General features: G+C 36.4%; 4 protein-coding genes across 4 annotated transcripts; 3 read left to right on the top strand and 1 right to left on the bottom strand.

Annotated features, from left to right (window-relative positions):
* Positions 1 to 3,375: 3,375 nt before the first annotated feature.
* On the top strand, positions 3,376 to 7,870 carry LOC115972785 (chaperone protein dnaJ 50-like). The gene is made up of 10 exons (XM_031093037.1): positions 3,376 to 3,584; positions 3,688 to 3,750; positions 3,832 to 3,898; positions 3,994 to 4,053; positions 5,318 to 5,368; positions 5,487 to 5,567; positions 6,036 to 6,148; positions 6,370 to 6,487; positions 6,689 to 6,815; positions 7,261 to 7,870. The coding sequence occupies exons 1-10, from the start codon at positions 3,469 to 3,471 to the stop codon at positions 7,362 to 7,364; spliced, it is 900 nt and encodes a 299-aa protein (XP_030948897.1). The 5' UTR covers positions 3,376 to 3,468; the 3' UTR covers positions 7,365 to 7,870.
* Positions 7,871 to 8,743: 873 nt separating this feature from the next.
* On the top strand, positions 8,744 to 16,199 carry LOC115972784 (tyrosyl-DNA phosphodiesterase 1-like). The gene is made up of 16 exons (XM_031093036.1): positions 8,744 to 8,868; positions 8,978 to 9,160; positions 9,273 to 9,488; positions 10,744 to 10,956; positions 11,215 to 11,275; positions 11,780 to 11,856; positions 11,951 to 12,208; positions 12,703 to 12,792; positions 12,946 to 13,080; positions 13,444 to 13,593; positions 14,479 to 14,582; positions 14,916 to 14,969; positions 15,052 to 15,142; positions 15,485 to 15,565; positions 15,688 to 15,838; positions 15,905 to 16,199. The coding sequence occupies exons 1-16, from the start codon at positions 8,854 to 8,856 to the stop codon at positions 16,000 to 16,002; spliced, it is 1,977 nt and encodes a 658-aa protein (XP_030948896.1). The 5' UTR covers positions 8,744 to 8,853; the 3' UTR covers positions 16,003 to 16,199.
* Positions 16,200 to 17,836: 1,637 nt separating this feature from the next.
* On the top strand, positions 17,837 to 18,945 carry LOC115972786 (ubiquitin-like protein-NEDD8-like protein RUB3). Its single transcript, XM_031093038.1, has one exon. The coding sequence runs from the start codon at positions 18,044 to 18,046 to the stop codon at positions 18,884 to 18,886; it is 843 nt and encodes a 280-aa protein (XP_030948898.1). The 5' UTR covers positions 17,837 to 18,043; the 3' UTR covers positions 18,887 to 18,945.
* Positions 18,946 to 26,368: 7,423 nt separating this feature from the next.
* On the bottom strand, positions 26,369 to 28,477 carry LOC115972758. The gene has a single exon (XM_031093017.1). It carries the CDS (start codon positions 28,475 to 28,477, stop codon positions 26,369 to 26,371), a length of 2,109 nt encoding a protein of 702 aa, XP_030948877.1.
* Positions 28,478 to 63,842: the final 35,365 nt, after the last annotated feature.

The raw sequence follows: 63,842 nt of genomic DNA, 5'->3' as shown, positions 1-63,842 counted from the left end.
TTCGAGTAGTGAAATATGATATTCACTCCAATAGGTTGCCCATTGGGTGCTACTATTGTGTTCCATCCTAGAAAAAAGACAGAGTAATAAGTGACGGAGGCATAAACTTCAAAAAGAAAAAGATTGTTTTTCATGTTCTAATGATTGTGCCTATACAACATAGAAATTGAGATAAAGAAATATGTTTAGTAAGGCAAAGCAAATATATGTAACAAGATTAAATGAATATATATTTGTCAATGTTCAAGTTAATATATTCAATATTAGATCCATGCCAATAAATGTATTAAGCAACATCATACGGAGATGTGAAATGATATATCTACATAATATATATCTAAAAGCTGAAGCATGCCATTAATTGTTGTTACATTTCTATTGAGCTTCATTAGCATAGCATTTTGGTCTATTTTAGTCCATTTGGTCCATTTTGGTCCCATTCGGTCCAATCGGTCCATTTCAACCCATTTTAGTCCATTTAGGTTCACTTCAGTCTTATTTGATCCATTTGAACCAATTCAGTGATGCTTTGGGATGAGAAGTTTGTGTACAAAGAGGAGTAGTTTCATTGACAATTATATCATATTCTTAGCTTACGTAATGTTGATAGGTTATTGGTAAAATTAACTTTTCTTATGTTATTAAAGTCTTGATTTTTTTCTTCTAATATAAGTGATGAATTTACTTATATATTTGCTTTCTCTTTAGGTTATTTAAGACATATAGAGAATGAACTATTTGTAAAGAGTACTAGAAACAAATTTCAACTATACATTACATTATTTACAAAAATCTTGTCTTACAGAATAATTGAATGTAAAATGTATTATGTTTCCTTGAAAAAACTTATTTTAGAAAATCTAATATATTTTTCATTAAAAAAACTATACTTTATTAGAAAGTAATCACATCATTTTAAGAAGGGTTTGATTCTAACATTTATAAGTCTCATCTACTATTTTTATTTTTCTCTTAACAAATAAACAAATTATCAATTTTTTTATCTGCATTGAGCAGGTTTGCAACTAGTAAAAGGAAAAAGATACAAAGAGAATAAGATAAAAATAAACTTATCTTTGTTGCAAGTGTCCCATATTTCTCTATTAGCCAAAACAGTTATGAGGCTTGTGCAATAAGTCAAGCCTCGTGTCAATTGGCAACTATGAACAAATCTTAGCCCCCCTGTCACGTTTTATGATAACAAGTGGGAAAATACAATGAAGATAATAAACACCAAATTGCTTGTTGTGGGATAATAAGTGAAATAAGGGAGATGACAAGAGATTGGTGAGAGAAGGAGAGAAAGGGCACTTGGAGAGTGTTGCTGAGTGAAAATCACTTTGGTGTCACTTTAGAATATGCTAAATTAGAGAAAATGTGTGTTTAAGGCCCGGTTTGGTACATTACAACACGTATTTCCACCTGTTTTTTTACTCACATGTATTTCCACAAAATTTAAACAACGTTACTAGAAATCTCTTACCAAATGGACCCATCTCTCTCTAAGTGAAGTGGGTGTGTTGAGTTTTTTAGTTGACCAGATCATTCTCCAAGCAGGATGTGTTTCCTTTCTCCCCCTCTTTGCTTTGCCCTATGCCCTTTTATGTCCCAAAATTCAAAGAAGGTAACTTGTGAGAATGATTGGCTTGTGAGAGACGATTTTTAGGTGTTGTGCAGTGGGTTGCAGTTAATTTTAAGGTTCTTTTGTAGGTGGTAGCCGTAGCTGGTAGTAGTAGCTTTTTGATAGATTCAACAGATTTATTTGTCCTATAGAAATTGAGGTAATCTAGTTGACCTGATTTGTTTTGGTTTGTCTATAAAGGGAATGATGCCTACTGGACTTGCTAAATGTGCGTGGTCACAAAAAAAGCAACAGTTGAGAATTGAGATCAAGTTGGCATTTTTTTCTTGGTGAAATTAGCAATGGCCAAAAAAACACAACTTATTCAATAGATATAATGTCATATGACTTATGAGGGAGTTTCATGTGTGTTTTTAGGCCCATGTACACTGTGTTTTGCATGGGCTCATTCAGCAAAAAAAAAAGTTAGTGTTTTGGATGGGCTCATAGGTTTGTACAAGTTCCCCCCCAAAAGAAAAAAGTTCCCAACCCCATTTGCAGGATGTTCAAAAACTTGATAAGTGAGGAAAAAAGAAAAAAAATATTCAACAGGTGATGAGAGTTTTCGTGTAACTCCAAATTTTACTTTTCATTTATTGTTGCCTCATTTATTTTCCTTTAATATTGATATTTTGTGATATAAAAGTCATTAATTTTAGGTGCATTTAAGTCTTAAGGTTATAAAAATATATAAGTAAATCTTTTTAACAAAATATTTTGTTTTCCAAAAATAAAGTCATATACATCTATTTTAAGAGAATTAAAAATATCAAAATACAACAATACATTTAGCTTGATTGTCTTCAAATTTTTTTTTGAGAGAATTAAAAATTCCAAGCATATTTGCAAGGCTACTCATGATAGAAATTTTCATATGAGACCTTTCTCACTTGAGTAATTCTTAGGTACTCTTGGAGCATGGAGAATGATGCTTCCTCCTCTCACTGACATATGAGCCTCACAAAAGACCATCCATACCCATGAGAGAAATTATTAGGTCAACATAGAGGACTGTTGAGGTGGTCTTCTCAATTAATAAAATCACGTCACTTATGCAAATGTGTGAGTTAACTTCCTAATTAGCAAAAAAAAAAAAAAAAAAAATTCATCAAAGTGATGTCACATTTACATGAATAACAATGTTTTATTAGTTAGGAAGACCAGTGAAGACCATCTCTAGTCTCTACAGTCCTCCAATGGAGCTAATAATTTTTGGACAAAGTTTAGCTACAATATTGGTTGTAACCTTAGACTATAAACTCACTCAATAAAATAAATATTATTGCATATTTTGAAAATCTAACCGTTGAATTACATGTTCTTTATGCTCTTAATACACATGTCAATTTTTGTGTCAATCGAATATTATTTACTATATAATCTATAATCTTATATTTCATGCATAATTTTAAATTACAAAAACTTACAATTTAAAAATTTATTGATGACATAGCTATTAATCTTTAATTTTCTTGAAATTTTGCAAACATGGAAGATATAAAAAGAAAATATAATCCAATGGTGAATTTGTCAAAATTCATCTCCAATAAAAAGATATTGAGTGAGTTTGTCGTCTAAAACTACAATTAATTTTGTAGCTAAATTTTATCCATAATTTTTTCTGCTCATGGAGCTAAGGGAAGATTACCGAAATGCCCTTTTATATAGTATTTGCTTATTTATTTTATTTAATCCAAAATCTAAGGGTCTTGCACGTGGTAAGCAGAATATTTCGTTTTAAATTAGATTGTCCAAACTTTCCAAAGTCTAATATAACGGAAGCATTCGACTCCATAGAGTCTCTGCTTCCGAACCCAAAAAAAGAAAAAGAAAAAAAGAAAAAAGCAATGGCGGCAGCGATCCGGTGGTGCGCGGTGGTTTCAGCCGTGATTCTGTTTTCTCTTCTCATTTCTCCATCGACTGCGATCTACTGCGACGAAGACGATTGCTATGATCTCCTCGGGTCAGAGCTCCAACTGCAAAAATTCTCCTCTCTGTTTCCCAATTTACCCCTCCCATTTTCTCGATTTTACTTCCTTACTAACCTAATCTTCGCCTGTATGTAGGGTTACGCAGAGTGCTAATGCTTCGGAAATCAAGAAAGCTTACTATAAGCTATCACTCAAACAGTGAGTTTCCATTAATTTCATTCTGTAAAATTTTAATTTTTGTTAAAAAAAATTTATATATTTTTGTGGTTTAAAATTCAGTCACCCGGATAAGAACCCCGATCCGGAATCGAAGAAGCTGTTTGTGAAAATTGCCAATGCATATGAGGTAATTTTGGATCTTGGATTATTTGTTGATTGCTCTTTGAATTTGTAATCTAGATTGTAAATGCTGAAACTTGTTTTTTGGATTCACTGTTGTAGATTTTGAAGGACGAGGATACGCGAGCCCAATACGATTATGCAATTGAACATCCTGAGGAGGTAATACATTAAAAAAAAATGGAAATTTACTTAGTTTTGTAATGCTGAAATAGACCATAATGTTGTTAGCATTTGGTATACAATAAAAGTGGTATCCATGGCAAGGTTGTGTTAGTGAAAGCGATGTTGCATTAATCACAACTTGTCTCCTTAGGAAGTTGTGAAATTCGCCTTAGGAATGAATTGGGTGCGAGGTTGTTTTGTGAATTGGGATGTAGAATTGCATGCTTGGTTCTTATGAATAATAACTCTGGAAGATCAGTAGAATTAGGTGCATTGGTGCAGATTGCATTCTCTTAGTACGCAACTTAGCAATAGAATTGCATGTTTTGGTAGGCATTATTGTTGAATACTTGGGAACAACTGTGTGCTAGGCAGGGGCGGAACTAGAATTTTATGAATTGGGGACCAAAATGATAACAAATATAAAATTGAACCAATTTAATGGTGTCATACAAAAAATATGAAGAATTTGGAGGGCTAACCATATTTCTTTTGAAAAGTTTATGTAAATTTAGGGGTAAAAAGCTAAAATTTGAGAAGTTTGGGGGGGCTCAACCATACATCTTTTGAAAATTATAGGAAAATTTAGTGGTAATTTTCTAGTATTGGAACCCATTTATAAGTGGTTCTGCTCCAGGTGCTAGGTCATTTTGTGAATTGGATTGTGAACGGAGCTATGAATAATAAAGCCTGAGAAATCAATTGAATTATTCCTGCAACATTGGGGATAGGTCGTATATAGACTTTCAGCATAGGGGTTGATTTACTTAGTCATATATATAGTCTGTAGCTTAGTGTGATCATACTCTGTCCATGGAGGTCAATGGTACTTAAGGTATAATCTTATAAATGGCTGCTAGATGAGCCTTAAAAATTGCTGAAGTGCAAGGGAGTTGGCATACTTAATTTAGCATTAGAACTTCTCCCTAATTAACATGTCTCTCTTTCTCTATGAGTTAATTGAAAATCTGTGTGATGCAATGGTCGTCTTACAATTAGTCAAGGAACTGACACAATGTGTTGTCTGTTGGTTTACAATTTTGTGTAGACTTTTGTAGTAAGTCACTTTGGTTTGTCAAAGACTATTTATGGTACAAATTGTTTTCTGGTTATCAAAGATGTCCACTGTATAAGCATCGATCTTCCTCTCAACTTGTAGTGTGGATGAACAGTTCGAGTTTCCCACAATTAGAATATTAGAATTATTGAAGTTTACATATTTATGTAAAAAACTATAACTGTCATCGTTTTTTATTTTCAGGTATTTTACAATACAGCTCGTTACTATCAGGCATACTATGGTCACAAAACAGTGAGTACTTTCTTTATTTATTCTTTTGGTATCTGAGTGTTCTGCCTGGTTTAAGAGAGATTAAGGTTTACAATTCATTCAAATTATCCTCAAATTGGTTTATGCATCCACTTGCTAGGATACTCGTGCTGTCCTTATTGGCCTTCTTCTAGTTCTCTCAGCATTTCAGTATCTCAACCAGTGGACAAGGTATAATCAGGTACTGTGATATATCAAGTATTAAAACATTATACTACTTATCAAAACGAAAGTATTGAAACATTATATCATATGCATCTTAATGTGAGATTGTTTGATGGGTTTGATGAATGTTGATAGGCTAGTATTGCTAACAAAACTTGAACTAATCTGAAGTTAATACATCATTACATTGTAATACAAGGATGATGTTACTTGTCTAGAGTTCTACAAAAGCTTTTTTTCTTGTCTGTACTGAACTATACTGCTAGCAGTGGTGATGGTCACCATTTGGACTAGAATCTTTTTATTTTATTTATTTATTTATTATTTATTTATTTTAAGCCTGTAGAATAAGAACATTTCCTATACTGCAGGATATTTGCTTGGATTTCTCCAATGTTTTTTCATATTTAATAATATCTCATAGAAAAGGCTCAGAGTAGTCCTCTGATATTCTAGTACATAACTCTTCTAGTTCTTGTTCTAGGCTATTGAAATGGTCAAGAAGACGCCTGCTTACAAAAATAAATTACGAGCCTTGGAACTTGAACGCAGTGGAGGAACAACAAATAAGAAGAAGAGTAACAAGCAGATGAGCAAGTATGAACTTATTTTAAAAGCTTTTTGTCTGTCATATATGATTCCATAGATGTCATTTTCTTGTATTGACAATTGTCCATCAATGTGGACACTTTATCCTTTCAAACTCTCCCATGCTCCTTTTTTAGAATTACTTTTTTGGCTAATCCCTATTATTGGGCTTTCCATTCTATAATTTTCAAACTATGGTTAAAACAAGGTGAGTTTTGTTCTTATAGCAGGAAATTGGAAGAAGATTTCAGTAAAGAACTTGATCTGCAGATAAAAGGAGCTGAAATGCCCTCGGTCTGGGAGCTTGTTGGTGTCCGTTTTGTACTTCTACCTTACACTATTGGAAAGGTTGTGCCAATGTTGTCATTCAAAAATATCAGCAACTCTGATTGTGTATTATTCAAGCATAATGATGATGGCTATATTTTCTTGTTGATCTATTTCTCTTGTGGTGTTTCTGCAATTAGTATTTGACTTGATGCTGATCTTAGCCTAAGAGTTACGGAACATGAATACTGATGACTACTTTTTTTTTATTATCCAATCCAGCTATTATTATGGTCAGGTTGTTGGTTCTGGAGATACAAGGTGAAGAAAGCTCCATATTCTTGGGAAGATGCCTCCTACCTGACACAAAGATCCCTTGGAGCTTCTCTTGATGCGTGGAAAACTGTTGGTAAGTTGAATTTAATTCATTTAACCTTATAATGGATCGGGTGAATATTGTTGGGTTAGATGGTGGAGCTTGATTTTTAGATCATATAATGCATTACATTCTTTGCTGGGCATAGGACTAAAAACTCAATTACAAGATCTCATGGTTATATTATACAATTAGATGAATTTATCAAACTTCTATACCATCTATCATTTGTTTTCCTTTGACCATACACACTGAGCTTTTGGCCACACAGCTTTTGGAAGGTTGCTAAACTAATCAAAACCTTTGCATTCTATTTATGGAAATGGTTAAGAGTTGGAATTTCCAGACTTATGCATGCTAAAACTCCTGCACTTGTGTGGTCTAGAGGTTCCTCATAAGTTAAAAAAGAGTATTATTATTATTATTATTTGATCTTGTTAAAAGTGTACTACTAATTAATACTTGGTGTATTTATTAGATGATGCCACAAAGGAAGATCTTGTTCATAGACGTTTATGGGAGAAGCCCAACTTGGAGAGCTACATGTCTGAGATGCGGAAAGAATCAAAGCGCAGACGATGAAAGATTTTGAGGCCTTATATGATACTCATGACACAATTTTGATAGAAGTAAAACCTATACAAAATCATCCACAACTGTACTAAGATATGAGAACCGTGGGTTGGTTTATAGGAAAATGGCAAGAGTAGGATCATTGTTGCAAACCACCAAATTAGCAACGTGTGTATGCCTTGAAATACGAAGTCTAGACTCTAGAGGTGAGCTTATATGATTGGTTTGTGGGTCAATACTATAGGCCTTGAAGTAGAGTTTTTCAGACTGGTCTTATCTCGGAGGCCTTAGGGACTTTTTTGGTTTTTGCTGTTGTTTTTGTTTTTTATATCTATGACCCCCCAAACTAATAATTTCTCAAGTAATTTTAGAAGGAAGAGAGGAGACCCATCAGCAGTTTGTAGAACTCGAAAACCATTTATTTATTTTGACAGGAACGTCTAAATTTATTGTACTGGCTAAAATAAAGCGACATTGTATTGATCTCAAAATTGGCATTCTGCATTCCGGATTTCCTTCCAGCTTTTATTATGGTGGTGCCTTATTCTATTTTTGGATATATTGATAATTGGGGTGGGGAAATTTGAACCTGGATTTTGTTACACCTTTTAACCGCACTTGTGTTGTATCTCAATTTTGGGTTGGGAAGATTTAAACTGGGATTTCGTTACCTTTTAAGGTTTTAACTACACTTTTGTTGTATCTCAATTTTGGTTTATCAGGGAGCCATCAATCCTACTGCGCGATAAATTAAGTGAGAAAGCAATTGATCTGAACAAATTCTTAGAAAAAAAAATTTCTACTGTTGGTTTGTGAAGAAAAAGAGGGTCTAATTTATATTAACTTGCATTTTTAATCGTACCAAACATATAAAAAATGCGAGGATGAGATTGGAAATTGGCAATACGTTGTACGTATTGAAAACACAATACACAACCAAAAGTTGCCGTGGCAAGAGACGGTTTTAGTGAAGTGTTCAAAAATCTAAGCATAAGCACTTGCCTTTCTTTGGGCTTTACAACTTATTGTTAGGGAGAATTGGATTAATGCTGTCATAGAAGGTGATGTTAAAGTCTGGATTGACAGTGGTGAACTAGTCCATTGTTTATTAGTACTATTATTTGTAATTTTCTTGAATTAAGCAAATTTTTTTCCAAGGCAAGTTTAGTTGGATTAGAAAAAATCTTAATTTTGAAGCCCACACTCTTGTTAAACTTGCTGTTAGGCTTAAAAGCCATTTTTGCTGTTATAAAATTGGTGGTTATCAAAAATAAAAATAAAATAAAATAAGGAAAAAGAAAAAGAGAAGAAAAGAAATCATGAAAACGGTGCGTATAGTGGAGTAAGTCTTATTATGTGCAGAGTCATCTGCTCCTTCCTGGATTCTTGAAATTCTCTACTCAGTCTTAACACTATTCCAATTTCCAAAACCCTTTCTTGTTCCATTGTCTTTGCTCGCTCTCATGTAACCAAATCATCATCATCATCGTCGTCATCAATGCCTCAATCTCAGGTCCTTCTCTTTTCTTCTTTCAATTTCAACAACTAATACCATATTATCTATCTATCTATCTATCTATCTCATTCAACATTTCCTTTTTATTTATATTCTTGTTTTATAGATTGGATATTTGGTTCCGCTAACTCAAAATCTAGACCAAGAAGACACTTCAATCCCAAAGCTCTCTCTCTCCAAAGGCCCAAATGTCATTGGCCGCCACAATGTTCCCATTTCAGACAAGAGGCTCAGCCGCAAGCACCTCACTGTAACCGTTTCCACCACCGCTTCTGCCAATTTGTTTGTGGTAACTAACTAACTAACTAATTAACTAACTTGCTGACTAACTAACTAACTAACCCCTAAAAACCCATCTCCAAAAACTTATGATTCATGCATTGTGTGGGTTTATTTTGTAGGAGGGTTCGAATCCCATTGTGGTTAATTCTGGGAATAAGAGAAAGAAGCTGTATTCTCAAGACAGCACTACCATTGTTGATGGTGATGTTGTGGAGCTTATTCCTGGGCATCATTTTTTCAAGTATGTGACATGGGCTGGTGACAAAGGAGAGGAACCAAGTTTAAAGAGGTCGCGTCAAACATTTGACAATGTAGCTTTGACAACAAAGTCACAGGTGGGTGTCGTTAAATTTGTTTTTTCTGTTTAAAAATTTTGTCTTTAAAATAGAAAGAGGAAAAAAAATGAAATGATGTAGACAGAGCTGAAGCAAGAGAATTAGTCTACCATGGAAAGCCCAATACTATGTTGAATTGTGTGTTACAATGAACCCAATGAAGGATATGTCATATGAATGGGAATACAATAGTCTTAGTATTCCAAATGATATAATGCCAAATACTCTAGAATCTAAAGGTTTTTTTTATTAAGTAGGACCAAAATTGAGTACATAAAATGTTAGTTTAGTAAAAGTAAAAAAAAAGATGAAGTGGCTATAAAACTCAATGGACAAGAGGTACCAAAGAGCGAAAGCTTTTGATATCTTGAATCAATAATTCATAGAGATGGGGAGATTAAATAGGATTTGAATCATAAAACGAGAGAATGATGGATGGAGTTGAGAAGTGTATCAGGAGTATTGTGTTTACTTATAATACCTATTAATTTAAAGGGAAAATTTTATAATATTGTTATTAGACCAACTATGCTCTCTGTTAGTGAATGTTGAACCGTTAAGAATTAACATATTCATAAAATGAGTGTAGATCAAATGAGAATGTTGAGATGAATAAGTGGAAATATACAAAAAGATAAGTTTAAAAATGAGGAAATTCCCTTAAAGATAGGGGTGGCCCCTATTGATGAAAAGATGAGGAGAGTCACTTGAGATGGTTTCTTCATGTTCCATGGAGAGCGATTAATGCACTAGTGCGAAAAAATGAGTTGCTTCAAGTTGAGGGATCGAAAAAAAAGAAAAAAAAGGAAGAGGAAGACTACAAATAACAGTAGTAAAAGTAATAAAAATGGACATGTCAATTAAGGAAGTAACAAAGAGTATGATTTTGGATAGAATAAAATGATGGAAAAGAATACATATGGCCGATCCTGACTAATATGTTGAGTATCTATAGCCAACCCCAAAAACTTTGCGACTAAGAATTAGTTGTTAATGTACAATAGGCTTAGTATGGTAATCCTAAAACCATGGTAGCCCATGGTTTTACAAAACTACTGTAAATCATGGTCTACATTATTTATGGTAATAGCCTGACATATATTGATATTCTAACATTTGTTTTGTTTGATACATGCATTTAGTTCATGCTTTGGTATTCATTTGCTTTGTATGCTAAGAAAAAATTGGTTAACAGGTTGAACTCTGTTATGGGAAAGTTCTTGCTTCATTTTACTGTTTAATCTGATTTGTATAGGATGAGGTGAAAAAGAAAAGCTTAGGACAAGGGAGTGGCGTGGAGGTTGAAAATTATGGGAAGTACAATTCTAAGGGAGAGAGTAGGGAGGAGGCTATCCGTGATTTTCGTGTTTCTAATGACAAGTTACCTTGGACATTTCGACTTTTGCGAGTGAGAGAGCTGCCAGCTTGGTCGAATACCTCTTGTGTTTCTATTGGGGATGTGATTCAGGTATTAGCACTGTAAATTTTAATGATGCATTCTTGCCCTGATTTATTCTGTAAACTTTATTATGTTTAATGTTATTATTGTCTGTTGAGATTGATGTTACTCACTTACTTGTAACACTTTAAAAGACATAATAGATTGTGTATAAGATTAGGATATTCATTATATGGAGTGTAGGAGAAATGGAGCCACGGAGTAGCTGATTGTTAAATTGCTTATTTTTCTTTGTTTTAATCATTTAATTGCTTGTATTTTTGGTAGGGGGATGTTCTCATTGCAATCCTTTCAAATTATATGGTAGACATCGATTGGTTGTTACCAGGTGAGTTCTATTCACTTTGGTTCTCACCCTTGGTTTAGTTCCAAATTCCTCTCTGTATGAGCTGGATGGGTTCAACATCTTTGACTAGCAAAAACCTGTTGAGTGCATAAATTCATATAAGCTGAATATGGAAAAAATGAGTGCATTTTTATGTTCAAAGATTGCTGCTACTTTCTCTTGCTGTTTATGAATTTTTTATGAGTATTTGTTCTGCTTCTTTGGGTTTCTCACTGCTTGTTACATTGTCTTAATGGATGTATTGCCAATATTATGAATGATCTTTTCTTTTAGATCCTCGATTCTTTGAATTAATGTGATGCTTTAATTGCATTTTCGACTGTCATCCGTTCTTTGTGCAGTATTTTAAATCATTATGCCATTATGGGCATAGTTCCTTTTTTATCGTTGGCATGACCTATAATCATCAGCTTGCGATTTGCATGCATTCTTAACTTTATATAGTGATGCCTTATTATTATTATTGGATTCCTTTTCTTTATGTAGCATGTCCAACACTTGCAAAAACCCCTCACGTGTTGGTTCTTCATGGGGAAGGTGATGGCACATTGGATCACATGAAGGTTTTCCTTTGTTCTATTAATGCCAATTTCTATTATACATTGAAGGTTTAATTTGGGGACATGGACAGTAATATTAGTAATTTTGACTGTTTAGAGAAAGAAGCCGGCAAATTGGATTCTGCATAAACCCCCCTTACCTATTTCATTTGGGACACACCATTCGAAGGCCATGCTTCTTGTATATCCTCGGGGAGTGAGGATTATTGTACATACAGCAAATTTAATATATGTAGATTGGAACAACAAAAGCCAAGGTTTGTGGATGCAAGATTTCCCCTGGAAAGATCAAAATAGTCCAAGCAAAAGATGTGGATTTGAAAATGACTTGATTGATTATCTCAGTGCCTTGAAGGTAAAAATACATGAAGCCTGTTATGTGGAAGATGTAGTCCTAATGGCTGTGTTTGCTTTCTTGATCAAATGTTGTAATATTTCTCCAGTTGTATTAGATAATATTGCCCTGGAAGTGATGCCATGAACCCCTTTTTATATGCCTACATCATGGGCATTTTTTTTTTTAACATATCTGAACCGTTTGAAGTGTTAAGCTTTCTTCTGATTGCTTGAACTTTCATTGATTTCTTGCTTTGGGGGATTGTACTTGTTACTGATCTCAGCTTGTGCACTTTCAAAAACTTGCTTAGCTAAGCACTTTTACTTTTTTTAATTTTATTTTTTTCCCCTACTAACCCATGGATTCGGAATGTAGGCTTACCTGTGAGAGATTGTGGATAAATGGTGCTTGATTGAGATTTTTGTTGCTTCAAATTTTATACTCTTTATATATGCCACTATTTAGATTAACCATAATAACCTTGCTTTTTTCTTTTGGTTGACTGTTTGTAGTGGCCTGAATTCTCTGTTAAATTACCAGCACTTGGAAACTTCAATATCAATCCAGCTTTCTTCAAGAAGTTTGATTATAGTGATGCAGCGGTATTATTTTTCTTTCCCTTAGTTTGTCAGTTTTTTTCCTTTTCTAAAAAGGCATTCAATTCTGTTGGGAGGATATAATGTTAGAATAGTGTCTATATGTGTGTGGCATGCCATAAAATGGGGGACATATGAAACTACTTGAACAATTTTCAGGTCAGATTGATTGCTTCTGTCCCTGGATATCATACTGGTACCAATTTGAAGAAGTGGGGTCATATGAAGCTACGAACTGTTCTCCAGGAATGTACTTTTGATAAAGATTTTAAAAATTCCCCACTTGCTTATCAGGTATAGTTAGAAATCTTTTTGACTGGTATGATGGTCAAATGGTAGTTGATGGTGGATGTAAATGCTAATTGCTTTCTGTTAGTAGGTGAAGAAATAAAATAATATATCATTCCGTTTATCTAAGTTTTCTTTCATTTGGTTTCTCTCTTTATTATGCTGTTTTTATCTGGACCTGGTATTTTCATTCTATCCTCTTCTGCTGAACTTTTACGTGCATAATATTTGCAATGGATCTTTCAACAATGTTATGGAGTAATAGTGGTGATTGGTTTCTGGAATGTATCTTTCACAGTTGAAAAGCTTAGCATTATGAATGTCATCCATTTTTTGAGGAATTTTTCTGATTGTACTGTGTCACTGCAGTTCTCTTCCCTTGGTTCTTTGGATGAGAAGTGGCTGGCTGAGCTGACTTATTCAATGTCATCAGGCTTCTCAGAAGATAAAGCACCTCTTGGTCTTGGACAACCACGTATTATATGGCCCACTGTGGAAGATGTCAGATGCTCTTTAGAGGTACTACTGAGTAGGTCTTTCTGGCAGATCTTTTGACCATACCTCGAAATACTTGCCAGATTATAGTTGTCTTTCTCAAACTTTACCAGGTTTTGGACATTGGCTATTGTTGATCATTTGGTTGACTCAGCTTTTTAGGTAGCAGGTGTCATGCTTATAGCTAAAAGACTTGACACCTTTATGAAAATCAATTCTGAAAATGTTAAAACAACTTCCTTAGTGGAGGTAAGGGTTGACCATAGATAAAAGTAACTGGTCATTAAAGTTTTAGTAAAATCTTATAAAACCATCCTAGGATGCTGACACAGAAATGTGAGTGAGGTGATGAACCCGTTTAAGCCAAAAAACTCTGATTTTTTTTTTTTTTTTGAGTGATTCGTCTCCCTTCAGAAATATTGCGAGTTGTGTTATTTACCCAAAAACGACAGTGAATTGGTTTACCTACACCGTACTTTTCAGACCACAATTTAAAGATGTAGTAGCAAAGAAGCAACATGTCCTTGAAATGAAATATTAGCTAGAATGAGAATATTAAGATGGATAAGTGAAAAATAGAAGAAAAGATATGATATGAAATGATGAAATTCATTTAAAGATGGGGGTGACTCTTACTGATGAAAAGATGAGGAATAGTCGCTTGAGATGATTTGATCATGTGTAAAGAAGACCAATTAATGAACTCACAAAGACCGAGTCAAGTTGACTTGAGTTGACAATTTCATTTCAAGAAATAACTGCCGAGTAGAAATGAAGCAGCCTCAAGTTTCTCATGTCAATTTGAGAGTATGCAATCCATATTAGATTATTCTATCTATCCACTGCTTACATTTTAATACTTTTGAGTGTGGTTTCATTTATTTATTTTGTTCTTTCCTTCTTTCCCAGGGTTATGCAGCTGGCAATGCCATTCCAAGTCCGGTAAAGAACGTGGAGAAAGAATTCTTGAAGAAGTATTGGGCAAAGTGGAAGGCAAGCCACACTGGTCGCTGGTATGTATATCTCATCACTAGAGACAGTTCAGACCATCAAAATGCTAATTAAGGTTGTATTTTTTAATTGAAAGTCTAGTAGAATGAAACTTTTGTCAATTGCTGTACTAACTTGTATTATGTTATTCATACCCATTTACTAAAATGATAACCAAAAAACAAAATCATTTTTTCATTTTTGTTATCGTAGATATGTTCTATTATCTGACACAACAACTTGTAGTATTTAGTGTTCCTACTTTGTATTAGAAAACATTAGCCCTCACCATTTTTTTTTGTTTCTTTGAAGTATTTTTAATGACTAACTTATAATCATTCTTTTCAATGTTTCAGTCGTGCAATGCCACATATAAAGACATTCACCCGGTATAATGGTCAGAAACTCGCGTAAGAGTTCATGTTATGCCTATCTTTGTGCCTGTTTTTATATTTTGAGCATCAACTGTGAACCTATAGTTTTCTGCAACAGTTGGTTATTGTTGACTTCATCAAATCTTAGCAAAGCTGCCTGGGGAGCTCTTCAGAAAAATAATTCTCAGTTGATGATCCGTTCTTATGAGGCATGTATATCAATAATATCACTATCTGAAATATTAGTTTTGATCTACACATATAAAGTTTGTACTGAATATGAACAACTTCATTTTAAAACTCACCTGTCCCAATCTGTTTATCTTTGAATTAATGTTGATATTACAACTCATAATCCCATGGGATAGCATGATCGGCTAGAAAACACGCCTCATGAAGTAGAAGTCACCAATTCAAATCTTCTCTTCCCCCTCGGGCCAAAGCTTTAAAAAAATGTTTATATAACAAATCATTGAATCTTTTCCTACTCTTTGCTCCAACTGAAGGGTTGACATTGTAATTCTATGGTTTCCTGTGTGTGATACTTTCAGCTGGGAGTGCTATTTTTGCCTTCTTCTTTTGAAAGATATGGTTCTGGATTTTCTTGTACAAGTAATGGGGATATAAAGGAGGTAATGGCTATATCCTGGCTTGTGAGTCTTTTAGTCATCTGAATATTTAAACATATCGTATTACATTTAGATGGTTATTGAAAGAAGAAACATAGCCAAAAGAAAATTTCTGTGAGTTTCAGGATAAATGCAGATCATTAGAAAATTCTGAAGTACGGAGAACGAAACTAGTGACTCTGACTTGGCAAGGAAGCAGAAATGCGGACTCTTCATCTGATGTAATTCCATTACCTGTGCCTTACGAGCTCCCTCCTCAACCATATACTTCTGAAGGTATGCTCTGCCCCTCAGCCATTGCTGTGCTTATGCGGGTCTCATCTAACTTTATTTCCTCTGCAGATGTACCCTGGTCTTGGGATCGGCGATATACCAAGAAAGATGTTTATGGTCAAGTTTGGCCACGACAAGTACAGCTTTATACTTTCCAAGATTCCTGACATTCTTAATGTATATATACTAAAATTCCTTCATTACTGGGTGCTCTTATTTTTCTTCACATATTTTCTTTACTGTGAATATTAAATGTGGTCTAGTTGCATGCCTTTGCACTGTATTAGATGAATATTTTTGAATATTTTAAAAACATGATTTGATGCATAGATCCATATGAGCATAGAAGAACATGATTTGTAAGCTGCAAAACTTGGTCAGAGTTATTTTAAAAAAATACAAGTGATCTCAACAGTGTACACTTAGGTCTTGTCTAAGTTCTCAGTAAGGTGTGGTCAAAGAAACGTGGATGCTTTGTTGTAGAAAATGCAGAGGTCCTTATGTGTGGTTTAAAATTCCCAGGGTATTTCTTTTATATGTCCACTACTATCAGGAAAACTAATGTCAAATTGCCCAATACAATAGGATAGAAGGGGATTAAGTGACTGGTTTGTTTGTTGTGGTTGTATTGCTGACAAAGAACCCACAATGATGGGCTTGGTTTACCATATGAGCATGAACGAAAATTATGTTTGATTTGATGAGCTTTTCTAGTTAGGAAGGCTAGTTACTTGTTCCTCATATGGCTGATCAACCACACCCGCACTTGTCTGACTCGGAGCCACCCAATCTAAAATCTGCCGGCTCCGAAAGTTGTTTTGGTCAACAATGAGTTAAAATCAACAAAACCCAATCATATCAGGTTGAATATCGACTTCTCCATACGGAAATTCAACAAACTTAATCTGTCTAAAGAGCATTTCCCAATACCATGCATTCCCCGTTATTGTCATGCCATCGTTCTTGTTCAGCTTGATCTTTGTATGAGTTTCAACAGAGATCTTGGGATCTCCATCATCTCATGGTGATGCCACCCAAATCTCTAGCTCTCTCGTCAAGATGCTACAAGATCAGTAGCATTTCAAGACGATCTATTGATTTTTGTATTGGACCATCAATTGCTATTGATTGAGACGATCCATAGATTTTGAGTATTGTACAATTTAAGCTTTACCGGGTTGGTTAATAACTTCCATGACCATGGTCGATTGCAGTTTTAAATTCTTCAAACTTGTTGTGATCAAGTCTATCCGTAGGTTGACACTGTACCTAATAAGCTTGATCGACCCTTGATCACCCCTAGTTATCTAATTATGCAAAAATTAATCGACGTCTTTGCAGCCTTGGCATACCTTCATGCCCATGGTAGTGAATGTAGCCTTTGTGTCCTCACTAATAGCTTCAAGCTCTCAATTCAAAATTAGTTTAATTCAGCTTTATGTTTTTGGGCATTTCGAAAACTTGTTTTTACAAGTGTGTTTTGCAATTGTAGCTTGAAGGGTGCAACCCAAAAATGCGTAAAATCACAATGGTGGGCTCATTAAGTGCGATTTTGAAAACTTATCAAGCACTAAAATATGCGTTTACAAAATGCTATTGTGTTTTTTCCGCAAAAAATACAAAACCAAAGTGGCCACTCAATATATAATATATCTAGCACTGCATCAAGTTATCAATTTTTCTGATTCTAAAACAAAAATGAATGTTAAATTTTTTTTTCTGAAACTCATAGGTCCCTAGAGTGATGAGGTATGTGTAATGCCTCCATTAGATGAGATGAATCAGCATGTGAATTAAATGAGAATCAGCATGCATCTCGGCTCTTAGTTAGAGACAATATCAGATACTATTACTGAAAGGGGAATCAAAACTAACTATCACGAAGATTTTACTGAAACAGAAAAAGAGAGAAAATCGAATGAGAATTCTGTGCATTATTTCCTCAGAGAATAGTTACGAAAGTACACAACAGAAATGAGGAGCTAAAAGCATAAACCCACCTACAATCCCTATTTATACGAGCTAAAATCTATTGTATATATATAGCAAATTAACTACCTCAGCTATTTGCATGTAACAGAACCGTAACAGACTCCAATTACAACAAATTCCATTATCTACATTTACATTGCATTTTCACAAATCCACAAAACAAACCCACCTATACCTATCTTTATTTCATGATCTCTCTTTCTTTCTAATCCAACAATGGATGTGATTTTTGAGCCCCAAAGAGGAAGATCATTCTCTATTGAAGTGGGTTTCTTTGATACTATCTTAGAGATCAAAGAGAAGGTCAAAAAATACCAAGGCATACCCGTGTCCAAACAAACCTTAATCTTCAATGGCAATGTCCTCAAAGACGACCTCAACGTTGAACACACCGAAATCCTCCAAAACTCGCACATTCAACTCATGATAGCCGCCTCGGAATCCGACAAATCTCCTGAGAACTCATCATCGCCCTCCAAGAAAATCCAGCTCAACGTGAAAATCCCCACGTACAAAATGCATGTTCCTCTAGAAATGGAGGTAACAGACACGGTTGGAAAGTTGAAGGAAAAGATTCAAGAAATGGAGGCTGTCCCAGTTAACCGTTTGATCATTCATTCGAGTGGTGCGGAGTTACAAGACCACAGGTCTTTATGTGAATGTGAGATTTCGGAGAATTCGGATATTGATGTCAGTTTTAGGCCTTCGCCAACAACAGCTTCACCGGCTGCAATGGCAGCATTGTCCCCGTCCCTGTCACCGGGGCCAGGGCTGGGGCCAACGACGTTGTTGGGGTCGAAGAAATTGAAGCTGCTGGTATTGCCGAAATGTGGGACGAAGAAGATTCCGGTGGAGATGAATGCATCGGATAATGTTGGGGAATTGAGGAAGGAGCTGCAGAAGTTGCAAGAAAAGCTACAGTTTAGTCTTCCACAAGAGGGTTATTTCTTCATTTACAAGCAGAATGTGATGGATGATGATAGGTCCTTTCGGTGGCACCATGTTGGGCAAGGTGACACAATAGAGGTCTTCAATGGGAGTGTCACTGGTGGTTCGTAAGTATTTTTTTTTTTGCTCTAACGCTATGTGCTAGAATAATTTCTTGGGAATTTGATAGTTAGGAGACAGGAATTTTGATCATGGTTTTTGAAACCCGGACCGGAACATACGGTCCGACCGGAAAAACCGTGAACCTCCCACCATCACAGTTCTCTAAGCTTAGGAACCCGTCTATGTCAAAAAAACAGGAAACCGTTCGAACCACGGTTCAACTGCACGGTTCTAAGAACTGTAATTTTGATTTGAGTTGAAAGCATCGAAATACAAGTTAGAGGTACATAGTTCTTTACGTTTATCATGTTTATTTTCATTTTTGCTTATTTCTTAAACTTTAAAATAGACATTTCTATTGAAAACACCGAAATACAAGTTGAGATATATGGTCCTTTACGTTTATAATGCCTATTTTAATTTTTGTTTGTTCTCTATTGAATACACTGAAATATCAGTTGAGGCACATGATTCATTGTGTTTATAATGCCTATTTTAGTTTTTATTTGTTTCTTCAACTTTAGAACAGATTATGTAGAAGATTTTGATTTGGTTTCAAGTATTTTTCCAAGACATTGTTCATTGGCTCATTGGATTATTTGTGTACTCATGATATCTGTGAGTAATTACTAAATATGCCGTCCAATCATTTGTTATTAGTAAGACAATAAGTTTTGAGCACATTATTCCATGTAATCCATTTTTCTTCATATTCGTTCTTTTTCTATGAATCATTTGTTAACTGTTTATATGGTAATGAATATTCATTATCATATAAACAGTTAACAAAATTGTAAGGACTCCATTTGTAACGATTCTAAATTGGTATTGGGTTCGAAGTTAAAAGCCCAAACAATAAATTTGTAGAGAGTGGGCTAAAAGGCTAGGCTTTGGTGAATGGACAGTCGTTAATCGTGGTATTCATAACAATCGCACAGAGGTGAACTGAGCTTATCCAAGAAGACTTTCTCCTCGGCACGGCCTGGGTGGCTCCGGTTCTTGGACCTGGTTCCCCTCCCCTTTTTTCTGGACTGCTTCCTCCTCCTTTTATACTAGCTTTTTCCCCTCCCACGAATGTCCACATGTAGGTTCGTCTTTTTAGGGCTGATATTTGTCCCATCAGCCTATACCCAAAGTGGTTAGGGGTGGTTGTAAAAGCTGAAAAACATGGCTCTGTTAGGTGCAGAGCACTTAATTGCAGTAATGACAGCCTTTCCCTTATTCTTTGTCGTTTTAGTACTTTTCCTGTTCGGCGAAATGACCCGGAATGTCGTCACCAAGACTGAGTTGCCCCTTTTTGCCCTCTGCTACATTTATGGCCAAGGAGGGTCCTTCTCATGGCCGAGGAGGATCCTTCTCATGGCCAAGGGGCGGGACTTCCTCGGATCGGGCCCTGGGCCCAACACAGACATTGACATGGGCTTCACGATTTTATACCCCCTCCCACAATAGCCCCTCAAAATCCTGTTGTCCTACTCCTCAGACGGAGAGCAGGGTTTTGGTGACGTCGGGCCTATGTCATGGTTTGCCAAGCCTTGTCCTTCATCAATGTTGGAGCCTCTTCGTTTGCTTGGGACACGTTCCTAGTTGTGAGACATTCTTTTGGTTTACCCACGCCGCGTTCCTGCCGTTTCGATACACGAGGTGCGCCTTCATTAAGGTCTCTTTATGAGGCGACGCAAATCCAACGGCTGAAGACCGCTTTGGGAATTGAGCGGGACTTATCTCGTTTGTAGTTTTTCTTGGAGATTTGTACAGATTAAATGCCATCAGGCTTACCCCCCATATAAGAAGCATGGTGGGACTTCATTCCCTTTATTTGCAGGCCCTTTAAGTTTTTCAAATTCCTAACCCTCCAATCGTGCCCAAAGTCCCTATTACCAATGTGACTGAGCCTTAGGGGGTGACATGGTCAAGGCCAGGATGAGGGTGAAGGGACCACACCCTCGTCGGGAGCCTTGGATATCTTTAAGATTCAAAATGGCCCGGTCAGGGCAAGGGAGACAAAGACTCGTTTTTCTTCTCCTCGATAAGGCAAGAAAGGAGCCTCTTCTTCCTTCAGCCAAAATCCGAACCAGGTGGAGTCGCACCAGATTTTTGGTGCGACAGCATTGAGATTTCTCATCGCCGGTACCATCCGTTCTCGCCTAATTGCTGCTAATACGATACTTGCTTGATTGCTGTTAGAGCTGGTATGGGGATTTGGCATCCCGCTTCTTCCTCTCTTCCATTACTGGTGCCATCCAAATTTGCTTAGTCGCTGCTAGAGCAAGGTTATGGACCAGGTGCCTTTGCTTCTTCTTCTCTTCCATCATTGGTGCCATCCAGACCTGTTTAGTCGCTGCTGGAGCAAAATTAAAGGATTTGTCATTCCCGTGTATCCCTTTTTTTGTTTTTTTGTTTTTGTAGTTAGTTTCTGGTATGGGCTTGTCTAAGACCCTTTTTTTGTATGCTGTACTACTTTTTTGTCTAGTAAAAGATGACTTTATCCCATATTGCGTGTTCTTTCTTTTATGCAATAATTATTTTGTGAATGGATGTGCTGGTGTCCTTTTCTTTCGAACGGTACTTAGGGCTGATGCCCTTATTAGCAAAGAGTTATCACTTTGAACTTATTAAAACTGATGGGCATAACAATGCCAACTTCAAGTAGGTTAACCATATGAGACTAACCGGGATAACAGCTGAATGTTCTGTATTGTGTATGGGGCGATCACCCGAGGATGTGTAACCTAAAATGAACTGTCCGAGGGGGTCGCCGGGCACTAGGGTGCTTTGCAACGTTTCAGATGATATTTATAGCCTTAGCTTGTTTTGGGCATCCGGTCCGAGGATCGAGGTATGACTGTACCGGGTCTAAACACTTGGTTGTGTTAGTTTCCTTAGAGCTGGGGGTCCGAGGACCGCGTGGGATTTCCATTTTGTCTGGGACTTAAACCTTTCTTGATGTAGTTAGTTTCTCGTAGGTTTGAGTCCGAGGACCATGCAGGATATTGGTTCTGTCTAACACTTTCTTTTTGAAGTAGCTGGTTTCCCCATAGGTTTGAGTCCGAGGACTATGCAAGATCTTGGTTCTGTCCAACACTTATATTTTCTAGTGGCTAGTTTTCCCATAGGTTTGAGTCCGAGGACCATGTAAGACCTTGGTTCTGTCTAGCACTTTCTTTTTGAAGTAGCTGGTTTCCCCATAGGTTTGAGTTCGAGGACCATGCAAGACTTTGGTTCTGTCTAACACTTATATTTTCTAGTGGCTAGTTTTCCTATAGGTTTGAATCCAAGGACCATGCAAGACCTTGGTTCTGTCTAGTACTTTCTTTTTGAAGTAGCCTGTTTCCCCATAGGTTTGAGTCCGAGGACCATGCAAGACCTTGGTTCTGTCCAACACTTATATTTTCTAGTGGCTAGTTTTCTTATAGGTTTGAGTCCTAGGACCATGCAAGACCTTAGTTCTGTCTAGCACTTTCTTTTTGAAGTAGCTGGTTTCCCCATAGGTTTGAGTCCAAGGACCATGCAAGACCTTGATTTTGTCCAACACTTATATTTTCCAGTGGCTAGTTTTCCCATAGGTTTGAGTCCAAGGATCATACAAGACCTTGGTTTTGTCTAGCAGTTATGGGAATTCAGTGAATCAGGCTACTAGGCCCGCGAGGATTAGCCCCTTGGCAAATGTGTGGGGCCTAGACTTGATGTTAAAAGCCCCTAGGACTGCCCGTGTCACTGGCACTTCGAAGTGTAGCCCTGAGTGGGAGCTGGGTTAGGGCAACAACCGCGTGCTGTTGGAAATGATAGAGAGGCCTTCGCATAGTTTGCACCACTGCCAAAATTATTTCTTTCGAGGGACCCCTGTTGACAGGGGCTTGATCCTACCATGATTAACCGTTGTTTGCACCAACGCACAAGCCTTTCCCACAGATGGCACCAATTGTAAGGACTTCATTTGTAACGATCCCAAATTGGTATTGTGTTCGAATGTTAAAGGCCCAAATAATAAATTTGTAGAGAGTGGGCTAAAAGGCTAGGCCTTGGTGAACGGACAGTCGTTAGTCATGGTGTTCATAACGATCGTACAGAGGTGAACTGAGTTTAGCCAAGAAGACTTTCTCCTCGGCACAACCTGGGTGGCTCTGGTTCTTGGACCTGGTTCCCTTCCCCTTTTTCTGGACTGCTTCCTCCTCCTTTTATACTAGCTTTTCCCCCTCCCACGAACGTCTACGTGTAGGTTCGTCTTTTTAGGGCTGATACTTGTCCCATCAGCCCATACCCAAAGTGGTTGGGGGTGGTTGTAAAAGCTGAAAAGCATAGCTCTGTTAGGTGCAGAGCACTTAATTGCAGTAATGACAGTCTTTCCCTTGTTCTTTGCCGTTTTAGTACTTTTCCTGTTCGGTGAAATGACTCGAAATGTCGTCACCAGGACTGAGTTGCCCCCTTTTGCCCTCGGCTACATTTATGGCCGAAGAGGGTCCTTCTCATGGCCGAGGAGGATCCTTCTCATGGCCAAGGGGTGGGCCTTCCTTGGATTGGGCCCTGGGCCCAGTCCAGACATTGACATGGGCTTCACAATGTGAAAACATGTGAAAGTTTAGGAATGAAAATGATATTTTACCTAAAAGAAAAAAGACAAAAGATAAAAGATTTCTAACCAAGTGATTAAAAAATACATAATCCTAAAGATTTATTGTTGCTTTATTCATGCCATATTACCAATTATATTTTGAAATTGCTCACCATACCTAAATATACTAATTATTAGATACTTTTGATATATTATATTAGATACTTTCTCTTTTGACATTTATGACGTATCCATAATGAATGAATATGAGGGATTACTATGTCAATGTGCCTTGGAAAGGAAAAAAAATTTCTCTCTAAACTAAACAGAATAGCAGCTTGACGCAGTATAAGTTGTTGTTGCCACAATTTAACAACATTTGCGTTAAGTCCACTAAAACTTATTGAGCGTGGCCTTTTTTTGTTCTCCAATACTGCTGTTTCCATTGAGATTTTATTTTGTGTGATCAGTTGGGACAAATTTTGCTTGGAATGATGTCACTCAACATACTGATGAAATTGCAGCAACATCACCCTTATGGCATGTCATTGTTATTAAAAACTTTATTCTCTCGTTTTCCCCTTACCATATGTGGGGCCCAAATGATTTACGGGCCGGGCCCATCTACCTGGGGAAAATCCGAAGGCCCAAGCCGAGGAGGGCCATGGCCCAAGCTCGACCAAATAGCCTATGGATACTGCCGAGGACAGCTCAGTCCTCGGCAGACCCAAAGTTCCCCCCCTTGAAAGAAGGGCAGAAACGGTATAGGACCGAAACCAGGACAAAAGATCTAAAATATCCAGGGAAAGCTGCTCTTACTGCCATTCAATGCTCTGAACCTGACAGAGCCGCAGCCTTTGGCTTTTACAACCACCCCCAACGACTTTGAATATGGGCTGATGGGACAAGTATCAATTTTGGAAAGGTTGACCTTATACGTGGACGAAGGACAATGAACGTAGGGAAATATAAAAGGAAAAAGAAGTAACCTAAAGAAGGGGGTTGGGAAAAATGGCCAGAAACCAGAGCCTCCCAGCCCACCTCCAGGAGAAAGACTCCAGGGGTGTAGGGAAACTTAAGTTCGTACGAACACCGCGAAAAACCCACCGCCTATCAATCAAGGCCTAGCCTTCCAAACCCACGCTCTACAAATGATATTGTTAGGGGCCTTTTCACGCGCGAACCCGACACTGTTACGGTCCGCCACGAATCGCGTCCTTACACCATACATTATGGACATTCGGACCCTTACCCTTCTTGTCTAGATATATTTTTATTTTATGAGTAGTGTTTATTATAAGCATTTTATTGTACACACATTTACACAATTACTCACTTTCACAATTTCTAGGTTGGAAATCGTCGTGACTGCTTTTTCAAATTTTTATTATTATTATTTTTTTGTACTCATAAATTTTATGTTATGAAAATTATCTATGGGAGTAAATTACCTTTTTTTTTTTTTTAGATTAATACTATTACCAATGTTCTGAACCTGAATGTCGGATGATACTTTTGGACAAAATTTCACAAGATATAACTAAGCCAAGAATTTTTCAGGTAGCGATTTTGAAAAATTCTTGTAAATTTTTGTAATGGTGAAGGTTTTTGTAAAGAATTGAATATGGAAACACTATTTATAAATAATGGGTATGATCATTCAATAGTTTCCTCTGAAGAGTCACCTTGGTTGATTCAAAGAATTAAAAATCCTTTCATAGCTCTTAGTCTCTTACTAACCGTTTAAGACAAGTTTCTTTCAAAATTATGTAGAAATTGTTTCTGCCCAGGGCTCGTTCAAGCGGCCCTTACGCTATGCTTGAGAGGGCTTTAATGAGCCGCTTAAGTAGCCTTTAGGTGCCCCTTGGGTGGATGTCTATTCGGCTTGTCTCATCTTGAAGTAAGTGCCAAGTTGCACTCTCTATTTGTCGGTTGGTATTTAAATAATGCTCTTAGAACTAAACGCACACAAAAGTCGCTCGAGAGGAGAAAATTTACCTTGCATTAGATGCATGTCATACCATCTCGCTTGAGAGGGCTTAGGTCTTGCTCGAGTGGCCCACACTTACTTGTGGGGTCTATTCTTATGCATGAGGAAAAATTACATAGACCCGATGCATATAATATTATCTTGCTTGAAGTGGCTTAATTCTTGCTCGAATGTTCCACTAAAATTGAATTTTATTTAAAAATTTTCTCCGTTTCGTTTACCTTCCAAAAAATATTTACTCATGTTTCAACCACATTGTTTATATCTATATACATACAACAACAGCAAAACGTGTTTAGGAAGAGCAATTCAAAGTAGACCTGGCATTCAGGACAGGGTGCAAATTTTTTCCCATCACATGGCATACCATTCAAACGAGACAAAACAGCCATTCCAAAACTTCATGGTCAATTTAAAACTGTTGTGGTGTAGAATGACATCTTATCTCTTACTTTTAGAAATTTAAAAGTGACAGCTCTATTTAATCTTAAAAGAAAAATATTCCTTTATACTCGTTCACATTTACTCTTTTACTTACATATTTACAATTAATACTGAGAATGTTAATATTTTAATACAAAAAATGAATGTAAAATAGTGAATATGTAAGAGGATAAAGCATTACGTCACCGTATCCTAGAAATATCTAATAATTTTCCCTTAAGAATAGAAATGATTGTAATGTCTCTTTTGTGGATCAACTAATTAATATAACACAAGGATGCAATGACAAGATTAAAGAAAATACACACCGAATTAAATGTACATAATATATTACACACCCACCCACATATTTGGAGAAGGGTATACAATTTTATTTATTTATTTTTACATACCATTTCTTATATAGATATTTATATATTTCCACTATACAAACACAAATACAAATGCAAGATAAATCACACTATCATGCAAGCATAGAGAAAACACACGTGGACAAATGCACTAATCAGACATTCTGAGCTAAGTCTCGATTGAGTATGCCTGCATGAGAGAGTAAAGCCCACAAGTGAGTCACAAACTCTCCTCCCTTAGTCAGGTGCTCTGCATGAACGGTTGTGTCATCGGAGGGACTCACAAACAACATCATATCTGCCCAAAAATCTGCTAGAATTTTCCATCTCAGTTCATTGTCAGTTATGTCTACCAACAGTTGCTTCCCAAGAACAGCACCTCTTTTAATAATTGTTTCTCCAGGATGATCATCTTCGCCAAATCTCATCATCTTGTCATACATAGTTGCTGGTGAGTTGCATCCCTGGAGTTTATCCCTGGCTTCTTGAACTACCTGGTCAAACATAAATTCTGTAATATACGCATGATCAGGTAAAAATCTTGGAGCAAAGGCCACCAAGTAGGCACAATATTTAGATAATGCAGTTGCCACAATGAAGTGTTCGCTTTCCCTTTGTAGGTTGGCTTGTTCCCAATTTATCTCACAAAGACAAGTAGCTATATGCCAGACCATGATAACATGCGTTTGTGTCTCAAGTCTACATGCCCAAGAGAGTTCATTCTTGACCCCATTTCGCTCCAGAGAAGTTTCCCCATTATTCAATTGCTGTTCGTTGGCCTTTAGGGAGGCAATAATTGCTTTCTTCACTTCCAGAGATAATTTGATCCGACTGCTTTCTTTCTGACCTTTTCTAGAAATATCTATGTAAGGAGAGGCCCAAGAATTGGAAGGGTTATGGTTAAAGGATTTAAGTAGATCATATTGGCCGAGTTTTTGCTCCCAAGGTTTTAACCATTTCTTATGGCAGACAATTTGTATAATCTTCTCAATGAATTTATTGTTTTGCCATGAAGGGTTTTTAACATAAGAGCAAAGCCACTGTACCTTAGCCCAATCGGAGAAGTTGACAACCGAAAATTGAACAACTTCCATGAAGAGGATAGCTCCTATAACTATAGCTGTAACTCGCACGTCAACATCTCGCCCACTTACTGTAAGCAGGTTCAAGTCTCCATTGGGTGTATGGTAATGCTTTAGCATGGGAGCAGCAATTACACAACCAATTATGATAATAAGCAACTGCATACTTTTAAATAATGAAAATCCCGTGGTAGATAAAGCATAATAATTTGTGTAGAAGAAATCATATAGAAATGCGAGTTCGACCTCAATTACTCGGAATGCTCTCTCGTGATCACCTTCTTTGGCAAGTAGCCCATGCCGAACAAAATTCCATGTCTTCAACTGGGACCTTTCAGACATGGAGTATCCTGCAAATCTACGACAGAGAAGCCTGAACAATGCACAAGAGAGGCAAATGTCCTTGAGTCGGCCGTCTGAATCTCCGGTAGAGCTTAGGAGACTCCCTTGGCATTGCCAGATCATCTCAATGGTAACAACTTCATTTGCAGTCTTCAAATGATATTGGTAGAGTGGTGGGATAACTTCCATGTCTTCCTTTTCTACGCCTTCCACCCAATACTTGTAGCCTTTCATGCATGAGGGATCTACTTCATTTTCGTTGCTGAACGTATGCTCATTGGCCATGAAGTCTGCAATCAGTTTGGTATTTCTGACCAAACCATCTGTTCTGCTAGCCAAGGTCAAAGCTTCACTTCTTAGTGACGTCCTTAGGAAAGCAAAGATATAGAGCGGTATCATAAATTTTGTTTCATGACTATACGTACCCATCAACCAGGCCAGCCCATAATATTTAACAAGCACTGCCATTTTATATCTCCTCTGATTCTCATTGTCTTGAAGGCTGTAGGCAGAGATGCAATCTGCATTTCCAGAGAAAATAAGCAAAAATATCGCCCAAATAACAAACAATTCATTTTCAAAGGATGCTGACTGCATCTGGCCAAAAGTGTAGGTTATCAGGTACGTAGGCAAAACATAAGCTATCCATATTAAAATTTTGAGAAACACACTGTGGCTACGACGCCTGTATGATCCGAAAACCACAAGAAAGGCTATAAAGATTGTTATCACAATAATATATGCTTCAATTTGCTCTAGCTTATGTCGAGCACTCACAACCCCATTATTTGGAACATTAGTGGCATTGTTTAGAACCAGAGAATCAATTTTAAATGCCATTATGTAATGCCCTCCCAGTACACTCCTGACACCAAAATTTATGCATGACTGGATACTTATAGAAGTCCTACATTTTTAAATTAAGCTGTAGAGATTTGAAAAGGTCAAACTAATACTTCAAACTATAGAAATTTCAAATGGTTAAACAAACACTTCATATTGCATGTTAGGATAACTTTTTATAAAAAATACCGAGAGTGATGGGCCATCTGCTCTTCAATAGGGGGAAATATTGGGAAGAAAAAAACCTTTCAAAATAACCATAACTCTATCGGAGCATTCAGATACAAAACCTGAACTTATTTATTTATTTATTATTATTATTATTATTTTTACAGTTTTCTAAACTTTTCCATAATTTCTTATGGTAACTCCCCTGAATGAATATCAATTGCGATGACAGCAACTACCATGCATGTTTTTCCACATGACCGATTCAAATGAACCAGTTCAACCTGCACAAGCTTGTCTCCAAAGTATTTATCTACTTAATTTGACAAGTAAGTCACTTCCAAGTTCCAGGACTACCAACAAACACAATGCCCAAACAGCAAAAAAATTGTTACAGGAAGAAGCCGATTGGCGATTGCATGCTATGCTTGAAGAAGCCTAATATACATGCATTCAAGCCCATCTAAAAACAATATTATCACAACATTACAAATTTCTGGCTATGGTGTCTTGGTAAGTTACTCTTAAGGAGCCTTCAAAGGTACGAGGTAATGAAAGCAAAAACAAATTATGTATCTCTCTGTCTCTCTCAATTAGGTTAAAAAAAAATGGCTTGAGGAAGTCAAATATGCGTTAAATTCAATCCAAGATAATGTTTTCTTAATAATTTTCATAATGAGCAGGTAGATGTCTCTCTTGTTGAGGAGATAAACATCTTGGGGAGCTTCTTTGAGTAATTATTATAACATATAGAGACATATTTTAAGTCAAAAGGTTTAAGCCAAATGGGTATGTGCTCAATTATATTATATTAACCACACATTCTTTTCATCTTTATTCAATGTGGAATTTCTCTCACACGTATAACCCAACAATCTTTCCCTCACATATGAGTTTTTGCCTTCCTGTGGGCTTCAAGACCTCTTTGTGGGTCATGAACAAGTCCTACTCACTTCCCTTCACCTAATGGGTTTTTCCCTTCACTAGTACATTATCCATGAACATGCAATTCTTTGATTGATAGGAACATGCAATTCTTCTATCAAAATCCAGCCCCAGTTAATAGCATGCAGATCCTCAAATACCTGAAAATATGTAAAATGTGATGTGAGACACAGTAGTTTATAAAACACTAAAATACAGTCTTGTTTTGCACTTTCATTAAAAAATTGAAGCATGAAATTTTGTAGGATCAAGATGAATGATAACATCACAAAATGGTGAGTAGTGTTACCTGGAACAAATATGATGGTATACAATACAAGAACTGAAGAACATGTATGCTGCAGATCACTTACCATGTAATAAGGTATAAAATGGAATAGGCTTATATAAGTTACTTTATTTTAAATGAATATGACGTCAGGTTTCAAGCCAAAAATTGGTTTCTTATACATAGATTTCCGATTTCCCTTCCTCGTGCAATTTGTGACCACTATTTAATTTATCCCATCAGGAAAAAAAAATCCAATTTAGTAATAGTAACAATAATAATAGTAACCCAATAAATAATAATAATAATAATAATAATAATAACAACAACAAAAATAATAATAAAGTACTGGGACATTGTAATTCAGGATTTGTACCACAAAATGAATTGGGGTAGATGCAAATATGCAACTGTATGTCGTCCTTTGTGTCTAAGAAGAACATATGCGTTTCCTCCTGCCTCCTGGCGAAGAATAAACTTGCATTTGACAAACATGACTACTGGAATTTTCTTTTAAAGCATGAAGAAGCTAATAAACATCGAAACTATACCTGCTGCGGTATATAGGCCAAATTAATGGTATTCATTAAAAATAAAATGAATTTCACGATTATTGTAATGTTCTGCCACAATTAGAAATAGAAACTAAGGGTTTTCTTTGTTTTTTGTTTTGTTTTGGTTTTTTATTTTATTTTATTTTTTTATGGTAGAGAAATAGAAACTAAGAGTGAGTGTTGTTATTGTGTTTATTTGGTTTTCACACTTTGGCACAAAAATTAAAAGGTTTGATGAAACACATGGGCTTAAATTATTCCATAATTAAAATTTAATTTGAAATCTAATTGAATTTTCTCTCACCTTTTGATTTTAAATATATATAAAATTTTAATTTAGTCACTCATTTGAGTTTTCTTTAGTATGAAAGTAAAGTATATTCTTTAACCAAAAAAAAAAAAAAAATAAATAAAATTGAAGGCTTTGCTAGTTCAGTTGAGCTCGTGCTCAACTCACATCTGAAATAAAATTAAATAAATAAGTTTGAACTTTTAATATTTGGCTTGACTCTCCTCATTTACCGTCCTAAGAAGTGTCAATGAGCAACAAGGTTCTTGGCAATATAATCCTTTAAGATGTTATAAAAAATCATTTAATTAAAAATTTAATACAATTAGAATATACAAAAAATTAATGAAGGATATGATGTTTCCTATATTTTTTCATTCACATAGCCAAAAATAAAAGTATGTATTATCTCATATATAGTATTCTAATTTTTTTGAAGAAACATATAATTCTAAGTTAAAAAGAATTTATATATATTTGTTTATTCAAAATATAATATACATGCGTGCATATTATATATGGGAATAAAAACAAATCATTGAAATTTTATAGAAAAATGCTAATAGATAAAAAATAATGCAAGATTATAGTAAAAATATGAAATTATTGATGCCCAGTACAAGTATAGCTAAAGTGCAAATTACACTCCTAAAACTTGAGAAATTTTAAATTTTATATACTGAAATTTTAGAATTTAGATTTTATCTCCTAAATTTATATTATATTGCATTATTAGAAACTCCGTTAGAAATATGTTGATGTAGTGTCCGTTAAGTGACACATTAGCTAGCCATGTGTTTATGGTTGGTCCAATAAAATAATGCACTAGGATTTGTCATACCACATCATTAAATAACCTAAAAAATATTCTAAAAATGAAAATAAATACTAAAATTTAATTAAAAAATTAACGTAATTTAATTTAAACATTTCTTCAACCCTTTTTTTCTTGGATGAAGAACAGGGAACAGGGGTTTATACCTGCCAAGTGCCAAACCATCTCAAACCAAACGGTACCACATTTGCAAACACTACAAACCCACCAACCCATAGACTTTCTTGGGAACCAAACTTGCAAACACTTCCAAACCAAGAGGCCATCAATTTTATTTTAACCAAAAAAAAAAATGTAGGCTTGGATTCATTGATAAAATTCAACTCTGTGATATACTATGCAAATGTTGGGTGAAAGCAAGTTTGATGCGTTTTTTTTTTTTTTTTTTAATTTTTTAATTTTTAATTTTTTTTATTTTATTTTTAAGTTTGATGTTTATTAGAGCATTCACGTCAATCTTCTCAAATATTTAGCTAAATTAACCCAAAAAACTTTATTTTTTCTAGTTTAGCTATTTATTTTTTTCATACACATACATCAGCCTCAATACTTCATCAATATAGGAATTAAATATTATTTCCTCTTATTCACATTGTGGGCCAGCATACCAACAACCACCAAACGCCAAAATTCACTCAACTTTCACTAAGAACCCAAATTACAAAACCACTAAAATCAAAATAAAAATATCAAACAACAAATAAGAAGTCAAATATAACTGCCACTAGAACCATCGAATAATCACACCACCATAAGCTTCAAATTGTACCACCACTAGACCTGATAGCATCACCACTAAAAAACCAAAAACATTAGATCTAGTGAATGGAGAGAGGAGAAGAGAGACAGACCAGATTGCACCACCATCAATCCACCACCTTGTCCACCAGAAACTCTACCTATTTAGTGGTGATTGTTATATAGCAAAGAGAGAAAGAGTAAAAGACAAACAAACAAAGACAATGAGAGAAGAGAGGCAGTCGGATGAAGAAAGAGAGGGGAGATGGTCAAACACATAGAGAGAGAGAGAGAGAGAGAGAGAGTCTGATGTTGAATAAAAAATATATGTTTTTTAATGTAGTGATGATCAGTGCCTCATTACAAGTAGTGAGACTATGCATCATTAAAAACTTTTGTTAACTTAGCGAGATTGATGCATGTTTGTTTTGGTTAGATTTAGAAATTTTTTTGTTGAAATGTTAAGTTGGTAATGCTGATGTTAATGCTCTTAGTTTGAAGAAAGATTGGTGTTTGCTTGGTCTGGTTGGTATTTGCTTGAAAAGGTTCATATTAAACCAATTACAAAGAGAGTGTGGTCTAATCTCAAATCTAATCTTGATAGAGGAATTGAGAAAGATATGTGAAAGAGGGGAGAGAAAGTAAATTAGAAAAAAAAAATAAAGAACACAAGTAGCAACCATGCATTTTTACATAACCTTATGTAGTATGATGTGGGTAAATTTTGGGCTTGGTTGGCTAAAATGTGGACACTTTTCTATTATACAAGCACAAATGTGAGTGCTCTAAAGGAATTAGTTTATCTCTTTTTGGTGTTTGTGTTTTCAGATGTAATAGCATGGTTGGTTGGATGCTTTAAGATTGTAATAGGTTTGATTAGGTTTCTTGGGAAAATCTGATTTTGGGTTATCCAGAAAATCTCTACTGGTAAAAATATTTTGCTTTTTAGTTTTTAAGAGTAAAATCAAAATTCTAAAATTTTTCCACAAAAAAGAGTTCTAAAATTTTTAGGTGTAAACTAAAATCTAAAGATCCCCAAAATTTAGGGATGTAGTTTGTACTTCAGCCTACAAATATTAAAAGGGCAAAACTTAAATATAATGCCTTATGTCCAATACTTCCTTTAAAAATTTTGTCATGTGGCAACTTAATAGATAGAAATACTAAATGCAATAAAAACTTAAAACACAGCAGCCTTTTCTCTTTCACTTCCATGAAGAAAATCTCTCTGTCAATCCCTCTTCTCTCTTGTAGTATTCTCTAGAAATCAACCACCCCTACCCTATTGATCTACTGCCAGTCACCACCTTAGAATGGAACAAACCATGGAACTCTTCGTATCCACCAGCAATTAATAGCAAAATTTTCACACACACATATGATCGGCTTTATTCATAATTTAGTCTTGAAAATATAATTTTTTTGAAAGAGATCTGATGGCTCATTCTTTTAATTGATAACACAGTACTGAGCAAACATTGCAATCAACAAAAACCATAGACTCCCTCTTTCCTCTAACCTGTCAATGCCGCCCAAAAAACCAAAAAAAAAAAAATCCATCAATAAGAAAACCCTAATACTCTGTTTGGATTGAAGGGGAGTAGAGGAAGAGGAAGAATGATTTAATTTACCTTGTTTGGTTTTTTTTTAAGGGAGGAGGAGGAGGGGGAGGAATTTTGAGAGATTCTAAGAATCTCTAACTTCTTATTTTTAATTCCCCAAAACTGGAGAGATTTGGGAAATGAGTAGAAGCGATTGATTGTAGAGCTAATTAAACATTTTGAATTATCTATTTTACCCTTCACCATTTATAGCAACTACAAAAGGAAGGGCTAATTATTCCGGTAAGGACCCAATTTGAGTACCAAGCCTAAGAGTCAAAAGGATCTTGGCCCAAAAAGCCCAATATAATGAATTTGTAGAGAGTGGGTTAGAACACTAGGCTCTAATGAATTGGACAACAATTATGATGGGTCTAGATAACCTGAAAGCAAAGATAAACAAGTTTTATCTAAAGAAAATCATCCTCGGTACAATCCGAGGAGATGTGTTCTTATATGTATCTCTTTTGAATTTGATTACAAGTCCAATTTTTGTGGCTACAGTGTTTTTCAATCTCCCCTCCAATCCCCTTTCCTCAGGGTATTATTTCTCTTTTATACTACCTTCCTTCTTTTATCTCCACCCTCCACGTGTAGACCAGGTTGTTGGCATTGATCCCTGTCCTATCAGCACCTTCCTGAAGTCTTTGGGAGTAGCTATAAGGCTGAAAATTACTGTTCAGGTATCACTTCCACATTAATGCAACTAGAGAGTTAGCTGCAGAGCATTCAATGCGATGGTAGTAGCTTTCTCTTAGATATTTCATAGCTTCCCTTTGTCCGGTGCTTTCATGATGTATATCCTTATCAATAGAATCTCCTGAAACGTTGCTCTAAATGGCAGACCACACCTTCTAACCTCTACTTTGCTTAGCTGAGTAGGCATTACTCCTCAGACTACCTTCCTAGACCATCATAACCAGACCCCTTTCTTCATTCACAAATGCGGACTTCCATGACAACGTTTACCCATCATCGGATTACTAGGTGTCCTCAGACCTGGACCCTGGCCTAATATATATATATATACATATATACTACTGGACTTATCATTCCTACAATAGCCCCTCAAAATTCTCCTCTTTTGCTCCTCAGGAAGAAAGGAGGATTTCGATATTACCACAATTGACCTACTCTTATCATACGTCATCTTTCTCTGCGTAGGTACCTTTTCAACTGCCTAACACACGCTCCTAACATTTCGGCATTTCAGACATGCCTTCATTAAATTTTTGCGGCTCCATGTTCCCCATGTTCTACGGTGCGATGCGAATCCAATGGCTGGGGATTTTGTTGGAACTCGGGTGGGAATTCTCCCACTTGTCTCTCTCTCTCTGATACAAATATTGCTTGAATACTTAAATCACTTCACTTTTGCACTCATAAATATCAAGAGCCAGTCTGAGGAGAGTTTCCTTCTTTGCGTAAGTCTTTTCAAACATTTTCATTTACTTTCTTTTCTACTTCTCTTTGGAACCCTAATTTTCTAAAAATTCATATATTGATCAATTGAACAACACAATAATTATAAAACATGTTATAATTAGTCAATTAAACAATATCATAAGCCAATTTCAATCAATTTTACCCCAATGAAAAAAATCCCCAATTTCTCAAGAACACAAAAACCCTAATTTCGAAATTTTGTAGAAATCATGAAATTTTTGAAACTAAAGGGAGGGTATCATGTTTAAATGATGCATGAACAAAAACCCATCCAATGAAATGGATCAAAACAACCAAAAACATCAAAAACCCTAAAAATCCTTTGGTTCAAAATTTTTGAAAAATTTGATGAAAATGCATGAATGAATGTAAATTAAATAAAAAAGGAGGGGTAAAAAGGTCTTACCAAGTATTGAGGAAGAAAACCTGTGAAGCTTTGACTCAGAAAAGACAAAAAAAAAAAAAAAAAAAAAAAAAAAGACTAAGAGGAATCAAGAGGGTTTGAAAAGGAAGAGAAAAATAATGAAGAACATTGTTCAAATTCCTTTTATTTTTAAGTGAAAAATGGTTTTTGATCAGTTGGGAGGAATTGAGCCAGGAATCGAAAATGTTTTAAAAACAGGTTCAACTGATCAAGAGGAATCAAAGTAGGAATCTAGTCGGGCTGAGAGTTTTAGCTAAAAGCTGTATTTTTCCAATCAATCAAAAACAAGTTCCATCAATCGAGACATGAAAAATCAAAAAATTTTAAAAACCTGGAAATTTTCTACAGAAACACTTTTAAACCAGATTTTATGATATGAAATGCATGTCAATGATCACAAATTTTTAAAAAAAAAAAAAAAAAACTCTCTTCAATCAAATCAATTTTTATCAAGATTAAAAAACTTTTCTCCTAAAAAATTTCTACCCAAACCCCACAAAGAGTATTAAACATTTCAAGAAGAACAATTTTGGATGACCACATTACTTAACACACAATCACATGTACAGTGTTTAACAAAGATTTGCGTGTGTTATGTGCAACTAGTAAGTGTATGAGATACATAAAAAGTGATATGTAGATAGTAATTAACCACAATTTCTACATCATCAATCACATAAGTTTGAAAGTGACTATCACCTAAAGAGTTACATCATATAACTCCCACATCTCCTAGAAAACACACTTGCAATAATGTAAAAGAAGTTTTTTTCTTATGATTTTTCACATTCCTTTTACAATCAACACCTCGTTTAATCTTGCTGTGCAAGTGCTACACCTTACTGAGCACAGCTTTTATAATTTGTACACAAGTGTTCATGATTGGTGAGTAACAGTAGTAAGATGGTTACTTATGCCTTTCTCCTAGGATTTTTAAGTCCTTACAATCAAAATAATGTGACATCAAAATCAAGAGCATGTGTTTAAACTCACTTCATTTCCCTTGCACTGCCTCTCTCAAACTCCTCTCAACCCAAAATCATTTTTCACTCAAACCCCTTCACTCTCAAGCTTGTTTTCTGCATTTTCAACTTCAAGGTATGTTTTAAAAACATTTTCTTCTCTTTTGTCTTAGATTATGTAGAAATTAAGTTAGGGTTTCCAAAATTGGGGATTTTTTGAAAATGGGTAGGGGTTCATGTTTTTGTGAAAATTATTTCAACATTTTGATTAGGCTAAGTCCCATTTGATCTGTGTGTATCTGTGCTAGCCCCGTGTGGCATTCTAAACATGTATTGAGGCATTTTAACTTATGTTCATGCATTTTTCATTGGTGTTGTTCACTGTTGCATGCTAAGTGTTTGACAAAATGTTCAAGTGACATTTTGTGTTGTATTGGACTCAAATGAGTTCCAGTGCTTGGGTTTACTCTTGATCAAACATGTTTAACATGTTTTGGTCAATGGGTGTGTGTTTTACACATTGTGCCCATTTTTTGCCATGCCATGCACCTCCTAGGCACACACTAGGCACCATTTAAGCACACACCATGCATCACCTGTTGCACACACATGCACAACACATGCACACACATGCACAATTGCTATTTTCATGCATTTTGAAATTGTTTACACTGTTTAGCACTTAAAGCATGTTGTTTTAAGTCTGTTATGATATGTTTTAAGCATATTTTCCTTTGGCTTGGAACTAAGTTGAATATAATCAAGTTTTGTGTTCTGTTTTGTGTTTGTGCACCTATTTCTTTGTTTTCTTTTTTCTTTTTATTTTTTTATGTGCAGATGTCTCCTACCAAACATTCAGCTCCTAAGAGACCAACCTCAAAGCATGCACACATAGATTTTGATAATTTTAAGTCTGTTGAGGCAGATTTGAAATACAATGACTGTTACAAAAGAGCCACTAAAAGCTCGAAAATGTGTTAAAAACACAAGAGCTGTTTAGACCCCCAAATTAAAGTTACGGCTCGATAGATTTTACCCTAACTTAATTCTAAGTGTAGAATAGTGTAAATGCAAGCGGATAAACAAACAAGCTACTCCAATCCATAATCAAGACAACATAGCAGTAAAAAAGAATGTAAAAGAGTAGGGAAGAAAGATACAAATACAAGATAACACGCTGATGTGTTATAGAAGAGGAAATCGAAGAACTCGGCAAAAAACCTCTCCACCGCCCTCCAAGCAGTAATTGATCCACTAGACAATCAGTTGGAATACATGGGTTAGCAAGAGACCCTCAAAGCCTAATCTACCCGATGTACCTAAGTCCTCCAAACTCCTACTCCAACAAGGCTTCTCGGAATTGTGTCTTGTCTAGCTCTCCAAATCCCGCAACAAGCACCATGTTGCATCTGCCATCCTTGGCTTCTTCCAATGCTTCAATCTGTTGCTTCAAGTCATAGCAGGGCCATGATGAAAACAAGAAAGAGAAATTAGAGAAAAGGGGAGAGAGAGATGTGTCTCAACTCTAATTTTTCCTCCCTCTTTATACATGTTAATTCCCCCTTTTCCAAGCCTACAAGATCTCCTAAAAATATTCTAAATATTATCCTAAAATAACCACATCCAAATCTGACTAATTAAAGAAAAATATAAAATAAATAAAATAGAATCCTAATATAACTAGGAAAGTGGTGTTTTCAGCTGGAAATTTAATGCACCAGATCTGGAAACTTCCAAAAACAAATCGCATTAGATCTGCATATTAGAATTTTAGGCAAATGAACATTCCAGAACGTCAGCAGTGCAGGTGCAGCAACTTCAAACCCGATTTCAACCTTGATGCAGCCAGTATTTCTCAAAACTCAAAACACGAAAGTTGTAGAGATTGTTCTTGTTGTTCCATAGCATTTTTAATCATCTCAATCAGAGCTCATATGAGAGAGTTATACCTAGATTACGAAGCGGTGTCAAAGTTGTCCAGAATCGCACAGTTAACTATGTTTTGCACTTAATGCCTCCGTTTGCATCATAAATCAAAATATAAGAATAATGAGTACATTTAGGCACCAAATAAGTATAAAAGACTAAACATTAATGGAGAAAAATATGACAATTTGCATTCTCATCACCCTTCGTGAGTAGATGGAGAAGGTCAAGGTTGACACCATGGCAGAGTTCAGGGCTTCTCAGCCTTTTATTGATGCATGCGCCATCTACTATGGTGACGGATTCAAGGACTGCTTAAAGTAGGTTAAGTTTGTCTATCCAGCTCTTGACCTATCCGAGATCACCCTTGACGATCCCATGCCGAGAACTCCTGGGGGCAGTGACACCATCAATGAAGAGTCCGATGATTCTATTCATACGGAGGAGCAGGGTCCTAAAGACGACAGTGTGGTTATTGCCCAACCTGCTCCTGATGGCCCCATCGCTACTTCGGTCTCATCTACTGAAAACCCTTCTGCCTAAGTTGTCAAGAACCCGTTCGCCTTGGACACCCCTCCAACTAAGTCCTTTTAATTTTTAATTTTTTTATGTATTCCATCTCATTTTCAGACAATAGCAAGTGCCCTTTTGTTTTTGGGCTTTACTGTAAACATTTTGCCTTTGATGAGCTTTTTATTTAGTATCTCGTTATTATATCCATCACTTTTAGCCTTGTTGTTTTGAGTATGCTTTTGCTATGTATTAGTTTCTAATTTTGAGATGTGTGGTTGTCCATCCACCTTAGGGGTTGGACCTGGTAGAGATCTTGAGGCCAAGCACTTATCAGTGTCTTGGGTCATCTGCCACCTAGTTAGGCCAGGACTTGGTGTAGATTTTATAGACTAGGTACCTCATCGGTATCTATGGTCGTCTGTCTACCTTGTTGGTAAAAATATAAGCTATCTTTTGGGTTTCTTGTATCCGTCTACTTTAAGGATTTGTACCCGCCCACCTAGGGACTAGTATACATGTCAAGGTATCCCCTGGGGTGCGTCCTTCCATTTAAGGATGCGTCCGTCCATTTTTTAGATCTAGTAATTTCCAGGCATCCTTGGGATGAGTCCGTCCACTTAAGGACTTGGTAATTTCAAGGCATCCCTTGGGATGAACCCATCTACTTAAAGACTTAGTAATTTCAAGGCATCCCTTGGGATGAACCTGTCCACTTAAGGACTTTTTCAATGTGCGAAAGAAAGGTAGGCATTTGTCCATTACCCTTGACACAAACCTGTTTAGCACCGCTACCTTGCCATTGAGGCTTTGCACTTCTTTTATGATCCTAGGTAGTGCCATCTCCATTATGGCCTGGATCTTGTCTGGGTTGATTTCAATGCCCCTCTGAGATACCATGAGCCCTAGGAATTTCCCAACCGTCACCCTAAATGCACATTTACTAGGATTGAGCTTCATGTTATAAGAGCATAGGGTATTGAAGGTCTCCTTGAGGTTGTCCAAATGGTCGTCTTCCCGTTGACTTTTCACTAGCATGTCATCGATGTAGACTTTTGTTCATTAACCGCTGATACATTGTGCCCGCGTTCTTAAGACCAAATGGCATCACTTTGTAGTAGAAGAGGCCTTGGCTAGTGACGAATGAAGTTTTCTCCTGATCGGCCTATCCAGCTTGATCGGGTTGTAACCAGAAAACACATCTATAAAGCTCAAAAACTGGTATCTTACTGTTGAGTCTACCAGGACGTCGATCTGCGGGAATGGGTAGCTATCTTTGGGGCACGCCTTATTTAAGTCCGTGAAGTCTACACACATCCTCCACTTTCCATAAGCTTTCTTGACCATCACCACGTTGGCCAGCTAGTTGGGGTAGTAAACTTCTCGTATGAACTCTACTTCCTGCAATTTGTGAACATCTTCCGCTATAGCCCTGCCTCGTAGGTGTGTTGTCACAGGCAACTGAAAAAACAACCCTATACTCTTAAAAATACATGTAATGGTGTGAGTAAGGATTGTTCACATAGTGAGTATCTAGCCTAGTTTTATACTACAAGAACAAGTGTGGGGGAGGGGTGTTTTGAGTATAAGGCAAAGAATTTTAAGAAAAATAATTAAGAAACAATTTAAATCAAAGTATCAAAATCAATCAAAAGAACAAACCTTGGTCTAAGTCAACATCCACCATCGAAATTTTACAACTAGTCATCAATGCAAGTATATATCAATTCACACTTTGAATATTCACCATTGGAACTATTTTCTTATCTCTCCTTAATCATAGTTAATTAGAAAACAAGCAATCTAATAAACCCTAACTACTAAACAACCTAAGACAAACGCTAAATATTTAATCTAGTAGCAGCCTTAAGAACTAGAGAGATCGATGAGGCTAAACAACACAAACACAAGCGGTTGCATTTAATTTAGTCGAGCATTCTTCCTAAGATCTAATCATTTCGGACGTAGCAAATCATTAAATATTGGTTGCTTCACAAATTAGAGGGATCAAACAATTACAGATTTGATATCTAACCTAGCGGTAGATTGCAACGAATAATAAGCTAGCAGGCCTCCTAGTAATTAAACGAGACAATCATGAAAATAGGCATAGAAGAACATCTGAAATTCAAAGCATAAATTGAACAATAAAAAAAAAATTAGATCTCACAGTTTTATTGATTCCGAGGCTTCAGTTTCCTTCGACCAAGTATAAAAGTTTAGCCAAGCAGGGCTATGATGAAAACTTAAAGGAGAAAATTAGAAAATAGGGGAGAGAGAGGCGTGTGTCAAGTCTGATTTCTCCTCCTTTATACATGTTAATTCCCCCTTTTCCAAGCCTAAAAGATCTCCTAAAAACATTCTAAATATTATCCTAAAATAACAACATCCAAATATGACTAATTAAAGAAAAATATAAAATAAATAAAATAAAGTCCTAATATAACTAGGAAAGTGGTGTTTTTAGCTAGAAATTTCGTGCACCAGATCTGGAAACTTTCGAAAATAAACCGCATCAGATCCGCATATTAGAATTTCAGGCAAAGGAACATTCCAGAACGTCAGCAGTGCAGGTGTAGCAACTTCAAGCCCAATTTCGACCTTGATGCAGCTAGCATCTCTCAAAACTTTAAATGAAAGTTGTAGAACGTTTTCTTGGTGTTCCGTTGCATTTTGAATCATCTCAATTGGAGCTCAGATGAGAGAGTTATACCCAGATTACGAAGCAATGTCGAAACTGTCCAAAATCGCCCAGTTAGCTTCGTTTTGCACTTAAAGCCTCCATTTGCATCCTCAATCAAAATATAAGAATAATGAGTACATTTAGGCACAAAATAAGTATAAAAGACTAAACATTAAGGGAGAAAAATATGACATTTTTCATTCTCATCAAATTCCCCCACACTTAACTTTTGCTCCTAATCGGGCAAAACTCAAATTCACTTTCCCAAAAACACCAAGGTTGCAACGCCATCAACAAAGAACAACCAAGTTCTTCAAAACTCATAACATATCATGAACGAGCATTCTTAAACAACTTACAGTTACTTAGTAAGCATTTTCACTTGAAGATGGAGTAAACTAAATACGTAGACCCTCACGAAAATAGACACTCGATTCTCACGTGTTTGAAGGGTATGTGTTTCACTCAAATTCATTCCAATGGAAATGATCTACCATAGGCTTGCATATCTTCTCATTCTCCACTACTGGGATCACATGCATAACACAAATCATAAGGACTTTTCAAGGGTTGTAACAGAGTTTAGGATCAAGCTGGGAAATATTTTGGAATGTAGCTCAAAAGCAATCGAAACTAGTGAAGCAAAAATGAATCAACTCAAGCTCGAATATATAAGACATGTGAAACCAATCACTCTGTTCAGCAGTTTCCACCTTTGTATCATTTATAAACAGACCACTTTCTTGGAATTTTAGGAGGAATTATGAACATGGACAGTTTGTAACATTAAAAACAACTTCCTCCATCACTTCCTTTCTTCTTTTCTTTCTTTTTTTTTTTCTTTTTTTTTTCTTACCAAAATTATATCAACAATGGAACTCATGAATTGAGAATGAAAACATGTTCCATTTCACTAGTCATAGCCTTACCACAAATCCGTACCCCCCCCCCCACCCCGCTTATTTCTTGCACACCCATACTTATCATAATGATGAACAATGCTCCACTAGCTCTATGGCTTCGATAAAGGCATTAGTTTTCAAGTTTATAGCTTGTAGCGTGGTTTCACAATGAACGAAAAAAACCAATAAAGCTCAAAAGGTTTCAACAAAGAGAAAAATTAATTACAAGGTAGGCTATTTGGCTTATGTAGCTTATAACAAAGAGGGCCTTAATCATGTTCAAGCATGCATGTGTCAATATGACCTCGAAGAGAATCAAGGCAAGTTCTAGAGAAACAAATCCATGGAAGAATATCTCACATGAAAGAATAATGAGACTGATATGGATGTGTCAGTCTAAAGGTTCAAAATCTCACCGGCTTTTTTTCTATTAAATTTAGTCACTACCATTCTCAAGGAAAATAACTAGACCAATTAATTCTAAGCTGGAAGATCACTTATTCAATCATGTTATGAATATTTCAAGCTTAATTGAATCTTACTCATGGCATACACAACCAAAAATCTTTGAAAAGCACAAAAACAAAGAGCAATTTTTTTTTTTTCAAAAATACAAAATTAAAACACAACCTAAATCCCCTCTCTCACACTTAAAACTTACATTGTCCCCAATGTAAGGTGAAATGCAAAGAAAAGGAAAAAATAACCAAAATATAAATGCAAAAATAAAAAGAAGAAAAAGAACGAACTCCCCTTAGGTTGCCTGCCAATCAGCGCCTTTGTTTATTGTTGTTGGCTCAACTCAATACTTCCTTCCTCAAGGTCCAATTTTGCAACATTCTCTACTTGTAAACCTTCATAGAAAGGCTTAAGTCTATGGCCATTCACCTTGAACACTTTGGAAGTTGCTATACTTTGAATTTCAACTGCACCATGGGGAAAAACATTAGTAACAACAAAAGGTCCAATCCAATGAGAACGCAACTTACCTGGAAACAAACGAAGTCGTGAATGGTATAGAAGGACTTTTTGACCAACTGTAAACTCCTTCCTAGAGATCATCTTGTCATGAAAAACCTTCTTCTTTTCCCTGTAAATCCTTGCACTCTCATAGGCATCATTGTGAATTTCCTCTAACTCTTATAGTTGCAACTTCCTGTGTTCTCCACTTTCACCCATCTTCATGTTGAAACTCTTGATAGCCCAATAAGCCTTGTGTTCTAACTCAACTGAAAGGTGGCATAGTTTTCCAAACACTAGTCGATAAGGTGACATACCAATGGGTGTTTTAAATGCAGTCCTATACACCCACAAGGCATCATCCAAGTGCAAACTCCAATCTTTTCTACTTGGATTGATCGTCTTTTCAAGGATGAACTTAATCTCTTGATTTGACACTTCCGCTTGTCAACTAGTTTGCGGATGATAAGCAGTTGACACCTTGTGGGTCACTGGGTACTTTCTCAAGAAAGCCTCCACAGTTCGATTGCAAAAGTGAGTGCCTCGATCACTTATTAGAGCTCTTGGAATTCCAAACTTGGAGAATATGTTAGACTTGATAAAATCTGTAACAACTTTAGAATCATCGGTCCTAGTAACTTTAGCTTCCACCCATTTCAAGACATAACCAACAGCAAGCAAAATATAAACATAACTTTCATATGACAAATAAGAAACATTCCTGCGTACGCAACTAGGGCTTTAGAAGTACAAGAAATGTAAGTTTTCTACAATAATGACTGAGGTTTGGAATGAATCCCACATCGTCTGGGAGTCGCTCCAAACCCCATTTTTTTCCACTATATAAAGCCTTACATGGTACATTTTCAAAACACATAGAAATCCCATGGGAAAAACCTAAGATTCACTAGAAAATAGTGAATCAAAAGGGAGATTTTCACAAAACACCCTCAAGTCATTTTTATTTGATTGAGACCTTTTCTAGCCCCAATCCTTTTAATTTAATGTTGCTAATCACTATTTTATTGAATTGTGATAAATTTGACTAAGGGGAACAGTAAAAAATCAAGCCTAGGAGCTTTTTCCTTTAAGGTATTCTCTCTAGCTTTCTTTTCATTTTCTATCTTTCTTTTCTTGTTTTAATCTTGTTTTGGGTTTGGTCTATGTTTATGCATGTTTGTCTAGGCTAGTTTATTGTTCTGTTTATGTTCTGTTTATGTTCTAAGCATGCTAGGTTGTTAGAATTAAGGTTTTTATGGTTGTGCTTTGTTTTCTGCTTCGTGTTTCTAGGTTAGGGTTTTGAGTAAGTCCCATGCACACATGCCATGAGCATGCATACGCAAGTTAAATCCTATGTACGCAAGCTTTAGGTTGCATACGCAGGTGCTTGCCTAGACCCCTAATCCAGATCTCTTGTTGTTTGACTCGTTTGTTTCACATGTTTTGTCTCTTTTCTTTTAAAGCCTTTTTCACATGTTTATACGTATTTGTACCTGTTATATGCTTAACATGCTTAGATTAGGGTTTTCTTTCCTTGCTTTAATGCCATGTCATTTATTCACATGTCCACATATTAATGCCATAGGTACTGTGTTGCTGAAAGGTAAGTAAAGGTAAGTCACGCATTCACATGTACATGCATACTGTTTGATAACATGGTTTGATAATGAGCATGAATGTGTTTTATTAAACAACATAATCTTCATGTCCCCAATGTGATCTTTTGATATTTACATGTTGTTGCCTTAGATGAGATGTATGATATGATAAATGTTAGGTGATGACATATAGGGTGATAGCATGCTAGTGGGTGTGTTAGTTTAGGATACAAGCATTGAGATTGTTTTTAATAAGGTTAAGGTATAGGACACAATGATGGGAGGCCAACCTTAGGGTTGGGTGATCTTGGGTGCCTAACACCTTCCCAAGAGCATACCTAAACTCCGAAGCCATGCCCTGGTAATAAGATCAAAAGGTCCCTCCTCGAAGGGTCGCTATATATATGATTCCTAGACCATTGCAAAAACTAGGTGACAACTCCCCCCCTCCCTTTGTGTCCACACATGGGCTTACAATGTATTCATCACCTTTGGGCTTTTGATTTTTATTTCACTTTTCATTTTTCTTTGGAAATAGCCCTTTTGCTATAATATATTGTAGCATCCCTCTTAAAGTCCATGAAGTTCTCATCATTTTGGGCCTAGGCATACAACAAGGAGGCCCAAGATTAGGGAAGTTCATATTGGCTTTGTAGGATTTTGGATACTAAGTCCATTGCATATTTTTTACCTTAGGCCCAAAGTCCTTTTTTTCAAAAGTGCCTTTTCCACTTGGGCCTATGACAGTAATTAGGTTGTGGTCTTATGAATCTTTCAAGTTAAGATATACCTTTGGATTTAGGAATAAGCCTCTTATATGTGAGAACTTATTTTCTTTTATCCCATAACATCCTAAGGTATACCATAACTTTAGGGCCATCCCCTCCATTTTTATGTCTTTTATTTTTTCTTTAGAATTAGCTGAACACATGATATATGGCTGAACAAACAGGAGATATAAAAGGTATCCTTTGTGATAGGGTCTAGGATCTCTCTAGTATGGGTAGGCTAAAGCGATAGATAAGTAGGTCACTTACAATAAGGTGGGCTATGATTTCAACCAAGGACCTAAGTGGACCCTATAGTGAATTGGTAGCGAACTTTTAATGTACTCAAAGCCCATTATAGGAAATGGCACCAATTGTGAGTTGGTAGGATGAACTTCGGAAGATTTGGGTCCGAATGGAGCCATCCATCTTCGCATTTATCACCAACCAAGGTTAAGGGACAAAAGAGAACAAGTGATGTGTGTGTAGACAAGTATTGAAATAGTTTTTATTAAGGTTAAGAAATAAGACACATAGGAATTAAACTCACTATTCCCAGTGGAGTCGCCACTGTGGACACAAGGGGGTTTCGAAGTTGCCACCTATTTTTTGCAATGGTCTAGGAACCATATATATAGCATCCTTTCGAGAAAGAACCTTTGATCTTACCACCAAAGTATGGGTTCAGAGTTTAGGTACGCTTTTATACTTGATAATATTATTTATTTTTTAAAGTTTATTAAAGTATAAATTCTGCGTTAAACGTTTATTAACGTTTAATAATATTATCAACAGCAAGCAAAGTATAAACATAACTTTCATATGATAAATAAGAAATATTAAGCAAAATTTGCCCCTTTCTCTTGAAGAAGTTGCTGTGTTTGTACACCTCAGGTTTTTGTGACCAAGGAGCTACGTGATCTTTATCATGTGATTATCTAAAGAACTTTACAGCCAACATCTTTCTCAAGTTGGTGATTCAGCGACGTATTGGGATCCGTGCATTTATTGGTTAGTCAGGTACTGGGAGCCATGCATTGAAAATGAGAGATTGTCACTACAGAACAAATCCAATTGGGTATTGGGGTAAGGGTTCAACTGTAGGTTGGTATAAGGTATTGGGATTCCTTTACTTGTAGCCGCTTGTTTTGATAATAGTGGATTCTCGAGATTGGTGACCTTAAAATCACCCGGTGGGGTTTTTGCCATGTAAGTTTTCCCCATTTGTAAACAAATCACCATGTCAAATTAATTTCCATTGTATATTAGTTAATTGGTGATTTTTTGTGCTACCACGCATTTTATATGTTAATTGAATTAATTAATTAACTTGGCTAAATTAATTGGTTAATTTATCACAAGGGGTCAATGTATTCTTGGCCTATCAAGTGGTATCAGAGCAAGCACACTCTGATTAGGTGTTAATCTTTGCTGTGTGATCCATTGACCCTTATTTGTCATGCATAGTGGACAGTCTCTTATTATACCTCCATTATTTGATGGCACTAACTATGCATACTAGAAAGTACGCATGAGAGCTTTCTTGTAGTCATTGGATGAAAAGGTGTGGCAAGCTATGAAGATAGGCTAGACCAAGCCTACGGAAGCACCAGAAGACTGGGATGATGCCAAGATCATGGCAGCAAACTTCAACAGTAGGGCATTGAATGCTCCATTCAGTGTAGTCACGAATAAGGAATTCAAGAAGATATCCCTTACTAAAACTGTTAAGGAAGCATGGACCATTCTCTAGACAAGCTATGAAGGAACCAAGGCTATCAAGGATTCAAAACTTTAGAGGCTTACTACGAGCTTTCAAGAGATTAAGATGGAGGAGGATGAGTCTTTCAATGAGTTCTATGCCAAGCTCAAGTACATAGTGAACTCAGCCTTTAATCTTAGGGAAGCATCGTAGTTACTCCGAAGATTGTCTCTGAGGTACTACACGTTCCAAGGGTAGCACATCCTGACTACCCTGGTTGCGAGCATCTGTGAACTGTGTCCAAAGATGAACTCTCATCTCGCTTTTATGAGACACCTTCTGCTTGGGGTGACCATCAAAACACCCCTTGCTCGAGCTGTGCAAAAGGTCTGAGGTTCCTTAACATGGTGATGACATTCGTTCTTCATCCTTTGTCTTACTATAACTCCATCACAGAGCCTCGTGCTCGATTTTTGTTGTCTGTCTTAGAGGATATCTTTATTGACTTCCCTTCTCACTTTATTCTATCCCTTATAGATGTCTATAGAGATACGATAATCTATGATAAGCTCATTTTTCCTTCGGCTATCATACATCTACTTTGCCATTTTTCCATCTCCTATCCTGAGTCTCCTCATTTTTCCGTGATAGGTGCCATAGACGCTACTACCGTTAAACAGAGCGTGGCACAACTCAGACTGAGGTAACCCCAGACAGAGACAGCAGCTCCTCCGGCTTCTACCACTCCATCCACCTCCGCTCCTTCGTCTTCTGTGGGTGGAGTGACACTTGAGGCCATCATGGCACAGCTTGTGCGCATGGATGCTCGCCTTGACACTCTCAGTGATGAGTTATGTTAGGTGAACACTCATGTTGGTCGTATCGCACGACGACAGGCTGTCATGGGTGGTTTCACTTTTGCTTCCTCTCCATCTCCACTAGCATCTGAGGATGAGAGTGACGATGGTTCCGGCAGTGAGGATGCTGATGAGGATGATGGTGCTAGCTCCCTCAGTGATGATGAGATGTCTACTTGATGTACTTTTCCTTTGTCACTCGTGACAAAAACGAGGAGTAGTTTTGAGATGAGAGTAGTCATAGTCACAGGGGGAGGGTTAGTATAGGAGATTTTGTGATAGGGGGAGTGTGTATATGAAGGATGCAGTGAGGATTTTTTGTATCTTTTCTTTTCTTATATTTTAGATACATTATCTCTTGTACATTGGTCTTGTGACCACTTAGTGATAGCACACCTTATACTTATGTTGATATGTATATTGAGGTTGTTATTACTTTCTTTCACCTATCTTTACATGTGTTGTTTCCTTTCCCTCTTTATGCACATGCTTCTTATATAATGTATGCAATCTTAAATTTCTATTTCACACTAAGATGCCTTGATGAGTTTTGTTTAAAGTGTTTTAGAAATACAGGTTGTCAAAGTCTACTTGCCATAAACTCTCTTCTTGCAAAATTTTTCAAGAGTTTGTGTTAGGATAGATTTTATTGTATTCAACAAGTGAATATGAGTTGAGTGATTTATGACTTCTCTCATATGTTCATTTGTTTGTTGTGGTTTTGTCATGCATTTCTAAAGGGGAAGATTGTTAGCATATATGTGATTTGATGTTAGGAACATATGTTAATTTAGAATTGGCTAATCTTTTGACAAAACGCATTTTACTTGTAATTAAGTAGATCTAGGATGTGTTTAATACTTCAAGGAACAAGGTTTCACGTTCAAGTGTTAAAGACATGCAAGTCTATCGAAGAAACAAGTGAAGAAGTGTTGGAATTTAAATCTCAACAGCTAGCATCTATCGAGGTTTAAAAAGCTACTGAAGCTCAAAGCTTGACGACTAGCTCGATAGATACCCTATCTGTCGAGGTTTATGAAAAATAGATTTTCAGTTCTGTTTTGCATTAAATCCGTGTGTATATGTTTGAGCTTTCTTTTCTTACAACCCTCAAAATATATAAGGATTATTTTAAGGGCTGTTAAAGGTTGCGCGGTGTGAAGCAAAGTTGTATTCATGCAAATTGTGACTAGAGATAGAATTTGCCCTAATTCATCTTTCTCTTGAAGAAGCTGCTATGTTTGTACACCTTAAGGTTTTGTAACCAAGGAGTTTCGCGATCTTCATCGTGTGAAGAATTGAAGAATTTTGCAACCAACATCTTTCTCAAGTTGGTGATCAAGTCGAGTACTAGATCCGCACATCTATTGGTTAGTCACGTACTGGGAGCCGTGCATTGAAAAGAAGAGATTGTCACTACAAAACAAGTCCAATTGGGTATTGGGGTAAGGGTTCAACTGTAGGTTGGTATAAGGTACTAGGATTCCTTTACTTGTAACCTCTTGTTTTGATAATAGTAGATTCTCGAGAGTGGTGACCTTAAAATCACCCAGTGGGGTTTTTGCCGTGTAGGTTTTCCTCATTTGTAAACAAATCACAGTGTCAATTTAATTTCCGCTGCACTTTAGTTAATTGGTGATTTGTTTTTGCTACCACCCAATTTGCATGTTAATTAAATTAATTAATTAACTTGGCTAAATCTATTGGTTAATTTATCACAAAGAGTCAATACATTCTTAGCCTATCAAGTGGTATAAGAGCAAGCACACTTTGATCAGGTTTTAATCTTTGTTGTGTGATCCATTGACCTTGTTTGTCATGGATAGAGGACAATCTCTCATTATACCTCTTTTATTTGATGACACTAACTATGCATACTTGAAAGTACGCATAAGAGCTTTCTTGCAGTCATTAGATGAAAAAAAGTATGGCAAGCTATGGAGATAGGTTGGACCAAGCCTACGGAAGCACCGGCCGACTAGGATGATGCCAAGATCAAGACGGCAAACTTCAATAGCAGAGAATTGAATGCTCTATTCAGTGCAGTCATGAATGAGGAATTCAAAAAGATATCCTCTACTGAAACTGCTAAGGAAGCATGGACCATTCTCCAAACAACCTATGAAGGAACCAAGTCTGTCAAGGATTCAAAACTTCAAAGGCTTACTACGAGCTTTGAAGAGATTAAGATGGAGGAGGATAAGTCATTCGATTAGTTCTATGCCAAGCTCAAGGAAATAGTAAACTTAACCTTTAATCTTGGGGAAACCATTCTCAAACCCAAGATTGTGAGAAAGGTGCTCAGATCTCTACCCGAGAAATTTCATGCCAAGATCATCGTGATTGAGGACTCAAAGGATATTGATAAAATTCCTTTGATAAAGTTGGTTGGCAATCTGCAGACCTATGAGTTGGGTTTGACAAGGATCAGGAAATCAAGCAAGAGCGAAAGCATGGCTTTGAAGGCCAAGAGTAGTGACACTGATGAGTTTTTAGACGATGAAGATTCTAAGATGAAATCCTATATCACGAGGAAGTTCAAGAAATTGATGAAGAATGACAACGCAAAAGGATTTGACGAGGACCAAAAGCAATCTAGTTCTTCGCAATTCAAGAGCCAAGACAAAGGGAAGAAGGATGCTAGGGATGGCGGTCAGTACACTATTCCCATAGGACCAAAATGCTTTAGGTGTCAGGGCTTCGATCACATGAAACAAGAGTGCCCTACATATCTTAAGACCATTAGGAAGAGCAAAGCAATTACAACTACGTTGAGCGACATTGAACCTGAGAATGATTCTGATAATGAGGATGATGGAATCCTAAATGCCGTCACTGCCACCATAAATCCTACTGAAGGGATTGTTGAAGATGTGAATGAAGAAGAGGAATTGGTGAAGTCTAAATTTGAAAAGATGGATGAGCAAGATGACATTCACACAACCTATGCAAAGTTATACAAGGTCTTAGAAAAGCATGAGAAGTTGTATAGGTTGGGCACCAAGAAGCTTTGTGAAGTGGAACTTGAACGAGAAGAAGTTTCCACTAAGTTTGATGAAGCAAATCAGACCATTGGAGCACTGAGATTTGAGAATAATTTCTTGGCTGAGAAGACTAAGAAGCTTGAAGCAGAATTGTTCCAAGTCAAAGCCCAATTGGAAAGGACTTCAAGTGCAAAGCTCGATGAGATGCTCAGTCTTCAGAAATCTGCTTCCGATAAGAAAAATCAGAAAAATACAAAAACAATGTGTGTTTTGTGTACATTGGTACTTGTGTACCTTGGATGGTCATTGAAACAAAGTTTTCTAAAATCTTGTATCTTTTGTAGCTTAGATGAGCACCTTTATGCACAACTAAATAAGTGAACTTTGTGGCTCGTGTTTGTGATGAATAAGATTAAGTAATCTCTTGTACTTAACACTCGTATCACTCTTTTTGACAAGAAGGATTAGAAAATCCTAAGAGAAAGTCATGAATAACCATCTCACCACTATTGCCCGCCAATCATAAAATGACGTCTGTATGCTTCGGCATAGCAAAAATGCAATGTCAAAAGCTCAACATAATTGGGTATCTCTTTTCTCTCTCATATATGCCCATGCATGGTTTACTTAAAAGAAAAATATGCAAAGAAAAATAAAAGCAAAAAGAATTAAAATGCTTTATATATGATTGCAAGTGTGTCTTCCAAGGGATGTGAGAGTTATAAGATGTACCTTGAATGTGATAGTCCCCATCAAACAGTTATAATTATGTGTGAGTTAAAGTGATTTTCTCATATCTCAAATCGTCATATCATGCAGACACTTATGCAATCTTGCGTTACTTCTCACATATGACACGCAATATTCTTTACTACTCTTGATACATGTGCAAGTACAATGTGATTTGGCCATCACAAGAAATACATGTGTTAATGTATGCTCACTAAATTGTCTTGACTTGTTTTTGAAATATAAAATTAGTTAGACATGTTTAGTATGTGTGTGTGTGTGTGTGTGTTTTGGAGCTAAATGCTTGAAATTTTCTTGTTGAGAGATGTTTTTGAGAGCTTAAAATGTTGTTTAGATCTCTGGTTGAGTAGCTTGTTTGATTGCATTCATGTATGTGTTTTTCACTTTTTCGAAAAACTATTTTTGAGCAATCTCAACAGCGTCTCGATACCTCTCAACAGCTAGGCTATCTATCGAACTTCTTTAATTTCCTTTCTTGATAGCTGTTATTGCAATTTCGATCCATCGAAGTATTTTGAAAATTTGTCTCGATAGCTTCTTGATCCATCTTGGAAGTTTCTGTATGCTCAATAGATGCTCGATAGCTTCTTAATCCATCGAGGTCACTTTGCTGTGGACACCTCTTGATAGCTCCTCGATAGCTCTTTCTGGAAAATTTTAATTCTCGATAGCTCTTGACATCTCTCGATCCATCGAGAAATGGGGATTTCTATATAAAGGGTCAGTGTGATTTTTCCCTCATTTTCTCCGATCTCGCTCGATAGAAACTCACTTCTCTCTCTCCCAAACACCTTAGACTCAACCTCTTCATTTTCTCCACTTGAACTTCGACCCAAATCAAGTTTTCTTCATCTGGTATGATCTTATTTCTCTATTCTATCATGCATTTCATATTTCCTTACCTAAGTTTTGGGTTTTTGAAAAGTTTTTGGGGTTTTTCAAAATTGATGAGGTTTTTGCAAAATTTTTGGGTTGAGTTTTGTTTAAATGATTTCAAATGATCATGCATTGCATCACATTTGCATTTTTAACAATGATTTATGCATTTAGATGTGTGCTTAATATGTTAAAATGATGTGTACTGGTAGGATTGGATTGAGCTGAGCCCATGATATTTTTATTTTTGCATGTCACATGTTCATGCATTTTTCATGCATACGTACCATTTTGTTATCTCTTTGATATTGATTTGCGTTAGTGCTTTTTTGTTTGTCTCCCTCTCTCCCTTTGTCTTCTGTTAGTTTGCTCTATGGCACCTAAGAGCAAGTCTACTCTGTCCCAGAATCCTCTTCATTCTGAGGCATCTTCCTCTGATTCTACCCCCTCCCATGTCAGGTTCCATGATGATAAAGCCCGTAAGGACTTTTTGGAGAACTTTTTATGATGCGGCATTCACTCGGACCACAAAGTCGTTCTATCGGAATTTTCGATATTGACCTTCTCATTGTCATCTAAAGTAAGGGTTGGGAGTCACTGTGTGGCATCCTAGTCACTTGTCCCTCTGTGATCATATAGGAGTTTTACTCTAATATGCACGAATTTGACTATTCTGTACCTTATTTTATCACTCACGTTAAAGGTACGCACATTGTAGTCACTCTGGATCTTATATCCGAGGTGCTACAAGTATTGAGGGTAGAGTTTGCTGACTACCCTGGTTGTGAGCGTCTTAGGACTGTGTCCAAAGATGAACTCTTGTCTCGCTTTTGTGAGACACCTTCATCTTGGGGTGACCGTCAAAACACTCCTTGCTCGAGCTTTGTAAAAGGTCCGAGAATTCTTAACATGGTGATGACATTTGTTCTCCATCCCTTGTCTCACTATAACTATATTACAGAACTTCGTGCTCGATTTTTGTTATCCTTTCTTGAGGGACTCACTATTGATTTTCCCCCTCACTTCATTCTCTCCCTCATAGATGTATATAGGGATATGGCGACCCGTGGTAAGCTCATTTTCTCTTCGGCTATCACACAAATTCTCCGCCATTTTTCTGTCTCCTATCCTAAGTCTACAAACTTTTCTCCTATGTGTGCCATAGACGTAGCGATTGTTTGACAGAGCGAGGCCCAGCTTCGACCGAAACGACCATGGACTGAGACAGTGACTCCTCTGGCTTCTTCAGCTAAATCCACCTTTTCTCCTTCTTCTTCCATGGGTGGAGTGACTCTCGAGGCCATCATGGCATAACTTGTGCGCATGGATGCTTGCCTTAACACTCTCAGTGACGAGTTGTGTCAGGTTAACACTCGTGTTGGTCGTATCGCATGACGACAGGCTGTCATGGGTGGTTTCACTGCTTCTTCTTCTCCGTCTCCACCGGCTTCAAAGGATGAGAGTGATGATGGCTCTGGTAGCGATGATGATGAGGATAAGGATGAGAATGCTAGCTCTTCTGGTGACAACAAGATGACTACTTGAGTTACTTGCCCTTTGTCTTTTGTGACAAAAAGAGGGAAGTAGTTTTGAGTATGAGAGTAGTCATTTTGTTAGGGGGAGAGTTAGTATAGGAGATAGATATTATTGTTAGGGGGAGTGTTTATGTTTTGAGGGATGTAGTGAGGTTATTATGTATTTTCTTTTCTTTCTTTTACTTTTACCTCATGTATACCGGTCATCTATTCATGAATTACAGTGAAATCAGATCTGAAAAACTGATTTTCTTAAACCTCGACAGATACCTTATCTATCAAGTTGCTGTCGAGTATCGGGCTTAAACAGCCTTTTAAACCTCGATAGATACTATCGAGATAGCTGTCAAGATTTAAAATTCAGCACTTCTTCACTTGTTTCTTTGACAAACTTGCATGGCTTTAACACTTGAACTTGAAGCCTTGTTTCTTGAAGTATTAAACACATCCTAGATCTACCCAATTACAAGTAAAGTGCGTTTTGTCAAAGGATTAGCTAATTCTATATTGACATATGTTCTAACATGATTCACATATGTCCTAACAGTTTAGCCCCTTTAAAACATATTGTTTTACTTGATATATTAGCCAAGTAATTAACTAGGTTAATTATGAGATCTAGGTTAAACAAAGAGAGATCATATCAAGCACAACAACGGAAAAAATAAAGAACACACCAATATGATCACCCAAGAAAACCAATGAAACAAATCGTCTCATGGGAAAATCCTAGGGGGGATTTGATCTAGCTATCCTCAAGGTAAAACAAATTCATTATAAGAGAATTGAAGTTTTTACGAAAGATTTAACCCTAAATCTATTGTTACTTCTAGTAGTAACTTACTAACACAACCACGTGCAAGCTTTAAATCCATGAACTCCTTCTCTCTTGGATTTGCAGAACACAAACTCCCACGTTTGTGACTTTGAGATCCCACTCAAGGGTTTCAAATCATAGCTTGTTGATCTTGTAGCAACTAGATTCTACCAGCACTTGATTGTATTTTATTCTGGTAGACACTTGTAGAGTTAGAAAGTACAAAACCTCTTGGATCTCACAGGAGTAACTTACAAGTCTTCCATGAGCTTTCAAAATGTAATTAGGGTTTTCCTTTTATACATAGGAGTGTTGAACTAAAACCCTAAATGTTTTCAGGAGCTTGGGTCTAATTTAAAATTCTGCAGAAATAATTTTTTTGTGATTTTTGATCAGTCGAGCATGATTTTTCGATTGATCAAGCTTCACAGAAAATGACTTTTTTTCCTGCAACTTGAATATTCTTGAGACTTGACTTGAAACACTTTAAGCAATGTCTAACACTTATTCTAGAGATGTTTTTGTTCTCGGTTTGCCAACATATACAAATTGAGACTTTAAACATTGAATCCTAAATCTTTAAAACCTAATATGTATATATAGTAAGAGTGAAGGATATAAGGGTCACACGAAAATCCCACCTATCAGTGAATTTCGTGGGTTATCTCTCGAGTTGGCCAAGTCGCGAGATGAGTCGGGGGGGGGGGGGGGGGGGAGTTTCTTGTAAGGCAAATTATGTGATGCCAAAAGTACAAGATAAGCAAAGTAAACAAATCTCACTTTCTCTTCGCAATTAGCTGGAAAAAGCGTTTAAATAAGTCAATTAATACCCTGGATTTGGACACGGTTGTATCCAGTTCAAACAAATCTCACTTTCTCTTCGCAAGTTTGCTTCACCACAAACCTCAAATGGGTAAAAATTGCATGGAAAGTAGTTAACAAAGAAATTTGATTTTAATTGATCAAAAAACTTAACAGCCCAGAAGGTTTAATAATGTGCCACAAGCGGCAATCTTGGGTTCAAGTGCAACCCACCAGCAGCTTGACTTTGTTTATCCCAATGGTTTCACGTGCCAACATAAATACCGGTCAAAAGACACAGAACCAAAGTCTTTCTAAAATGAGATGCAGGTAAAGACAGAGCTTTGAAATAGACAAAACCTTAAATAGTTTGAAAAAATGGCTCAAACTTTTCACACTTAGGTTTCTATGTATATGTGGGGCGGGGGGGTCTGTTTATTGTAAGGTGTATTATGTGATGTCATAGGTACGAGATAAGCAAAGTAAACAAATATCACTTTCTCTTCGCAACTAGCTGGAAAAAGAGTTTAAATAAGTCAATTAATACCCTGAATTTGGACACGGTTGTATCCAGTTCAAACAAATCTCACTTTCTCTTCCCAAGTTTGCTTCCGCAGAAACGTCAAATGGATAAAAATTGCATGGAAAGCAGATAACAACTGTAATTATTCAGATTGAAATTTGATTTTAATTGATCAAAAACAGCCCAAAAGGTTTAATAATGTGCCACAAGCGGTAATCTTGGGTTCAAGTTCAACCCACCAGCAGCTTGACTTTGTTTATCCGAATGGTTTCACATGCCAACATAAATACCGGTCATAAGACACAAAACCAAAGTCTTTCTAAAATGGGATGGAGGTAAAGACAGAGCTTTGAAATAGACAAAACCTCAAAAAGTTTGAAAAAATGGCTCAAACTTTTCACACTTTGGTTTCAATGTTTATGTGGGGGGGGGGGGGGGGGTGGGGTGGTCAGTTTCTTGTAAGTTGTATTATGTGATGTCACAGGTATGAGATAAGCAAAGTAGACAAATATCACTTTCTCTACGCAATTAGCTGGAAAAAGAGTTTAAATAAGTCAATTAATACCTCGAATTTGGACACTGTTGTATCCAATTCAAACAAATCGTTTAAACAAATCTCACTTTCTCTTCGCAAGTTTGCTTCACCACAAACCTCAAATGGATAAAAATTGCATGGAAAGTAGTTAACAAAGAAATTTGATTTTAATTGATCAAAAAACTTAACAGCCCAAAAGGTTTAATAATGTGCCACAAGCGGCAATCTTGGGTTCAAGTTCAACCCACCAGCAGCTTGACTTTGTTTATCCCAATGGTTTCACGTGCCAACATAAATACCGGTCAAAAGACACAGAACCAAAGTCTTTCTAAAATGAGATGCAGGTAAAGACACAGCTTTGAATTAGACAAAACCTTAAATAGTTTGAAAAAATGGCTCAAACTTTTCACACTTAGGTTTCGATGTATATGTGGGGCGGGGGGGTCTGTTTATTGTAAGGTGTATTATGTGATGTCACAGGTACGAGATAAGCAAAGTAAACAAATATCACTTTCTCTTCGCAACTAGCTGGAAAAAGAGTTTAAATAAGTCAATTAATACCCTGAATTTGGACACGGTTGTATCCTGTTCAAACAAATCTCACTTTCTCTTCCCAAGTTTGCTTCCCCAGAAACGTCAAGTGGATAAAAATTGCATGGAAAGCAGATAACAACTGTAATTATTCAGATTGAAATTTGATTTTAATTGATCAAAAACAGCCCAAAAGGTTTAATAATGTGCCACAAGCGGTAATCTTGGGTTCAAGTTCAACCCACCAGCAGCTTGACTTTGTTTATCCGAATGGTTTCACATGCCAACATAAATACCGGTCATAAGACACAGAACCAAAGTCTTTCTAAAATGGGATGGAGGTAAAGACAGAGCTTTGAAATAGACAAAACCTCAAAAAGTTTGAAAAAATGGCTCAAACTTTTCACACTTTGGTTTCAATGTTTATGTGGGGGGGGGGGGGGGGGGGGTCAGTTTCTTGTAAGTTGGATTATGTGATGTCACAGGTATGAGATAAGCAAAGTAGACAAATATCACTTTCTCTACGCAATTAGCTGGAAAAAGAGTTTAAATAAGTCAATTAATACCTCGAATTTGGACACTGTTGTATCCAATTCAAACAAATCGTTTAAACAAATCTCACTTTCTCTTCGCAAGTTTGCTTCACCACAAACCTCAAATGGATAAAAATTGCATGGAAAGTAGTTAACAAAGAAATTTGATTTTAATTGATCAAAAAACTTAACAGCCCAAAAGGTTTAATAATGTGCCACAGGCGGCAATCTTGGGTTCAAGTTCAACCCACCAGCAGCTTGACTTTGTTTATCCCAATGGTTTCACGTGCCAACATAAATACCGGTCAAAAGACACAGAACCAAAGTCTTTCTAAAATGAGATGCAGGTAAAGACAGAGCTTTGAAGTAGACAAAACCTTAAATAGTTTGAAAAAATGGCTCAAACTTTTCACACTTAGGTTTCGATGTATATGTGGGGCGGGGGGGTCTGTTTATTGTAAGGTGTATTATGTGATGTCACAGGTACGAGATAAGCAAAGTAAACAAATATCACTTTCTCTTCGCAACTAGCTGGAAAAAGAGTCAATTAATACCCTGAATTTGGACACGGTTGTATCCAGTTCAAACAAATCTCACTTTCTCTTCCCAAGTTTGCTTCCGCAGAAACGTCAAATGGATAAAAATTGCAGGGAAAGCAGATAACAACTGTAATTATTCAGATTGAAATTTGATTTTAATTGATCAAAAACAGCCCAAAAGGTTTAATAATGTGCCCCAAGCGGTAATCTTGGGTTCAAGTTCAACCCACCAGAAGCTTGACTTTGTTTATCCCAATGGTTTCACATGCCAACATAAATACCGGTCAAAAGACAGAACCAAAGTCTTTCTAAGATGGGATGGAGGTAAAGACAACTTTGAAATAGACAAAACCTTAATTTTTAGGTGTATTATGTGATGTCATAGGTATGAGATAAGCAAAGTAAACTGTTAGGTTCTAAAGTCTTAGGATTTTATGTATTTAGAACTCTAATTTGTATTATTGGCAAACCGTGATCAAAACAATTTGTTTAGAAGTGTTTTAGTCTAGCTCAAAGTTGTGCATTTATGTAAAGTTGGAATCGAGTTAAAGTAGGAAAGTATTGTGTCTTTCGGCCTGGCTCGATCGATCAAAAGACAAGCTTGATCGATCAAAGCTCGGGCAGAATGATTTTCTACAGATTTGTCCAACTCAGCCCTAAGTGTTTTAAAACGTTTTTAGGGTTTTTTATTTGTCCTAAGTATAAAAGGCAAACCCTAGCCACGGTTTAGTGTTGCTCATAATTGCGGTTTGTGTAAATCTCTTCTGAGATCTGGAGGAGCTTTCCTTTACACAAACTTAGGGTTTTCAAGGAGAAGATTTATCTACACCTTGATGATCAATTCAGTTGTTGCCATTGAAACTTAAAGAAAACACAAGCGGGTGTGCTTGTATCTGGTGGTGAATCCAAGAAAGAAGGAGTCCGTGGATTCGGAGCTTGCACGTGGTCATGTCAGTAAGTTCTACTGGTTGGTAGCAATAAGAAGTCGAGCGTGGGGGCTTGTAAGTATTATTATATGAACTTTGATTCTTTCAAGATAGTGGATTCAAGTTTACCTTGAGGATAGCTAGGTCAAATCTTCCCTAGGTTTTTACCGGTTTGGTTTCCTGGGTGATCATATCTTGTGTTATTTATTTTCCGCTGTTTTGCTTGATTTGATCTTTATTATTGTGATTACCTAGACTTATTTAATTGGACTAAGTAACAACTTGGCTAATTACCTAGGTTAAATCTATTGTTTAAGGGGTCTAAAAACTATCAAGTGGTATCAGAGCGGGTAGCTCTTTTGTTGTTAATCCTTTGATCACTGAGCTGATCCTTGACTTCTGTTGTCATGGAACATGGACACTCTCTAGTTATTCCTCCTCACTTTGATGGGAATAATTATGCTTATTGGAAAGTAAGGATGAAAGCATTCCTGAAATCCATTGATGAGAGGGTGTGGAACTCCATTGAATACGGATGGGAGAAGCCCACTACTCCTGTTAATGAGTGGGAAACTTCTCAAAAAGAAGCAGCTGCATTTAATAGCAAGGCTATGAATGTGATCTTTAACGCTGTTTTTATGGAGGAATTTAAGAGAATCTCCAATGTTGATGTTGCTCATACTGCTTGGAATATCCTCTAGACTGTGCATGAAGGCACAAAGGCTGTCAAAATCAATAAATTGCAGCAATTGACTTCTAAATTTGAAAGCATTAGGATGTCTGATGATGAATCTTTTGATGAATTCTATACTAAATTGAATGGTATTGTTAATTCTGCTTTTAACTTGGGTGAAATCTATGATCAACCTAAAATTGTTAGGAAGATTCTTAGATCTTTAACTGAAAACTTTAGACCCAAGGTGACTGTCATTACTGAAAGCAAGGATGTGGACTCCATCCCTGTTGATTAACTTGTAGGATCTCTTCAATCTTATGAGTTGGATCTATCCAAAACTATCAAATCCAAATCAATGGCTCTTAAGTCAGTTGATGATGTTGAAGGTGGTGGATTTGATGATGAGCTTTCTACTACAGAGATTGCCTACCTTGCTAAGAACTTTAGAAACTTTCTCAGGAATAGTAATAGAAAGGTAAAAGGCACAAACACTGCTGAACCTAGAAATTTTAGGAAGCATGATCCCACTAAGGTTAACAACAATGATAAACCTACAGAAAAAGTAGGTCAATCTTCCAATAATTCCTTAGGCTCTTAGTGTTTTGGATGTTAAGAGTATGGACACATGAAATCTAAATGTCCTACCTATTTAAAGTCTAAGGGTAAGGATATGGCTGTAACCCTTAGTGATGGTGAAATTTCTGATAATGAGTCTGATTGTTATGAGGATGGAAACTTCATTGCTTTCATTGCTACTGCTGTAGTCGATGAGAGCATATCTGTTGAAGAGAACCCTTCTGATGGGGAACTCTCTGAAGATGCAGATCTTCAAGAGGCCTATAATAAACTTTGCAAAGTTGTTGCAAAGGATGCTATGAATGTTGAACTTTGCCTGAAGAAAATTGAATCTCTTGAGCTTGAAAAGAAGAATTTGCTTGTTAAACTGTTTGATGCTAATGAACTTTTGAACAATGTGAAAACTGAAAACATGCTTTTGCTTGATAAAGTTAAATCTTTGGATCTTGATTTATCTGTTGCTAGATCTGCTAGTTCTAAATTTGATCAAATGCTGAGCGTTCAAAAGTCTTCTTCTGACAAAACTGGATTAGGTTATGTTGAAAGCATCTCTGTGTCTGCTTCCCATTCCACAAAGTTTGTTCTTTTATCTTCTTCTTCTGAACCTTCCGTGAGTGAGATAGTGAGTGAAACTGTCAAACCCCCTGTAAGTGAGGTTGTTAAATTCTTAGAAAGTTCATCATCTAGGAAGATTAGGGTTGATCTGAAAGAGTCTAAGTCTAAGAAGCCTACCCTATCTAAGGACAAGACACATGATAAGCCTGCATGGGTTTGTCACTTTTGTGGAAAGTCTAGACACATTCGTCCAAACTGTTACAAGCTACAAGTTGCAAAGAAAGCAAACAAACCAAAAGTACCTGTGCCTCAAGCACTTGATCCTATGGTACTTATTGGTGATTTGGTAAAGGCTTTAAATCTTTATTCCAATCCTGGAGTTGGTAATCATTCTCATGTGAATAAGAACTCCAATGCTCATGGTGCATCTAAAAGGTTTTGGATGCAAAAGACTCGAACTAACTGAGTCTTTCTGACATGGTCCTTGTGCTTCATTGCTCTACCATTTGTGACCATTGTTCTTTGGTTTTGTTTTTGTTGTTGTTGTTGTTTTTTTTTTTTTTTTTTTTTTTTTTTTTTTTTTTTTTTTTTTTTTTTTTTTTTTTCTAGGATTTGCATTGCATAACATTCATGCATTTCATTCTAGGTGTTTTTTATAATAAATAAAAAAAATTAAAAAAAAAGAAAAAGGAAGCAAATTTTGTTTTGTACTATTCTTCTTGGTTTTTGAGAACAAGGTTGGTCAATTTATTTTCACATAACATGTGTTTTGTACCTTGTTTAGCTTTGATGAGCTTACTTTTTACACTTTACTAGTTGAAGTTCTGTAGTGCATGTTGGAACACCCTTGCTAAATAAACTCAGTACGGCAACAATTTTGTTAGTTGGCCGGATTTGGAACAATATGTAATAATAGCATCTCGAGTTTCCAAAACTCGAGATCTAATTAGAACTCGAGCTTTAGAAACTCGAGTTCGTTGTTTTCATTCTTCCTTACGTGGACAAAATTTCCACGTGGAGCCACGGGAAATTGAGTCTATAAGACTCGATTTCTGGCAACCAGCAACACAAAAACCAGAAGCACTTTCAAACGGCACATTTGAAAGTGACAGAACCCTTTCAACCTCACTCACTCAAACTCACTCAAACTCACTCTAAAACTCCGCCCTCTCTCACTCTCAAACTCACTCTCAAGCCGTTCGTAGCCCGCCGTTCGTCTGCCGTTCGTGCTCTCTCTTTTCAGGTTCTGGGTTCTCTTCTTCTTATTTTTCTTTATGTGATTTTTTGATCTGTGTGATGGGTATTGTAAATTTGAGTTGTTTTCTGTTTTGGGTTCTTGAAATTTTGGGTTTTTGTAGCTCAGTGTTAGTGGTAGCACATCTCATGAAAGAAATAGAGATTCACTGCACCTAATAATCTTTTCTCACTTTCTCCTCTAATTTCTTCTTCTGTTTCTTTTACTTTAATGTCTTGGCATTTCAGGATTTTTTGTCCCTAAAAAATCTGGATTGGGTTATATAAAATACGAATAAAGCTATTTGATTTCCATGGACATTCAGTGTTTCCCCCTTAAGTAACTGTCCTGTGTTAGGCAGATGATTTAAAAAGCCAAGGCTTGGCATGTATATTTAGAGAAATTTATTTTTCTTTTTTGGTGAAATATACAGGTGATACCTTGAATCATATTTGTTATTGAGGGCTTATTTTGAACTAATTGTTGATGTCTTTTTGCTGGGTCCATTTGTTGTAATTGTGTTAGAAGGCTTGTCCGTTCTGTTTATGGGAACAGGTTATTGAAGAAATTCTAAATTATTTAAGTAGTTTGTTATGAGATTCTTCAAAATTTGGTGCTTATTAACTCTTTCCGTAGTGGTATATCTAATGACTCATTAAAGCATATCTTCCCATTTTCTAATGATAGCAACATCTTTTAAAGAAATAGAAACCTGGTTATGCAGTGATTCATATATGCATTTTTTTATGCTTGTTTCTTTTTACTTTATTGGGTATGCTATTTCCAATTTTGGTTCATCTATTGTGATAGTTTATAAAGTTTTTTGTGTGTTTGTT

The sequence above is a fragment of the Quercus lobata genome, unplaced genomic scaffold (genome assembly GCF_001633185.2).
Source record: "Quercus lobata isolate SW786 unplaced genomic scaffold, ValleyOak3.0 Primary Assembly Scq3eQI_73, whole genome shotgun sequence".
NCBI lineage: Eukaryota > Viridiplantae > Streptophyta > Magnoliopsida > Fagales > Fagaceae > Quercus > Quercus lobata.
This window is presented reverse-complemented; position numbering and strand designations above follow the sequence as displayed.

Bases quoted from the DNA above. Each gene is read 5' to 3' on its own strand.
- LOC115972786 (XM_031093038.1), top strand. From the start codon at position 18,044: ATGGATGTGATTTTTGAGCCCCAAAGAGGAAGATCATTCTCTATTGAA.
- LOC115972758 (XM_031093017.1), bottom strand. From the start codon at position 28,477: ATGGCATTTAAAATTGATTCTCTGGTTCTAAACAATGCCACTAATGTT.
- LOC115972784 (XM_031093036.1), top strand. The intron at 15,566-15,687 runs GTAATGGCTATA...TGTGAGTTTCAG, and splicing joins GTAATGGGGATATAAAGGAG to GATAAATGCAGATCATTAGA. The intron at 15,839-15,904 runs GTATGCTCTGCC...TTTCCTCTGCAG, and splicing joins TCAACCATATACTTCTGAAG to ATGTACCCTGGTCTTGGGAT.
- LOC115972785 (XM_031093037.1), top strand. From the start codon at position 3,469: ATGGCGGCAGCGATCCGGTGGTGCGCGGTGGTTTCAGCCGTGATTCTG. The intron at 5,369-5,486 runs GTGAGTACTTTC...TCCACTTGCTAG, and splicing joins CATACTATGGTCACAAAACA to GATACTCGTGCTGTCCTTAT. The intron at 6,488-6,688 runs GTTGTGCCAATG...TATCCAATCCAG, and splicing joins TACCTTACACTATTGGAAAG to CTATTATTATGGTCAGGTTG.